Consider the following 60,948-nt stretch of genomic DNA (forward strand, 5'->3'; position numbering starts at 1 on the left):
CTTGTTTATCATTTTTATTTTACTTTTGCAGCTTCTGAAGGAATCAAGTCCCCGAAGAACAGATAGTTTCCATGCTGACCAAAGTGATGGTGATATGGCTGAATATTCAGCAAAGGCTGTGCTGCATTCACAAGGATCTAGGTCATTTTCTGACTCCGATGACATGCCATTTGAAGAACAGTTTATACCTACGCTGAAGGGGTCTGATCGATGCACTGGCTCTGAAAATCTCTTTCTTGATGCACTTTCTCTGGATTCAGCTGATGAGGCTGATTTAACTGAGCCCCGCAAACTGGAACGTGATAAGTTCTTCACAGAGGTAATGCATCTTTTCTGTTGCTGCTCCACCTTTGAACACCATATGTATGATTCTGATTCTTACACTACAGCAAAAGTATTATAACTAATACAATACTAACCTCATAGAGTATAAAATGTGACCTAGGGTAATTACTGAATCCTTTATGTTCTTTATTCTTTTGAGACCGGGCTATAAAGTCTTTGAGAGGAATCTCTTTATCTGAAATTTTATTTTTTTTTAAATCCATCTCTTCTTTAAAGTTCTATGGAATCTGTTTCCAATTTCAGAAAATGCCATGAAGTTGAAATATATTTAAGGCCATGTTTTTTTATTTTATTCATAGTAGTTATGAATACAGTGAGGAAAGTAACTGACTTTCTGTAAGGTCTTTTATTGCAGTGTCCTTAAGGCTGAGTCACCCTGTCAGTGAATCGTGGTCATGAAAAGTCAAGTATAAGCCAACATTTTGAGTTGTCTCACTTGTTCCAGTGACAAATTGCTAAGAGGGGTTTAGTCTACGTAACCAAACTAATTTATCACTATGTTCAAGGTGAATTGCATGGCTGACATACCGGAAATCATATTGTTTCAGGACGCATTGAATTGTAGCCTTGTAATCTTCCCAAAGCTCATACAGACATACCTTTTGCAATCTAAAAATTACATTTTCTGCCTAATTAGCAAGTGAATGGTTCACCTGCACAACAACACACCTAGTAATGAGCCACAACCAGTCCTTGGGGGAGAGGGACAAAAACTGGATTATATAGTATGCATTAAAGTTATGCTCTCGTTAAAGTTATGGTTTCTTGTTTTTCACATTTTTTTCTTCAGAAAAATAAAATATGTTACCAGCTTTTGTTTGCTATCACACTAAGATCTGTGACTGCAAACATTAATAATAGAAATAAATAAAATAAATATTTAAAATGTAGTCATTTTGGATGTTCTGACAATCATTACCTTTTCTCTGTTCAAACTGATCTGTTTTCATTTTTATCTATGCAGCCTCAAAGTCCCTGTAATGGCAAAAAATATACAATACATTAAAATTTACCATTGATTTGTAAGATTCGTTTTAGTGATTTTTATTTTACATATTTGTTGGGGTTATTTTGTTTGTACAGATTATGTACAACAATTTGTGGTGCTGTCTTAAAAAATAGTTAACAATATACATGTATGAATTCATAAGCCTATAACCATCTTGCTTTTTATTGCAGGATGATGCACAAAAAGGAGGTTTGCAAAGGTAGATATTTCTTCTAAATGTTCTTCTAAATATGTGTTTTAAATTTAAACCCTTCTGTATGACAATGTACTACTTGCATGCTCCTAGTGTGTGGGTTTTTCTGTAGATCTGATTTTTTAGCCAACATGCATTTGTTATTGTCTTGCATGTTTGAAATTCTGTATAGCTCTTTTGTTCCGAAAGTGAAGCCATTTTTCCTAATGACTACATGCCCTTTGTTTTATAGGGTCATGTCTGTTTCCTCCATGTCTGAATTTCATCGATTAATGGAAAGCTCTCCTTTCCTTCCGGACAAGAACTTAGATCTTTCTGGCGACAAGGATGAGTTAACACCGCCCTTGTCTCCTGATGATCTGAAGTATATTGAAGAGTTTAACAAGAATTGGGATTACAATAATGTGGGCAAGGGTGAAAAATTGGTATGTAGGGATAGAACTGGAAATGGGAAAATGGAATATGAATCAGCTTCTGAAACATTCCAGTCAACTTCATGGTTCCTTACCACTAGTGTTACTATGACAACAAATACTTTGACCAACCCAGAAAACTGCCAGAAGCAGATGTCTCGAAACAATGGTGTTGCAGAAAGAATGGGGGTTAGGGTCTTCCATAGCCCCCCAGTGGTTCGTAGGTTTGACAAATCTGGAAACAATAGCAATGATGAGGAGAAGCACCTGGACCCAGATTTACTTTTTTCTGCGACCAAAACAAAGGGACAGGATTCTGATGCAAAAAATGGTGCTACAGAGGTATTTGGGAGATGGTCATGTGATCTAAATAAGCACCACAAAGACTTTCATGAGAGTAGCCTACACCCTATAGACCGCCCTGTTTGCACTACTGTCAGCTTTGCATCTTCTCTGCACAATATAGAGTTGTCAAGGAACTTGAGTGATGACATGAAAGAAGTAGCTAACTCTGTAAGAAATGCAATTCGATCAAACTCAGTAGAATCTCAAGTTAGAGACATTGCTTGTCAGACCAATGGTTTAAAGAGTACAGGAACACAAACAACTCAAACAATTAGCGTTGGTTTGCAAACCGAGGCTTTGCGAAGTGTTACCAGCAGTCCACACAAGTGTCTGACACCGAAGGGGGTTTCTACTCCTGTATCATCACCTTCACGTAGTCTGAGGAACAGACAGGTATCTCCAGCTATTGAAAAAGTTCAGGCCAAGTTTGAACGGAGTTGTTGTTCTCCTAAATATGGTTCTCCAAAACTGCAGAAGAAAGCACTTGCTAAAACAGATCAGTCAACTAAGTGTGTTACCTCTGGCACTCCCCAGAAAGGTTTCAATGAATCTGCATGGGCTAGGTCAACAACAACCAGGGAAAGCCCTGTTCATACTACAATTAATGATGGACTTTCAAGCCTTTTTAATATTATTGACCATAGCCCAGTAAATTGTGACCATTTACAAAAAGTGTCAAGGCCAAGCAGCAGATCCAGGTCAGCAGAAACCAGGCAAGACTTTGTAACAATGCCTGATATGTACATGGATGGCAGGGGACGATCTCCAAGTCCTGTTCGCATAACTGTAGAACTTCAACAAGATCAGTATGGAGAGGTGAGCTCTAAACAAGACCTCTCTGCCCCTCCTGGCTACTCACTCTCTGAAAATGCTGCCAGAATACTAAGCAAGAAAATCTTAGATGATCAAAGACAAACACCAAATAGTCCAACCAGAGGTTACAGAGACCACACAGCTGGAGAACTTTTAAAAATCGAACAAGGATCTATTGAGGTAAGAAACATTTCCTATTTTACACTGCTTGTCTTAGGATACAGCTTGTACTGTAAAAAAAAAAAGGAATTTGATACTGATTGTAATTCTATCTCTTTATCAATTTTTTAAACATCCCAATGGTGCAATGGTCATGCTGTGTTATGAAAAATGTGTTTTAAAAATTATTTATGTAACCTAACTATTTATTTATGGAAATCCTGGCTCTTCAGCCAGAGGTCGAAGGATACCAAGGACTTCCCCGGTCTTCCATAATTAACAATCTGATTAGAAAGTCTGCTCACACCTTAAAAATGAATTCCAACATAAATATTTAGATGCTTCAAAAGGCTGTTCTAATTGTGGTACACTTTCCATATGTAACTTGCCTGTTATTTAAAAGTGATTAAGCAATAAAGCACAGAACCCATCCAGTGGAAGGACTTTTTGCTGTCAGAAAATTCCTAAATTGTTGGTTCTTTCATGTGACTCTTTTTGTCACATTTCTACATTCATGTCAAGAAAAGGTAATAAAAAAGCATTTGTAAATAGCATTGGTGCTGCATCTATTACAAATATAGTTGCACAATTTTCTTCTCTTCGATATAGGTTTTTTACTGGATGGAAAAGGGTTTTACTGGTCTTCCATGTTATATGTATTATTATATCATGAGAGGCAATACTCTAAATTCTAATTTACTGAATTCAGTGTATGAGTTTGTATTATGTATGTTGTTTTGTACACCTATAGTATATATATATATATATATATATATATATATATATGTATATATAATTTTTTTTGGAAATTTAGAATTTTTTGGAAATCACCTAGAAGAATAGAGGATTTCTAAGCATAGTTTACATTAAATACTTTTGTGGAAAAATACATGATAAGGGAAAGGCTTCCATTTTTTTTCTACTGCCATCTAATTATTTTGTTCCCTTACTATCTTATTAAAAAATATTTTTAATTTAAAACATATTGCATTTCTCCTATTTAGCTAACTTGAAATGAAATGTACAACCATACCTATTATTTTTTATAGAAAATGAATCTTCAGTAACCTTTGATAGCCATTTTTCCTGGCCCTCATTGAAAAAGCTTTTTTGAGACCCATAGCTAACATATACTGTTAGAACAAGTCAGAACAATATATCTTCCTTTTCTCTATCCTAGGTTTGAAACTCAGGGGACAGCTGGGAAAGATCTCTTTTTGCTGTGCTGTCATTTTAGCTTTCCAATACTTGTCTGAGAATAAATTGGCAGGTATTAAATGTATATTTCAAAATCAGAGTGCATATACTGCACACAGTAAAATAAAATGTTTAAAAACATATACACTTTAAGCTAATTCACACTAGTTGTAAAAACCTACTGGTAACCACCGGGTGCTTGGTAGCACTAACAGGTAGTAACCCTTATGTTTTTTTTCAGGTGTTTGCAAATGGTGCATTTTTTTTTCACTTACAGTCCTCTCGAATACTTGAAACTGCTAATAATGCCTGCAAAGTGGTGGAAATCAGTTTCAAAAACGTGAAAATGCTACTGCAAGCAAACTTATAAAAAAGGAGAGAAAACGAACCCATTTGTTGGGCTAAATGCAGTTTAAATTTGCAATATTGCTTCATAAAATTAAACAAAATTTAGCCAAAAACATTATAATCTTCTTTTAATAACAATAGAAGTTGCAGTAGTGTGCACCAAACCTAAATTAAATTATCTCTCTTCTATCTACACCCTAAATTGTAGAATACTTATAAATAATATAAATATGTTTTGTCTTCAATATTCTGCAGGAATGTTGAATCTTAATAGGGTTTAACTCACTGTAACTGATGAGATGCATTGATAACTCTTAAATAACTCTTAGTAACTCCTAAATCAGCCAGTTTACCAGTTTTACCTGGGTAAAGAATTTGTATTAGACCTGATTTACATAACTAGGTTGTATAATACAACTAGATCTTGTCTTACCCCAGCCTGGTAATAAGCAGGAAAAGGAGAAGTAGCAGACGGATGAGCTCATCTCACTCTCTTACAGTCTGCTGTATTGGGGATTACTTGCACTAGTTTTTAATGTACAAAACTTGGATAATGCGGTAGCTGTATATGGCATAAGCTCAGCTTTAAGCCTGCCTTTAAAATCTATATTACATTTTTGCACTATAAACAAAAATGTATTGATCAAGAATCTCTTCAAAGCATCAAGCAGTTCTCCCATACTGCAATACCACATCTGAAATAATTTTCTGTCAAATAAGGTAATGGAAAACAGATTTCTTTTTGCACTTAATTTTTGTTCCTAATGTTAAGTGCTAATCTCTTTAACAAAGCAATATGGTTAAAATTAAAAGCTATATTAAAAAATATTTTTTCTTTCAGTAAAATTGTCATAATATAAATATAAAGAGTGCTGTCTTCAATGAACAGTATAAATTATTTGGACAGCAACAAATTTTATATGGTGTCTCCAGAATGTACTCTTCATCAATATCGTTTGTGGATAATTATAATATTGTGGTATTCATGATTTATAGTGCAACTAAACCCAGTTGATACTTACCTGTCCCCATTCTGTCATGGACACAACCATCATTTTCCTTCTTCACTTCCTTCTTTCAATCTTTGACCATCTTGGGGTGACATAACTCCTGTGAAGACGCGCAGGAGTTTTGTCACTCCTGAAAATCTCAGGGGAAGCCGGGGAGTGCCAGGTATCCTACCATGTTTACCTGCCAAAAAATGTATAAATCTGTGGTGCCAGTTTTGGGATCCAACAACCTGCTAGACTTTTTCATTCTTCGCCATACACAACATCACAACCATGAGATAATTTCTCAGCTCATTCTTTCATTTTCCCAGGTTTGAACTGATTAATGCCAGCACTTGTGCATTGCAGCAGTCTGAGTGGCTTCTGTTGCTGGCCTTCTCTTGTCCAGTACGTGTTAAGCAGCCATAGTTCCATTGCATCTTAAGGTTAGCTAATAAAAAAATATATTTCTAGATAAGTGGGGAAGAAGGATTATGCTTTTGTTTCCTGGCAGCCTGGAGACAGACTGGAAATCAGACTTCTGAAGGTGAGGTCAACTTTCACCAGAGTTGTCACAACTCCAATCTAGTGACTGTTACATGGCAGAGGAAGGAAGAAGAATGGGATCACAGCAGCCTCTCTGCTTGGGAACTGATAGAATAGCAAGATGAATTGCAAGGGTCACTTTTAAGTGGAATAAAAGTTTATATTGCAGAAATGACAGGCATGCTCACCATTTTGTATTTCTTTTATTTAGTGCCACTTTAAATTATTTCAAGAAGAAATTATATGTAGTAATGTATAGTGTCTTATAAACCTTCTTCCTTATGGTTAGTATAGCCTGAACACTAATGATTGCTAAATAGGTTACCAACATACTGTTATATACAGTTTTTTTAAACATTTCCATGCACTATGAACACATTCTCAAAAACGTTCCTAGGTAAGTAAGGAGTTACTATATGAATTAGTATTATATTCTCATTAGCATGCTGATTAAGAACTGCAATGTGCAATAACCTTTTATCTTCCTTCAGCATTTTGTTTAATAAATCATGGTAATAACAATTATTTTCTCACTGGTTGTTTTGGGTCTTTCCATTTCCACATTGCTATTTTTAATAATAGACTTAATTTAGATGTTTGCACAGTCCTTAAAAAACAACACTGTAATATTGTGTACTGTATCGGTAACAGGTGCTGTTATGGTGTACATGCTGTGAACATGTAATCTTTGGCTAACTTGTCAGCAAGTCTCATTTCCTCCTTCCTGTATGCCCCACTTCTCTTTTCATGCTATGTATTAACAATTTAATCAGTACTTTTTTTACATTATCTGTTGCAGACACACATTCTAGAAACTTGGAAAACATTCACCTGCTGGAAACTACTACTGACTTTTTTCTTTAATTTCTTTTTCAATCTATTTGCTTTCTTTCTATCTGTTCTGTCTAGAACCAAACTGTCTTACTAACTGCCCCCTGGGGACTCTAACTATGCCTGCTACACAGCTGTAAGTTTTCGTTTATGACTTGTTTGCACTTTTTGTCTCTTGGAGAACTTTTAAATACTGTTTTGAAACATGGCCAAGCTTAAATGGATGTGGACGTAGATATACAGCTAGCTAACAAAGTGATCACTGCCTCAAGTTTGTCTTCTGTGCTGCACACAGCCATTACTTTGAAAGTCAGTACTTTAAATATAGACACAAACTGACCGGCTGTTATTTTAGGCGTAGCTTGCAAGAGAGAAAATTAAATACTAGCATCCACAGCTTTTGTGGGGATGAATGTAGGTCAAGATGAATCTGCATTGTATCCACTAGTCAGCAGATATACACATTGAACTGGTGAAACTTTTATACTTAATGGTAAAACTTTTGCACTATACAAGACTTAGGTGCCAACCATGCAGTCAAAATATATTTATAAAAATGATTTATAAGCCTAAATAACATTTTGATTGCTAGATTGTTTTGCCATAACCAGGTAGAAAAATGGTAGGGTGATTCCCTCTAGCATCTCGTTCCTAAGAAACAGTGGAAGCATCATTCTATATATGGTTTAAAGGCTGGCTATTATCTTAGTTTTCCCAGAGCAACATATATCTCTATAGGGTGATTCCACAATATCAGTTTATATCTGCATGAAGCTGTCGGTAAAAATTGGAATAAAATCTACTGATCCCAAGAAAACAGAAATTGTATGGGAAAAGGGACCAAGAATACAAGGTTGTGTCATATCTGAAGTCAGTTATGGTGTACTAGGATAAAATATTTGTCAAAAGAAAGTTATCATAATGTTGTATATTTACGGACAGTGGCCATTTAAGGACATACTTTAACATGCTCTTCATTCTCATCCCCATTCTTTTACAAAACTCACTTTTTGTCCTCACTACTTGTCCTCCAGATCTCTTTCACTCCTCCCAAACATGCCTCGGTTTTTATGTCCTCTTCACATTTTTTTGTACTAACACATACTGTACCAGAACCTATTGTTAGGTAGCCTCTTCCAGTAGTCCTGCAAAGGGTCAACAATTCTATTTTTATGTCCTGCAGTCCTTGGTCATTTATTAGGCACTCCGTACAGCTGTTCTCTCCATTAAGATCTTTATTCTTTTTTATTCCAAATAAATTATTTCATTCCTGCTGCTCAATTCCACCCCCCAATCATACATAATTTTTACATGTTCGTTTATGGTCTTAAGCTTGTGCTTAAGTAACATTTTTGAAACCTTAGAAATATTGCGCTGTAAATTAAAGGAGATCTAGGAGACCTGAAACAAAGCAGAAAATTGTCTGAAATGTGGAGCTGTTTGAATAACTAAACGCCCAATAGCAAACAGTTTTACCTGCTTTTGTTACACTAGGAAAGCAACTAGTATGAAGACTAAGATTTTACAAATGTTGTGTCTGTGCACTATCCAATAAAATGCTTTTACGATGGGTAATGACCTGAAACAAGCATGTGTATATCAGATGTTGGGACGTATGCACATGCTTGTTCTCTGGTGACTTGTTAGTGAACTCAGAATCAGTTTTCTTATTTGTTTATGACATTTTCTTAAAACCAATAATTCCTGGTACTGATATATCCATATTGCATTTTATAATATAGGTTTAGGTGCATATCAATAAAAACAGTCAAAATGTTATATAGCTTAGAACTTAATTTAGTTTGGCCAGATCCACAGTAACATGAATTGAAGAACTATTTCACTGGTGTTAAAGCATAGGTTAATTTAAATGTATCTATACAAATGTTATCATTCCATCAGTGAATCTAGGAAGGGAACAACTGGAGAAAAGGCAATCTTAGTGATCCCATACTGTACTATTCTAGAGTATTTGCATTATTGTTTTTATGGCACACAAAGTATTGCTTCTAATGGTAATGTCATATTGGGCACAAAATGACAAATTAAACACATTTGTATCTTATAAGCGTGAAGTTAGCTTAGCTTTTCTCAACCTTTTAACCCTAGAGAAACCCCTAAATGGTGTTTCAGATCTTCATTTGGGGTCAGTTGGAAAAATGCCCCTAATATTTTCTCAATAGGAAGAATGCAACTCTTACACTGGTGGGCAGAATTCCATCTTTACACACAAATAAAAATATAATTGCTGTTGTGCTGCTGACTTTACTAAATGATGTTTACCCTGGAGCTTTGCAGGTATAATCATATACTACACCAATCAGCAATATTTCTGGAACCTTTTAGTAATTTCTGGAGGATCCTTAGCGTTTTTTTAGAACCCTGGTTGAGACTGGCTGAGTTAGCTTTTATATAACCATTCACCCAACTATTTTTCATTTAGCATTGTCTTATGGTCCCACATGTCTGTTGCTAATCATCACTAAACATGTCATTTTCAGAAACTGGTTTTAAGTCACATCTTTCTGCCAAACAACTCTTCAAGCTGTTTAAGTCTTCTGTCTTCTAACTGTCTTTTCATTCTCAAAAACTAACTTCATAATATTGTTTGTCTTCTCCCTCTACTTTTTGTAAAATGTAAATTCTTGCCTGTTCGTTGTGATATCCTTTATGTCCGGTACCATGTCCAACTGTGTTGTGTTTGTATGTGTCACCTACTGAGTTATATATCAAGCTTTACACAATATAATAATCTCTGTTATTTATACTGATATACCTGACTTTTGGGCACATTTTTGTAAAGGGTCAGTCCACACAACCATAAAGTTTTACTTAGCAGTAAGATCTCTGGCTTTATTCTTACCACTTGGAGGTCTCATGGCTCCTACAAGAACAGTGGGATTCCTGATTCTGCTGTTGGATTCCCTGTATTAAAATAAAATATTTAAAGCTCAAGCTATGCAATATTAGGTTTTCAGATCTTAGAACTCATCAATGTACTCAAGGGTGAATTATCAATATTAACTTTGATCTCTCTGCAGCTGATCTTGTCCCAATTTCTGATGTACTATGCCTCGTTGTGCACTGTGTGGAGGTGGCAGACTTTTGCTTTCTAATGTCAAAGACTACAACAAGGAGAACTTACAGTACCTTAGATCCCACATTGTACATATACAACTATGAGACTGTAGACGCAGCAGTCACTAGGCAATGTCACATACCAGAAAGTGCAATTTTACAAGACATTCCAGACAAGAGGGATGTTCTTTAGGATGCTGCCAAGGCACAAAAAAAACATATCTAGATGTTTCCTATAACAGCAAAACTTCACTTTTTCAGCTCAGGTTCATTTCAAAATGGCCTAACTCTAACTTGATATATAACTCATTCTGTCTTAATGAAATAATTTTAATTACACATGATTCTTTTGTTGTTGGTTTGTTCACCTTCAAAGTCTGCTTCAAAGGAAAAATCTTGAATTGTTATTGCATGTACTGGTATACATTACCACATGGCCTTTGTCAAGCCGCAATTAACATCAACCTAATGTTCTCATAAAAAAGAACAATATTGTTATGTAATCAGTATGACTATGACAATGTTTAGATACATAAGGTTATTACCCATATGTTTTAGATTAGGCGTGTAATATAACAGTATTGTTTGGACATTCATACTGAGGCTCCTGTAAACTTGAAGATCAATCTGTCTATTTATCAAACCTTTTAGGAGAAAATGGGTGTGAGGGTTATTTATCAACTGCTAAAGAACAAGGCAGAGCAAATTATTTTCCAAATTTTTCTATCCTATGATTGTCTAAGTTTGCTGTAAGATGATCAAATAGAGTCAATGATAAACAATTTGTTAATAATATAATTCTACATTATATAAGCTCCTGAAATCTGAAGGCATACTGCAAGCCATAATGTAAGGGGTAAAGTCCAAAACGATAAAACTGAAATGTCTATTAGCCATCTGCAGCTAATTATTTTATTATGGAACTCCTCTATACTAAACAATATGTCATACCCAAATATATATTTGCCATACTGTTTTATTAAATAAAACTAAATCATTCATCGGAAACATTTTTATTTAATCAGGGATCACTGCATATGCAAAACTCAACCTTAGGTTATTACATTTCATTTCAGTTCCTGTAAAGCAGGTGTGTCAAACTCAAATACACAAAAATAAAAACTTGAACAAAGTTGTGGGCCAACCTTGAAATTTATTGAAAAAATTAGGAAATTTTTCCTTCTCATTAGATATAAAACCTTTTCATATGGAAACGAAGAGGTTTTGCTTCACATTCAATCTGGAACAAGCCTATATTAGAGAAAGAGGCATAAGAATTTTTTTTTATTTTATTTAAGAAAAAAATGTTATGCCTCTTTCTCTATTTGTAGCCTTCTGAGTCAAATTTTAATGGTAACCCTTTTGCACAGGCCAACAGTAATAACAATTTTCGTTTATGAAAATCCAACCATTCAAGTCCATGCCTTGGAGTAGCAAGGAAAAGTACAGCTGAGGGGGAGTGCTGGAAATGCCATACGCGGCCAATGCGCTGCTGGAACTCCCTCTTTAATAAAATAGTGCCGCTACTAACATTCCCAGCATTACTTGCATCTATAAAACAGTCCAATGCGGGGCCACGTATAGGCAGAGAGGTCGCTGGTCTATAGACGCGAGTGATGCCGGCAATTGTAGTAGCGGCGCTATTTCAATGCAGCAGTGGGCCAGCTACAGTTCATAATTAGGTTTCCTTTGGGGGCCAAAAAAAAAGGACCTTGGGGGCCGATTTGGCCCTCGGGGCCAGAGTTTGACACCCTTGCTCTAGAGGTTGCTAAGGGTTCCTTGAACTGTGGCCAATTGATGATGTTTTAGTGGCCTATAAAGATGGTCACCAATTTTCAAGTCCTTTTGCCCACTGACTCCCAATAAATTGTTTAGGGGTTCCCTGGATGCTGAAAATTAGTTTAGAGTTCATTAGGAATAAAAAAGTTGAAAAAGGCTGATCCAGATCAGGTTTTTATTATAATTTAGCAAATTATAACAAATTGTTAGTGGACAGCTTTTCCAGTGTAGTTTCCTGTACCATCAACACTTAGGTCTGTCAGCTCCTTTAGGCCAAACTGATCTCCTCTAGTAGGGACAAAAATCTGGTAAAACTGAGTTTATTTAATAATCATTCGTGAAGGATTTTACTAAATCTGGTGAATGTAATAAGAAAGGTACAGAGATGATCACAAGCAGAGAATTTTGTACCTACTGAGGGGATCAGATTGATTTTTCTTCTTTTAACATATATGACTTCTAGCTAAGGTAAGTTTTCAAAGTGAGTTAGTAACCATTTACAGACTCCGAGTGCTTGTAAACCAAAGCTGTTTGACTACTTTTGCATTTTATTTTGCATTTTTTTATTGAAAATAGGTCTTTGTATACATACCATATACATATTTAGGCCATATATTCAGCCCTAAGGTCCTATCCACTGATATTGTATTACTTTGGCATTGCTCACACATAAACAAAACTGACATTAGGAGTGTTTGTTAAAGAGGAGCACAGATAATACTCTTACGTGCACAAGACGTTTAATCTCCTATAAGCACAAGTTTAATCTCCTTCTAACTGTATCCTATTCTGCAGTACATTGCGTTTAGTGATTTGCAAATGAAGTAGTTGTCAGCAAGGGGATAATATGTCATACAAGTCATTTAAACCTCGCATAGAACCCTACTTTAGTTCCAAGCTTGGATGAGACTTGTGAAGGTGACAGTGGATGTAACTATTGATCATACAAAAAAAATCCACTAATAGTTCAAATGTTACTACACATGTACAAAGCAAAAATGTAAGATAAGCATGTAATCCCAATATTGAGATAGTTCTGAGATGTGGCTAAACTGTGTCTTTTTGCTTTCTACATGGTAATCGCTGATTACTACTTACCTTAATGTCTAGTGATGAAGGCTCATATAGAAAGTTTTGTAGATTTACATATAAAACCAAATCTGTGCCATTCAGAGCAATTGGTTTGCTCCCCCCTCCCTGCACCAGAGTTCAATACTTACTATCATTTTTCTAATACTCCATTCAGCTGGAGTGAAGAAAATACTTGGTATTTTTGGGTATAGAGAAGTATGTGAAACATGTATAATATGACAGCAATGGGCCAAACATGATTCATCAGCACCAGTCGCATATTGTAACCTATGCAAGCTATGACTTGAGCAACTACTAGTTCGTACATGCTGGTTTCTCCTACTTCCAGCCCCCAAGCAATTTGATGGCACCTTTGTCCTGCACTTGACCTCCTTCCAACCTGCATTTTACCTCCCCCCATGAACAAAAGTCTACTGGTACAGCCCCTAAATGGAAACGTGTGCTGAAATATGTTGGCTTCTGCTAATTACTTCCTCCTGAAAAGTTTATACCTGGCTGTCTTTAAACAGAATTGTGTTACTGACCTGAAACAAGTAGGCAGCAAGTGTTGTTAGACCCTCTGCTCTACATACCTGTTTTCCATCAGCAAGTAAAAAAGTACTGAACACAGAGGATCTGCATGACAATTAGACAAGTCTCATTTTGAGAAATAAATTATGAACAGGAGTTATTTTATCTCTTAGCTTTGCTTTAATGGTAAATGATATGTAATTGCTGCATAAGACATTTTCTATTGGTTATTTTTATAGCTGGCTTGCTTACCTAAAGGTTATGTGGAAATGATATACCTGAAAAATATTGTGCTTAGTAGAGTCATGTTAACTCTCTTCTCTCTTCTGTTGTGAAGGAACTGCCTTGTTCCGCGTTAGCTCCGTCCTTGGAATCCAGTTTCTCCAGACCAGAGAGACCAGCGAACCGACGCCTGCCTTCCAGATGGGCCTCCTATTCCCCGACTGCCTCCCGGACTCCTTCAAGTTGTAATCTACATGAGGAGCAGGGAAACACAGAAACAAAAGGAGAATGAAGGAATGTCTGATGCCACCTTGCATGACTTACCAGTCATATAATCCAGTCTGTGTAATTCCATTTTCACACAGTCCAGTCTCTGCCAGTAGACATCAGGAATCCTTTACCACCTAAGGAATGATATGTGCAATTTCTGAATGTTCAATCTGTAATGTTGCTTGTTGTGTTTCTGCATTGAAACATCTAATGTGCGCGTACGAGACGATCATATCACTTTCTATCTTTCTTACTTTCTCTAGAAAGAAAAAATTACATGCCACAAAATTTCAAAGAAAAGGAATAATCTCTCAGTGCTGACTGCCTTTTTCATTTCTTTGCACTGTTTCTTTTTGGTATTAGCTTTTGATCTTAATTTGTTTTTTTATTTTTCTATTACTTTTATGTTGTTCCAGTCTTTTAGTATTATTTTTACAATGTTAGGATAAGCATAGGATAATAAAAGTGCTTCATGTTATTTGAAGCTTTATTGAAAGATGCAAAGCAATTTAGTTTGCTGAACTAGAAATGTTATTTTCTGAAAATAATGGCAAAAAATGTCTTATCAAGATGACTGTATGCAATCAAACATGTATCACTTAATAGATGATACAGGCACTTTAGTGCATGTACATTATTCCTGTACTGTAAGCAACCATCCTTCATAAGAATGAATCAAAGTTTTACTGTAATATTGTTGTGAATTTCTGTATTGTAATTTTATTGTTAGTTATTTTCTTGCACTGATGACACAAGAAATTAATTTTTAAATTCCTGTCCACCAGCTGTGTATGTACGAATCTCTGTGAAGTTTCATTGAAAAGCCAAGGCATAATGATATGTAATGGATATTGTTCAGAGGTATGTACAAAGCTGTGCTACGATAAAAATAAAATATTTAACATTATTATTATTCTTTTTCTTTTTATTACAATTGAATCGTTCTTCTTCAGATTTTTATTATGTATTATTATGTACATGTAACCATAAAGATTCTAGTGATAGATTATGGGGGTTTTCCTATCCATGGACCTATTATTTAGGTGTAACTGTACTTCTAGCTTACCTGTATATATAATATACTTGGCATACACAAGGCCAGATGCCACTGTTGATGTGCACATGTTCACTTTTTCACCTATAGGAATGAAAGTAAGGCTCATGTACACAGTCAGGTGCCTTGGCTTTAGTGCACATGGGCCCATGATAATATATGGAGGCATTACTCATTTGGGTACCTCTCCTGTAGATCTTATAAGCTATGCCCGGACCTTAGGAATGAATGGAAGCAATTTGTGTACAGTTTTTTGTCTTAGTGTTCATGTGTGACATCTGATCCCTAGGACTAAATAAAAGCACCATCTACTCCGCTGTAGTACTGCTATGAGTCACACAGTCCATATGAATGATTGCAAAGTCTACCTACCCACGTAAATAATGCACATGAGCACTACAGCAGAGGTACTCTGGGATTGATCTTGTATCAGTGCAATGCACTAAAATGAAAGTAACATCTGTTTCTGGGTATTTACTCTACTTAAGGGTAACAGTCTGACATTTACACTGCACATACATCAGTAGGCTACATAACTGTTTTACCAAATTAAAGCACCTCTGCATGTTTATGATTAACAAAATCATGTGACTTAAAGCCAAGGCAAAGTATCACATGACCTGTAACTACCAGTAGCATTGCGGGTTGGATGAAGGCCTACCAGAGAAAGTATGACCCAGCATAAAGTATTTGTTAGCATAATATTTTGAACTATTGCAAAATATTGACCTAGACCTTTTTTTGGCAATACACAATATGTACCAGTCCTGGTCTTCCCCAAAAGTAAAGTTAAATGTAAAACAAACTGAAACAAACATCTACAAGTAGGCATGAAACAATTTATGTAGCAAGTGAGACAACAAAAAACACTATATCAGAAATACATGTTTACTTAGCAAAGTGAATAATTAAATGAAAAGGAGATTCTACCCAGCATAATGAATGAGGTAAAGCTTTATTGACTTTACATTTCCCTTTACTTGATGAACCCCAAAGTATATAAACAGCTGGATGAAACCTTTAAAATAGAGGTTTAATTGAAAATATGTATCTTTATATTAATTCAGATCTAGTTACAAAACTTAAAAAATAACATATGGCATAAAATATGTATTGAAAATGCAAAATTCATCCTTCATGATAAATAGATTTGATGAGATTAGTACTGAACTAGGAAGAGCTTCTTAGAGCACTAAAACGTCTTTTACAGTGTGAGTGGCTAATTTTACACTGAATCGCTTTATAGCTCCTTCCAGTTCACCTCAATGTAACCTTACTGCTTCTGTGCACAGGAGAGCTATAAAACCTCTATTTCACATTGATACAGATGGTGACCAGCAGAGGATTACCCTTTGTACCACTCATCATGGTAACATTCACATGCTCCCCTTAGCTGAATTAAATAAGATTTTATTAATTTCTCATTCAGTCTCCTGGAGATCTACTTACTGCCAAGCAGCTTAACACTACAATAACTCTCACTTAGGAAGTTCATTCAGGATGATTTTTTTCTGTTTTCAATATCTATTGAAAATGATTTGTATGAGTAAGCTGTTTAATTTCTGTTATGCAAACCAGCCACATAGTACCATTCACTGTAAACATGTCTGAATCCAATGCAACTGAAACTAAAGATATATTAACAATATATTAAAAATATATTTGGTGCAAGTGTTTAAAAAAATGTCAGTAGATCTGGAGATATTATCTGCTGAAGTTATAAAAGACTTTCATACATACAGTAAATCTACTGAAAGTGTTGAATCCTGGCTTCAGCTGAATGTGACCTCTGTCTAATCATGTTTTAGTATATGCGTAATTGATTTTTCCAGATTTATGACAGGTTATAAGCAGAACTCAAGACAAAAAACAAAAAGTCACCAAGTGGTAGAGTTTTTTGGCAGAAAGGACTTGCACAACCTATTTTCCAAAAAAAATGCTGCTAGTACTTATTTGTTTTTGTAGCTGCACTGCATTGCACATGAAATGTAGAATTGGATCTGTTTGCCGTACCATTGTAAATAGACCTAGATTCATCATCAGAGGCTCCCTAATCTCTGAAGAGGGTCATAATGGACCAGTGGCTTTAAGGGGTGCAATGATGACGAATTCCCAGATCTGTCATCACAGCAGGGTACTTAGAAAAAGGTGGGTATGTACCATAATGTACTAAAGTATTACTGGCAAACTTTCCAATTATGGAAAAAGTTTACCCAGAACAAACGTTTAGTTCTGCTTTAACATTTATTATCTTTGCCCCTGTAATGTTTTTAAATTAAAAAATGTAGAATACTTTCTTAGTTGGTCTTACTGTAACAAGGATATATAGCGCTTCCCTATTAGGACAGTGATGTCACACAGAGGAGGAACCATTGTGTTATCATTGCCTGGATATGGAAGTGCTAAGGTGCGTACACACCAATTTTTATCGTTCCAATCGAACGACGAACGATCGATTGGGCAAAAAATCGTTCGTAAAAAAGTAACCAACGACGCCGACGAACGAGGAAAGTCGCTGGAAACGAACGACCGGACCGACGGATCGGATTGGACGACGATCGTTGAACATCGTTCGTGTGTACGGTCGTTCGTTGATCGTCCATGTACAGAGCATGCGTGATGAACGAACGTCCGTTCACTTTCCTGTCGTGCACATAGTTCCTCTATCGCTCAAACGATCGTATCTATTGTGTGTACAATATCTACGAACGATCGTGTCGTTACCTCTATGTGCAGGATCGGTGCTATACGATCGTCCATATATATCGTGCATGAACGTTCGTCGTTCGTTTTCCAACGATAATAATTGGAAGTGTGTATGTAGCTCTACACTGCCCGATAAAGATAACATCTGATAAGATAATAACATTTCTCACTTTTTTATTTGTCACCAGCTATTTGAGAGTCTTCTACATACTCTGCTGTTGTATAATAAACTGACAAGTGTTTATTTCAACCAATTTACCAATTCAATAAGCAAGCTGGTCCCAAATGTGCCCTTAGGTTAAATAAACTGTAGTCTGCCATGAGTTGTAATCCATGGAATCTGATTTACCTCTCCCCAGCCTATAATTTGTGTTTACATGGTTAGGACTCACAGACAATGAAATATAATTAAAAATATAGTAAATTAATATTTGAAAAAAATATATTCTTTCGGCATAAAAGATTTGTGTTTATTCTAAAAAAAAATTGTGCACAGAAAGTTCTAATAACTAAAAATAGTACAATAATAATAATAGCACAAAACCACTGGCATAAAAGCCTGCAAAAAAAGGACCAACCTGATTGTAATTTTTGATATATTAGGATTTAGTTCCACTGAACGGCTCAAAAGGATAGACTTCTAAGGATTTTAAGGTAACATTTTTCTATGGTAAAGAACTCAAAGGTGTATTTTACCAGGTCAGCAAGAACATTATTACAGAAATTAATTATGACAAATGTCCAAACACATGGTATTATATGTGTTATAGAATATACTGATATAATTTGGCAGAAAACATTCTTCATTGTGATTTGAAGAAGTATAAGTTGTTTACTGCCAGACATAGGGAATCAAATAGGTGGGAGCTTCATATAGATTTTGATTCAGTCTACCCTTAACAGTCAAAAATGTCTATCCAGACCTAAATGTCCCAATAATCTACAGATGGCAGGGAAACCTTAAATGTATAGTCATATATATATATATATATATATATATATATATATATTTATGAGGATGAACTTGCTAGATCCAGGTTACCCTCAGACAACAACATGCTATTTGCGGTAACTCAACGTCCTGGGGAACCAATCAAGAAATAAGCCTCTGTGTTACCAGACCAGTTCAGTCCTACCTCCCTATCAGATTTCTGTTATCAGAGGATTCTAGCACTACAGGGCATGGATGGCTGCTGCCAAGTCAAAAGGACACACATATTGGGAGTGTCTAAGCCAGATGTAATTGCAATTGGTTATATTTGAATAAAATAAAATGAATATTCTCCAGGCCTTTAAACATACTAATTTTTTTGCTTTGAGGGGTGTTGCTTACTAATATTTGGGGATTTAAGTTTTAAGCACACTAATATTTTTTATCACTTCCTATTCCAGACATAATATACCCTCACAAGGACAGTGATGGAAAATATCCCCAACTAGAAACAAGATAAAAATAATTCTATTCTTTTGCCAAACCAGTTATCAAGAGTTAAAAAGATTTTGTCTGATAGATAAAACTTGAAAAGTCAATATACATGGTACCAGTACATTTAGAAAGGAGTGACAACAACATCTTGTTATGAACTATTACTGTAGAAATGGAGATGCTTAATGGGTATACATGGCAACAAGGCACAAATAACAGTGACTCAGCTAGCACAACTAAAACTAAATTAAATGAAAAACCAACTTCTGGGGGTCGTTATGTACATTTTTTACATCTGAAAATGGAAAACAGTGTTAAAGTTTCTGGTGCAGTTTTTAAAATAAATTTTGGAAGACAATTATCCACACAATAGAAAATGCCAATGAAATAGTACACTCGCATCGGCTACCTAAAAAGATATATTGGATTATTGTTTTTTTTAAAGGGGATGTGTACAACTAAACTATGGCTGGAATCATTCTCCAGATAAATGTCTATAGAGTTTTGAGTACCATTTCACTAGTATCTATAGCACTCAGATGATGGGCTACAGCAATGGCTATTGTTTTGCTCTGAATGAGGGGAAGACACCATGACTTCACATGTGAAACAAGCTTCACAACAAATGCAATATGAATTACAGGATTAGTGATTATCCAAGGTTTGCTCTGTGCATGTTCAGAATTTCAGGTGACACATCAAAGCACAGAAAGGACAATGAGAGGACATTCATTGTCATTATGCCAGCATCAATATTTTAGAGTTCAGGGTGGCATAAGAATGTCAGCATGGCCTGGTAAGCAGTAGTAAATCTTTATACAATGTATTTTTTGAGTACTGATGCATTTTAATAATGTCATGCAAGGAGCTATTGTACAACAATATGTGTAAAACAATGCACAGCAGTTATTTGAATTTCTGCTTAAAATTTAATGTTGCCAGACCCTCAAAAGATCAATTGTGATGGATGCATGTTTGGAATTCTGCGTACATTTTCTGATGTGGTCACATAGCTTTTACCATCCTGGGTGCCTCTCATAGGTAGCCTGTGCTAGTATATAGTTCAAGTAAATCTGTGCCCATGAACACTAAACAAGCAGTAAAATCATTCACTTTAAAACAAGCCCTCATTCACCTCTATAGCTGTAAGCACTGTGGGGAAAGTAATCTTTATAATTTGACAACAGAGGCACTGAAGTCACAATTTCTTTCCCTTTTACTTTCTGTGGAAGTGAAATCTTGGCCTTATGAACACTTGACTGAAATTGGACATTGGGCTGGGTGGTTCTGCACCACACAGCAATGCATGTAATAAACATTGGTGTGCTCTGGTGCCAATTATTCTGAATTCTGACAGACCTGTAGTGCAATGCATCCAACTCACAATATCACATGTACTGTGAATTGCAGTGCAATGCTAAGCATGAAGAAGTGCATGCATTTTTATTATATCCTGCAACGTAACACATCACATTCAAATGAATGGGCTGCCTTACCGTACAGCAGTACACAGAACAATACAAATCTACATGCAACCACACTACCAGGGCCACACATATGTGAACCAGGCCTTTGTTGCCATCCTTGAGAATAAATTATTTTACATTGCATGCAGCTAGACAGTTCACTGATTACTTGTTTTAAAGCTCCTTACTAATTGTTACAATATATAAATATTTAAAATCCATTGTCTGGACACAGGTACACTGTAAATAAACTGTCATACTAGTAACACGTTACCTAATTTAGCTTACTGGTCGTTGTGGCTTCCTGTGTGATTCTGTGTGATTACTGCTTTCTGCTCATTTGGCAAGCAGAGATGACACAGAAAGATGCATTGGTGAAGCAGCATATGTGTGATCTGATTTTGCAGTGTAGCATAGGTGTGTAAATACCTAATCTGGTTCTGCAGAATACAAATCCTTTGGTAGGTAACATATTAAACAAACTTTCTCCAGCCTTGCAATGATCTGTTTGTCTAGAGCTTCACACTGATATTCATTGTACAGGGTGTGAGTTGCAGCTGAAGTGTAATAGAATCAATGAAATCAAAGCTGAATATGCTGACACAACCGTTAGTGACACAGCACTTATCCCAATAACTGTCTGTCACCCTCCTTAAAGATGATAATGCCGGAACAACTGAAGATTAACCAGAACATTTGAGCTACACTAATGTTTGAGCTTGACATGACTGCCCGGGACACAAATAATATAATACCAGCAGAGGAGACTATAATTGGCTCCACCGCCTGCAATCCAAATAGAAGGGTGATGTCAATGGGTGAGGCTGGCATTTGACATGACAGCGCAGCTGCTCCCATACAACAGGTCACCAGCAAAGTGACAGAGGGGGAGATGTGAGCAGTGATACTCTCATCATTAAATGTGCACATGGGGTCAGTGCTGTGATTGAGAATGTGATATCTCTTGACCATAGTTAGAGTTTAATAGCTGTGGCAGCAAGGTGAGGCCATGATTAATGGCAAAAAGATGAATGTACTTGTCAGCATTGTATATGAATCCTGAAATTAAAAGAGCTTTCTTGCAAAGATGATGCTGTAAATAGCATGTTTTCCTATGCAATTAAAGATCCCAGTCACAACTATCAAACAAGAAGACAACATTATTATTGTGACCCAACAATCCAAGTATGACTCCTGATTCACCCACAGACAATGACGGTAGCTTGACCCTCCAACACAGTGTATGATTGCGTGTCTGCAAGTGCTGGCCCAGCACTCTATAGCATTCGTTGCATCAATGCTAAACAGCTGAGCAATACTGACATGGTTAGGTTGAGTCTGTATGCCCACCTGTCCTCTGTTGTTTATCGGCATCCATAATGGGTGCTTGCAAAGACATATATATCAATTGTCTTGGGGCTGCTTATAAGAGTCTGAAGGACAGTAAAACTACAAGTGTTCTTAATATAAAAATGGTACATATGTTTCTTCGTTCTTCTTCTATTTTGCATTCTTCCCCATAGGCCTCAGATGAAGCCCAATGCCCGACCCATTACCATGCTGGGTAGCACATCAGCCCTTGTGCTACAGAAATGAAAGCTGTCTCTGACGCAGCTAATTAGCTATAAACTATGAAAATATTTCTGTAATTTAAAAAACAAATATGGCCTGATACAAAATGTGTTTTATGGTTTAAAATACAGTTGTAAAATTACTTTTTTTATTCCACAAACCTTATGTCAGAATAGTATTCTTGTTGCGCTCCATCATCTTTTTGAATCGATTGTTTAGATTTTTCTTCTTTTTATATAAAGTTCCAAAATATACAACCTGGAAGATGGCGTTAATCCAAACCTCATTACATTTTTATTAATTCAGCTGTGTTTTGTGTTTATACCAAAAAGTTTTTTAATAAATTTGTTTTCATTGGGGTTAGGAAACAGTTGAATGTAACATTTGGAAATTGGGTGGGATGTGTTGTAGTCCAGATCAAATGAGACATTACTACATGGAACGTTGTGCTGGAAACATCGCCTAATGAAATGTTATTCCTAGATTGTGGATTGTCCTAAAGGGTTTACTGCAAACAGCTGGTATTTACAATCAATGTTATGTATTTCTTTAGTTAAGAACTAAATTGTATAATTATAACACAGGGGAATGCATTTTTTGTTGAGTTAGATCTTGCACTTGTTTTTTTACTAATTTCTGGGTGGTGAATCCAGAAATCAGCCCAGTTTTTTGCTATCACATCCAGTTTTTACCATACAGGGTACCCTCCATTTTTGTCAAAAAACATACAAACTTTACATACAATGAAAAAATTATGAAATAACTTGGATGTACTGTTTATTTAAATTTCTTTTGTTCATACAAAGGATTTATTGTTACTCCATGACATGACAAATGAATAGGGTAAGCGGTTAAAGAAAAAATTGTAAGCCTATAGCTTTTCCTGGAGTGTTCAGTGTTAGGACAATCCCGTCGGATGCTCCAATACTCAGCCATCATATGTACATCCCATCTACCCTGATATCGTCCTTCCATGATGTTCAAATCTTGGTGGAATCGTTCACCTTGCTCATCACTGACTGCACTGCAGGTTTTCTGGGAAGTTAGAAAGATGGCTATGCAGAAAATGCACCTTGATGCTCATATTGCAGCCAAGCATTTTGTAGCTCTCCAAGAGTTTCTGGACAATTTCTGTGTAATTATTTGCTTGTGTGTTTCCAGGAAAGTCCCTGACAATGGCTTTGAGTGATAACCAAGCATTCTTTTCTACTTCTGATATTGTCCTGATGAAATGCTGATCTTTAATGAGCTGCCGAATCTGTGGACCAAACACACCGACCTTTATTTTTTCAAATGACAGGCTAGGAAATGCCAAAATGAGGTACTTGAAACAGTCTCCTTCAGTTGGCAAAGCTTTGACGAACTGCTTCATCAGACCCAGTTTCCTGTGCAGAGGCGGGAATATAATATCATTTCTATCAACACGTGGCTCATGTACAATGTTTGGATCACCTGGTTTTAGGGCAGATCTTGGAGGCCAATTCCTTTCCACCCAATGCCTCTCATGAGCTCTGCTGTCCCACATGCACAGATAACAGGGATACTTGGTGTATCCGCATTGCTGACCAAGAAGGAAGCATACCATTTTAAGGTCAACACAGATGACCCAATTGTTTTGGTAATATTGCAACAACTCAATGACTCTCTTCATGTCTGCATATTCTTCACAAAGAGAGACTGAATTACCAATTGGGACTGACCCAAATATATTGTCATTGTGAAGGAGGACACACTTTAAGCTCCACTCATTGATGAATGGTCGCCATTCAGTTGAGTTATAGATTGGAATTCCCAATTCCTCCATTAAACCAGGTATGGTATGGCAATACACAAAGCCACTGTCAGTCTTAAGTACTGCAGGAATGCAATTTCTTTGGTTTGAAAGTACGATGCCTTTGTTCCTTTTTCAAGTAAGTTTTTCTCACACAGTCTTGATGCTACTAGGAGTTCTGAAGCCTTCTTCGTTAGTCCCAAATCACGTGCCAAATCACTCAACTCATGCTGATCAAATCCCTTATGAACAGAGTCCTCTTCAATTTCAAACTCTTCATCAATGTTGTCACCTAGTTCATCACCATAATCATGTAGTGTAAAGAAAACCAGCACTGGGATTTCATCTGAATGACCCACTGGGCGTAAAGCCGATGGTAGACAAGGATACTCTATGTTACATTTATTTTTCTTGTTATATCCTGAAGTTTTCACTACACAAATGTAACACTGAAATGATCTCCTGGCTCTCGCCAAACCATAGGTAAACCGAATGGCATCTTATCACATGTTCCGTCCACATCCATGAATCCTCGACACACCTTATGAGGGGCCCAAGACTTATCCTGATCACCAAGTTTAACTTTGAAATATGCCAAATAGGCTTTCTCTACAAATGTGCTGATGTTCGCCCTTTGACTGGTAATGGTGAAACTGCCACAGATATAACAAAATGAATCAGGGTTGTTTAGGCACTTACGACGAGAAACAGCAGAGCCAGACATGATCTGAAAGAAGGGAAATACGTGTGTAAGTAGAAAAATAATTTTGCTTATTCACTACGTAGAGCAGCGCACAACCTCTGACCACACTGTCTTGTGTGTAAATGGATAGCCTATACAAATCCACGCTACAGTAATTGCAATAATAAAGGCAGTAGAGAAAAACCTGACGTGATAGAAGAAAACTAACTGCACTTTCTGAATGAGCATACTTATTTTAGTGTAAATAAGCTTAAAAATTGAAGTAAACAAAAAGTTTGTTCAAAATTGATCCCCAGTGTAATTTAAATATTTGCATAAATGATGTTGATGACTCACTGGTATGATGGAATGGTATGGAATTAAGGCAACTACTGTAACTAATTCACTTTGAAGCTGTAACAGCTGTGGTACAGTAGGATCCAGTGGATGTGTTGCCTGTTGGGTAGTTTTGTCCTAATGTGGTTACAGGCTAAAATAAAATACAGATTACTCTTTTATCTGCTTACTGGTATCTCCAATGTGGGAATAAAGCAGGAATGTCTGGCAATATACAACAAATAGGGGGCAAGTTTAAAAAAAATAATGGGAAAAGTTGAGAATACTAATAAGATTAAGGATAAGCCCTGTGAACATGATGTTACAGTCCCGGTAAGATTTTGCGGAAAGCAGTAGACTGCAGGCAAGATTTTGCCTCCTCTGCATTGCAGAGCAATCTTCCCAAAAGGATGGAACCAAGCAAGAGGGGTAAGGTAAGAAAAATTCACCTTATTTTTTATTTTCAAGTCTGTTTTCATGTACTAAGACTGGGTGATTTGGAAAGGGGGAGGAGGCCTAAAGAATGTAAGCTTTAATCAATTTGTCCTTGTAAATGACATTTTTAGTTTAATAATATTTGTAGAAGATATTTTTTGTGACAGTAGCTGTATAGAGTGCAACAGGATCTTTGAAGGCATGCTAACATGAATAAGCCTGTTAGTATAATGGCATTACAGCAATTCATTACAATAAAACGCTTTTCTTTGTTTGCGGTTTCTAAGATCTTATTTTCTGGGTATCATCCGATTAAATTCAGCCTCTTGCCGACTTGATGTATGCAAATCCTGCTAACATCTTTTAAAAGACCGCATAAAAAATGAAGCACTTGTGTCTTGCTTTGGAGGCTTGTCTTTTCCAAAGCTACACCTTCACAAGCCAAAGTAATTGTAAATGTAAAACAACCTGTTTATAGCAAGGTTTCCCAAATTTGGATACATGTGTTACATAAAAAACTGGAACAAGGACACACACATTCTACATCTACATCAGATTTACATGATGCTTTTATTAAATCTAAAGTCTAAATTCATCCAAAAGTGATTTTTTATTTGAGTAATTAAACATCGATCTTTAAGCTTCTAGATTTTGTAGTCTAAAAATAAGTATGGTCCAGGCGATCCATCCTGATCAAGACAGTTTGTCATTGTATTCTGCTATGCAGTCATGGGAATTGAGTTCTCTATGCTATGTATAATAGGGGTGTGAGCTTAGTGTAAGGGATTTCACCTTGTATAGGAAAATGAGGTTTGCTGCAAAGACTCCCAGATTGAGGTCCTCAGACAAAGATTAGTGTTATTCAGTCATTAGAATATCACTTCTGCTTCTTCCTAAAGCATTTCCACCCAAAAAAAAAAAAAACAACTGTGATTCTTTTGCACATTACCCATATGCACTTTCAACAATATGCAAATTGTTTTTTTCATTGAGCAATGTGATTGGTTGAAAACAAAACTTGTGGGATCAGGTAGATTGTATTGCCCAAAACAATTGTAAAAAGTCATGAATGCATATTTGTAGAGGTGGGGACATGAAAAGCTCCATGTTTTCTAATACAAGGATGAAATTAAGGGTTTATTAATGAGTTTTACATCCTAGCAGGGTTAAACTGCTAAGTGCTATTGGAGAGCTCTAGGAGAGGGTAAGCCATGGGGTCCTCTAGGGCTGTCCAGGCTGCATGGTTTGCCCCTGGACTGCCTGCTGGAGCCTTGGGGGTCCTCAAGGGACTGTCTAAGCTGCCTGTAAAGAACATCCCATCCACCTATACCAGATCCCTATATACATGGAACACAGAGATAACCAACACAACATGTTAGGTCGGCATGTGACCCTCTCCCTCCCCCCCCCTTATGTATTACGCACTTTCTGAAAGCTGCCCCCACAAAAGAATGTAAACAAACAAGGAACAAACAAAAAGTTTCCCCCCTCCCTCCCCAATTTATGTTACCCATTGTCCCTGAGGAGTAACGCTCCTGACAAGGGCTGGGTACTAGACACACTCAGTCGAATGGGCCTACTATCCTTCTGACCGAGATGAGACAGGTTCCGTTCTCTGTGGGTTGGCCTATGGCTTTCCACAGATACTAGGCTGGGAGTTCTCCTGAAGCTTGCTGAAGAATGTTCAGCATTTACCACTTCGGGAAGTGTTGGATCAGTGGACCCTTTTTTTTCCATCAGGGTAACTGTAGGACACAGTAATGATGTTGGGTCGGAGAGAGGAACCACATTGGATGGCTAGGTAATTGTATACTTCATGCTAAACACTCAATGTTTCCCTTCAACACAGCTAAGTAAATCAGTGGGACAGGTAAAGATTATTTCCCACTGCAGAAATCAATACAACTGCATGGTTCTGGGGTGCCTATCTGCTTCTGCAAACAGGAAATGTTGAATACTGAGATAAACTAAGCCGGAGCTGATTATATAAAGTCCATCCCATTACATATAGTGCACATGGAGTAGGGAGTGTATAACTATTGCAAGGTACTGTAGATTATAAAGGAATTTCTATGACGTAGCTTTATGCTGAGCAATTTGTCTAGATGGGAGACTATATGTGCTGAGGTCATTTATCAATGCCAGAAATATAGCATTACATTGTTTTATAGAGGATAAAAATAGGAACCATGGATGTATCATTTCTCACTTGTTTTCTGAAGTTTTCTGAAGTTTTCTGAAGGGCAGGAAGACACTCTAAGGCCAATTAAAGAGTATATGAACACTGCAGGAACTGGTTATTTGTGATATTAGATGACAGCAGCAGAAAATATAAAGCAGCTCAGTATAGCATCCATCAAATATTTGCAGAGGAGTGGAGAGTGGGGGTAGAACTTTGACTCATCATTACTTCATTCTTCTTGGTGTCTTCTCTACAACAATATTTCCTTTGTGAGATTGAAATCCATTTCTGGATCAGCAGTTTTAAACACAATGCTGCGTAGTTTGTAGTTGAACGTCAAGTATGTAACTAAAATGTTTTCCTAAGATAAATAAAGTTTTAAATCCTAAATAATAATGTAAATTACTGCCTATAGTCTGGGCCATTGCCAGGACCTTCTGTTGGTAGAGATACTTTATTCTTGATTCACTTCAAAAAGATTTTACAGATCATAAAATCTACATTAGGACAAAGGAAAATTTCAGAAGGAGTGAATCTTTTTCATGAGCCTTTCTAAGCCTCTGAGGATCCCTTTAAACAATTTCAGGTCTTGAGGAATCTCGGCTAACACTAGTTTATTGGAGGTCAGTGGGTATAAAGCCTTTTAGTGACCAGTAGAAAGATTTCCCTACTTTGGTGATAGCTAGAATAATTATCATCAGTCAACTAAATGAATCATTATTCTAATGTAACTGACTCCTAAACTATGCAGGCATTATCAAATTGGGGACCAATAAACCACAGTTGGTAGAAATCCTAGCATGCTTTGGAGGTACCCTGGTTGGGAATGGCTGCTGCAAAGAGATACATATGAATGATGGAACCTGGTTTGGAAATTCGCTTTTGTACCAGTTTTCAAAAAAACAGCTGTAGACAAAGGTACTACTTTGTCCTAGAAGTGCTGGAATCCTGTAGAAGTTTATATTTATGTAGTAGGATGTATATAGTGGGAAGAACAATGGATAACACAACAGGGCCAGCAGTGCATGGATAACATGGACAGCGTACAACTTAAAAATTAACATCTATTGTAGTGGCATATTTATGCACTTTTTTACTTTTATTTATGGTAAGTAATACTTTAGCAGGTGAAACAGTTCACATGTATATATTTTACAACAAACTAATATATTTAACATAAAAAAATATCCCTAACCTTATAGGATAGATTGGACATGTGAATAATAGAAAGTGAAGTGAATGCTGCCACCTACTGGTCATTATATATACTGCAAACTACCAGCTATGGAAATGAAGAGAATGGGTTGACCAAAGGGCAACTAACTTCTGGCATTGGTAAACAGTTTTATATAATTAGCACAATCATCCTCACTTAATTGTGTTTTTATACACTTACAAAATCTTGCTTGCACCGTTTGTCACATGGGTTCACTGTGATATAGCTGTAGCTATAAATCAGGCTGCTTTCTTTCCATTTTTACCAAAGATTTCTTTTTTGTGAGAGCAATCAAATGGCTGGTAACCTTAAACAGAGTAGCAAATATAGGCTATTGAACATCTTACAAGAAAAAAAACATCTTGCATCAGAAAAATAACAAAATAGTAACAGAGAATAGTAGCTTCTAGCGGTATATTAAAAATGACCAATGTTATTTAGTGATCTACAGTAGTGGATCTTCAAACTGAGCAGGAAAGAACGCTGTGCATTTCTATGGAGGATAATGCAGGGGGGGCCTCCAGCTTATCCTCTCCCCATCCCCCTTCTCTCTACATAGAACTAAATAGTGCTGTGTGTACATTGATTGTTTATTCTATTGCCCATGCAAATCACAAAATAAAAATCACAAAAGAACATTTCCAGCAACAGAAACTGTATATGCTCTATGTGTAATATACTAAAAAAATACTAAAGTACATTTGATAAAGTCCACTGAAAAGTCAACGGAATACCACGCAGTGCCTAGAAAAAATTGTAGAATAAAGAATGTAAAATTTAAAAAAAAATGTAAACTGTGCTTGTGATTAAACTTTTTTGTGTTTGGGCATATTTAGTTCAACTTTCACATCAGTGTCTCCATTGTCAAGATAAATTTAGATTAACATGGGTGTTTGTTTGGTATTTAGTTGTTCATTATTTCTTACCAAAAAGAGGCATGTGGTGTATGTATTTCCTTTTTTGCATTGATTTGCAGAGATTCTTTAGGGAGATCAATAGTTAAAAGGCCAATTGTGGATCTTTAGGTGGCTGCTTAGTTTAGAAAATGTTTAAAAACTAGAAATGTTCAAATAATGACATAAATATGTTTTAATCGTATGTGAAATATTAAATACAAAGTAAATATTGTATTCCAATTATTGGGTTGATCAGACACTTCACCCTGTAACAAGTGAATATTTACCACCACATCATAAAAAGAGCTGCTGATGACTAATGAACAATGCATAGTACAAGTAGGTGCATTGAGTGATTAAAAGTCAACTAAGCAAGGACGGATTAAGGAAGAACAGGGTCCTAGGCAAGGTAGCAGATTTGACCACTATCACTTTTGTTGAAAATGGAAAAAAAGAGAAGCTGCCCAGTTTGTATTGCCTAAACTGGCACACTGTGTCTCACACCAACCTACTGCCTACGGGTGAATCAGGCAGGTACACATTTCATCAGTTGTGGTATCCCACTGGTTTACTACAGAAAAGTTTGTAAGGCCACATGGACATCAATAGGACCCTAGCTCCTTTCTAGTTTGTCCTATGGGCAATCAGGCTCTGCATTGAGGTGTAACACATTTTATAATGTGTTCCTATATTTATTCAATTTTGTAACATTTTTTGCAATGCAATTGAATCATGGTTGTGAAAGCAGACACCAGCAAGTATGTACCTTTATCACACTAAAACTTTGGCAAAACCTGGAGTTTTTCCTGCACCTTCTGCATTTACATCATGTTCAAACTTACACAAGAGTATGACACATTGGCACTGATTTATTAAAGCTCACCGAGGCTGGAGAGGAAACACTTTCATCAGTGAAGTTGGGTAATCTAGCAAACCAATAATAGAGGTCTTCAAAGCAATTTTCTATTTGCTAGCAATGTTTTCAATCCTGGGCCAGGTTTGCTGGATCACCCAGCTTCACTGATGAAAGTGTATCCTCTCCAGTCTTGGAGAGCTTTAATAAACCAGGCCCAATAGTATTGTACATTGTGAAATGTAAAAAAGTTAAAAAGAGATAGTGTTCTCCAAATAGTAAGAGGTGTAAGCTTTGCTTATCACATAATTGTAGCTCCAACTCTGCAGGAAGCATGTAAGACTTCTGGGCAGGGATTACTGCTTCTCTATACCCTGCTGGCGAGCGGCAGGCCTTTTTTACTTAGGCTGTGGCTGCATTTTAAAGAAAACAAAACTATAAGACTTTAATAAGCACATCTCAATGTTTTTGGTGGGCATATCTGCTAAGAAGTTGAAATTTAAAGTGGAATGTCTGTTAGAGAAAGTCTTTACCAGACCAAAAAACTGGGGCAGTATAAGAGTAGGTTGTGGCTATTCTGTAGTAATATATAAAATACAAATTCAACTGGAAAAGTAAATATTGGTATTATTATTGCTGCTTTTTAAAAGTTTAAGAAGTGTGCAATCATTATGGTGGAAACAATCAATATTTATTTTGTTAGCCTAACGTCAATACAAGAATACCGCATACAGTAGAGGGAATGACATTTCAGCTGTACTTTATTAAATGAAAACATTGATGTAAACACATTACAGTCATCAAAAGGCTTTAGAATATCTGCTTTGTGAAAGTATATAAAAAGACACATTCTTACATTGTAGGGGTACTGGTGGTTTACAATTCATTAGGTACATATATATTATACAAAAGATTAGGTACATACACAATATACAACATACTGAAAAATAAAACAAATCATACCATGTAACACCAATTTCATTTTGAAGATAGACATAGCTGTCCAAATGTATTTCGGGACACAAAGGATGTTTTTGCTGTAATTTTGGCTGCTTACCTTTAGAATCCAACAACTTTTAAGAAGTTAAAAAAAATCTATAAAACTGACCTGCTTTTTTGCAATATTAAGGCTTGTATTTAACAAAGCAAAATCAATATGCAAAGTAACAGTACTCATAGCAACCAATCAAAAAATGAATATCTGATTGAAAATGATAAGTGTGATTGGTTGCCTTGTACTTTTACAGTTTTCACATGTAACAGGTGTACAGTAAAATGTATTCAATTATGTCTTAGAAATGATAAAAACCACAACCTGATTTTTTGACGCTTGCATCCTCTCAGTAACCCCGTCATTTATAAGGAACAAGAAAGCACTGCTAAAGTTGTCTCGATTAAGATCTGGCATCCACATAAAAAGCATATGGGGCAAATGGAATGCTGTGGTATAAGGCCAATATCATGGAATTCATGCATTTAATCTGTGCAAATCTAAAGTAAAAGTGTTTCCCTCTAGATGGGGATTGGATGGATTGCAGTAAATCAATTCAACTTTGCCAGGTTTCCAATATATCTGCACTCAAGGCTGGGCAAAGGGTACAAAAGGCAACCAGCTAGGGCAGAGGGAGGGCACAGCAGAGGGAGGGCAGGGCAGAGGGGGAGCCCTTTCTGCCTGCTATCAAAACGGATAGCTCAGTCCTGCCACTATGAAAGCATGACTGTAACAGAACAATTACCTAGGGAGCTAAAACTTTGGCAGCTTGGGTCCTACGCATTAATTTGTAAATACACTACTGTACTATAAAGATTATATTGGAAATTATGAGCTGAGGTGTCACTTTGACATCCTGGGATTGGAATACATAATATAGCCCCTGAAGATGTAACACAGACTACAGAAAAACATGAGATCTGCTAATCTATTGAAACCTTCACCAGATGCAATTTATTTTACTTGTCACAATTGTAACTACATATGAATCACTTACTAACAAATACTTAAAACATAAATTTGCAATAACAGAAAACAATTATAAACAGCAGAAAAAATGAGTAAAAATTGCAATGACCGAGAACCTTATCAAGAGGTGCAATGAAATCTCTATACATGGTGTGGAAATATTATACAGAATTAGATAGAACTACAAAACCAATAAGATTTCTTTAGGTTTATCATTAGGATATATGTGAATAGAATTATTATAAAATTCGTATAACTGTATAAAACACATAATGAAGATGGTGAAAGAGACAGCTTCTGGTTCACATATATTAATGTAAAGGCAACAGTGCCATGAATTGGCAGTAAGAATTCACTGAATTTGGTAAAAAAAAAAAAAACACAAACACCTCCAAAAGATTTCCGGATCAAACAGTAATTACATTTCACAAACCGCTGAGAAGTATACAGGATGCATTCCTATAACATCTATTCAAATTTGAATTTGTGTGTGTCCTTTTATATATAAATGTTTGGTTGCTGCTAGCAGCTCAACTATTAGCAATTTTTTCTTTGAACCACACTAGAAAAATTGATTGAGCTTTAGTCTGATAGGCTTGTGTGGCAACTGTGCAAAAATAAAAACATTTATGACATTCGTTAACCTGAACTTCACATTTATTCAGTATATAGTTTGTAAGTTTCAAAAGTCAGTAGCCTTTATTGAATAAGTCCAAAAAAGTATCTGTGCAGTAATTCATAGCAAACTGCTAATCAAACATCTTTTATTAGCTTCACTAGGCTGACCTAGCGAAACATAAAAGATATACTGCACTACACTGCCGACTGTAATACCTTATTAAAATCAACAAAATTTACAATAAAACAACGGTTACTTATAGCATCCAATCAGGCTACATGCTACATTTAAAACCTGATTGGTTGGTATGGGTAACTGCACCACTGACTCAGGATTTTGCCAGTGAGCCCTAAGCAGTCTTGAGCAAATAAAGATTCCTACTCTGCAGGCTTGATTTACAAGATTTACAAGATTTTCTGGTGGAAAGGAACCAGGTAAAGAAGTAAAGCAATAACAGACTGATTTGGATGTTCAAAATCCCTTGTATGGATGTTCTCTTTGGCTCCAGTTGTCTTTGTACCAGTCATTTTAAGTTAAGAACTATTTAGGTATCAGTTTAGTTACTTGGAGATAGAAATACATTCAATTGAAAAATGATAGCCTAAAATTAAGTTTACCAACTGAAACAAAATCATATTAAAGTATCCTAAAAAATCCCCGTATGATTGCAGAATACATTCTCTTAACATGAACATTAACAGATCGTTACACAAATTACTTAGTCAATATATCCAGCCACCATAAAACAATATAAAACTAATTATTCCTTGGACGGGCAGGTGTCATGGCCAACACTGAAGATATACAGAGATACTCCTTCATGTAGAAAGCCGTTCATTATTTGGACAGATCTTCGTATGGATGGATAATAAAATATATATATATATATTTATATACACAGAGGTATGTCAAATCCAGGACATAAAAAGGATTGTCTGCTGCAACTCATCGCAGAAGGACTTTATGCTGCCGCTTCACATCGTTGGCTAAACAAGACCTCCACTATGCTGGGATCTGCTAGTGTAGATATGTCTCCCAAATCCTTCTCATTACGGGCAATCTGCCGGAGGACCCTCCGCATAATTTTACCTGCGTACAGGCATAGAACAAAGAATTTACTTACACTCCATGAATGAATGTTAAAAACATTTAATTGTCTAAAGTACAGAACATCCATTGTCAGCAGAGTATCAGATTTGTAGTATAATCAATGATAAAATATTTAGCAAAATTTATAATAAAGATGAAAGATTCAGTGCTTTGGTGAAGATGACTGTGGTGCGTAAATTTCTCCCATAGTCAAGTTTCTATTAGTCCTTACTTTACCATAGTCACATACAAGCATTCTAATATACATGTATATATTCTGATTTGTGTAGAACACGAGAATCTCAGCCTCCATCACTACAATATTTTTCTAAGAAAGCTGACTACCAAGTTTTTCTTAGAACACTTCCCATGGTACAAACCAGGCAGAGACCAATCAAATGTCGTAATAACATTAAAGGCTGCCAAATCTCTGCTTAGTTTCAAAAGTCTTGCAAGCATTGTTTAGATGCTTTCATTTTCTTTTTTTTAGGCTTCTTGTCCTTATTTTTCACATGGTGGTTCTGGCAGTAGCATACTTCCTGTTCTAGAGTGATAACTCTCACTTGGTTGCTAATGTGAAAATAAAGTGCGTTAGGGATAAATGCGCCTCCCCCCCTTCTCTTACCCATAACATAGGGGAAGGTGGTTTGTAGTCTTCAAAGATAGCTTGAAACCATATCACTGTTGAGTATGCAGCACAGACAAAAACCAAAGGAATGGGTTCACATATAGTGGAAGTATATGCTGCTAAATTAATCTTTAAGATTGCCCTACACAGATATGTATACCTATACCAAAATCATATGAGTTAGATATTTATTTACAGACCCATTAATGCATTACCCAGCAGCCCCCCTTCCTTTCACGAGGTCATTTAAATATATATCAGCTCAGCAGACTGGAGAGGACCCAAACACATGTCTGGATCCTGCTGATCAGATGATATGGGTGACAGTGGGGGTGACTATAAAACATGTTCAGAATTTTCGGGTCTGAAGAAAAATACAGCATTGCATTCCAGCACTTTAGATGACTCTATAGTTGTTGGTAGATTGGGCTAAAACATTGTAGCTAAAACTGTAATGTATGTGGCGGGTCTAAGCAGATTACATATTGTGAGTGCTTGAAATTTATACATTGCTCCTGGCATTTATATAAAATTACTGTATATACCTGATCGTGTTTTTGGTAATCCAGGAGCATTCTGTATAAAATCTGGTGTTGCTATTGGTCCAATCTTCTCACGCACTGTAAAAGATAAGGTTTGAACAGTTCATTCAAAGTCTACAACAGTTAAGCTACATACACACTTCCAATTATTATCGTTGGAAAACGAACGACGAACGTTCATGCACGATATATATGAACGATCGTATAGCACCGATCCTGCACATAGAGTTAACGACACGATCGTTCATAGATATTGTACACACAATAGATACGATCGTTTGAGCGACAGAGGAACTATGTGCACGACAGTAAAGTGAACGGACGTTCGTTCATCACGCATGCTCTGAACATGGACGATCAACGAACGACCGTACACACGAACGATGTTCAACGATCGTCGTCCAATCCGATCCGTCGGTCCGGTCGTTCGTTTCCAGCAATTTTCCTCGTTCGTCGGCGTCGTTGGTTACTTTTTTACCAACAATTTTTTGCCCAATCGATCGTTCGTCGTTCGATTGGAACGATAAAAATTGGAAGTGTGTACGCACTTACATACAGTTATATTATTTTTATTCATTACCAAGTGCAAAATGTATGTTTAGTCAGAGGGAAAGAAAAAAAAAAAAAGGAAAAAAGGAAAGTTATGAAAAGTCAGAAAATGATAAGACTTTGCAGTCTGTTTGTTAGGCTTAGAAAGGTGGATTATCTTGCCATCAACAGTATGTCTGATTATTGTTAATAAAAGTTGTGCAGTCCAGTACTTTAGCCAATGTGCCCTGCACATATGCAACAACATGAGAAACTTAAAATAAGACAAGCGGCTTCCAGCAAGCATTCACAACTGAATATTAAAGCTACAGTCAGCTGTTTCACATGCTCAGCCTCTTTAGGGATTTTGACCATTCAGACATGGTTTGGCAAAGTTATAGTAGAGGGTAGAAATACCCAGAGAGTACAAACTCCAAAAAGGTTCTCAAACTGCTTATTAGCTGAGTTCCTGAAAACAGGCACCTCCTATTGGTATAGTAACCGACTTGACAAAGCTGGACAGCTAAACCTGGGTGCTCATAAATATATATTTTTATGTTTATTTATGGAAATATATACAAAAAGTATGAGCACAACAGACAACATACTCACCAAAACCAATAGGCTTACCTTGTTTTTTAAGTTCTTCTGCAATAACTTCTGTAAATTTCTTGCCATCCTTCAGAATAACAAAGCAGTAAATACATTCTCCTTTAACAATGTGTGGGCGGCTAACTACTGCTGACTCGGCAACTGCTGGATGTTCTGCTAGTGCAGATTCGACCTCGGCAGTGCTTAGCAGATGGCCTGAAGGAAAAAAATACATGTTTAGTTCTACACATGATTTATGTAACTAGTGATCACTGTTCAGTAACAATGAGGTCTGGAATCATATGTTTAAAAGTATAACTATTAAAGTATGATGTAAAGATCATAAACTGAACCACAGCTATGATGGTTTTGAATAAAGTGGTTTACCCCCACAGTGATGTTTGGAAAGGCGGTGTTCCACAAATTTGCATTATGCAAAATATAAGGTATATGTGGGTTCAAACACTTCTGAAAAACCAAGGATAAAATTCTAAGCAAGCTTGAATGTCTCTGCTGCTCAGACAGATGATACACCACAATTCAGGAGAGACTCTACCCTTTTCAAGAGGAGCCTAAACAACTTAATAGTTTAACTTCTTTATTAAAGTGGCTCATGCAGATATATCCAAGTTCAGTTTTGTGGGGTTTTTTAATATACACAATGCATACCTGACACATTCAGCATGTCATCTATCCGACCTGTAATCCAGATGTACCCATCCTTATCTCTTCTGCATCCTAATAAATGAGAGTGAAATGTGTCAGACAGGCATGTAACTGTGGCTTTATATACTCATACATACAAACACACACATATATATATATATATATATATATATATATATATATATATAAATAAAAACATTTTGAATAAGTGACCCAATAGACAGGACAACCTTACCGTCACCAGCCACATAGTACCCTGGGAACTTTCTGAAGTAGGTATTCTCAAAGCGCTCATGGTTGCCATACAGCGTCCTCATTATAGATGGCCATGGCTGCTTGAAGACCTAGAAATTCAAAAGTGGAATGATGGCTTGAACTAAAGAAATCATATTAAAAACAAAAAAAACTAAAAAAAATGTACTGACTACTTAAGTTTCTGGTTTTCACTTTCAGGTTGGGATAAAATACATAACTTTTGTGATAAAAAAATAAAAAAAGTCAAAAAGGGCTGGTAAATCACTGATGTATTTCCCCATCTTTACCAATGACAAAAAAAAGCAAAAACCAATTTATACTTGGGACTTCCTTTAACATTCAGTTTTCATAAAAAAATGTAAAAATGTAAAAAAGTGAGAACCTAATCTAAGCAAATCTGCAACATGCAGTCATGAAAAGACTAATTCTGATACTAAACAACTATCATACACATTAATGTATGATGCCATGTGGAAGGGCTTCATGCAGAGAAGAAAATGCCCCTTCCTTAGATGCTGTGTTAGGGAGGCTGAATCTGGAGCCTCCACTGCCTCTGTATCACCCAGTTGTGCCCTGCATTGAACTTATCTGAATGCTCAGTCCTACAGGTTATATTGGGAGAACTGCACAACTTTGCTGAGTGTAACAGCTATCCCCTCTGTAAACAGAGCTCCATTTGTTACACAGGTGAACTACTCTTTTATAATCTAAGAAGTACAGGAAAAGTTGATAAAAATATTTGGATGATATACTGTACATAATAGATAGAACATTAACAGAATACTCTATACATCATTGTGAATTCTTATATTTGGAAATGGGTAAATCCATAGTGTGTATATGTATTATATGTAAAATGAACTTCTTAAGACATCACTTACTAAATATCCCTCAGCTTCTCCTTCAAGCTCCTCGCCATGCTCATTCAGAACAGCAGGGACCACTCCAAAAAATGGGAATGTCTGCAACACATCATTTCATTATTATGTTGTTTTTAAAGTTAGCATATCAACATATTCTTTTAATATACAAATGCTCCAGTTCTGGTCCTCATATTTTGGCCATTTTTGCTAGGCCCAGAGCAACCAGATTTTTTATTGTTACAATCTGATTCTACAACCTACTTTACATTTATAAAAAAACTATATGATGGCCTACCTTAACAATTGATTTAATCTGTATCCAGTCAGCTAAGCCCTTACACTACCTTTATACTACAGAAATATGTTAAACAAAAACATTAAGCTGTGGCAATGCCTACTAAAGAAGACTACATTTACATGATCACAGCAGGGATGATTTTAACTTACAGCAGATCCAGGTTTCAATGGAGTGGCAGCTGGAAGAGGAGTTATCACATGACCTCCCTAAAAAGAAAAACAAAAAAACAACAATACAAATTATTGTTTGAATAGTCAAAAGAATTTCCCAGAAACAATGGAAAAGTATTCAGTTACCTACTAATGCTAACCAGTAAAGACAGCAGCTGTGCTAAAGTCAGAATATTTTTTTATAATCCCCTGCACAGTAAGCCCACACAGCCATAAAAGGTCAATAGAGGTGTTCCTTCCAATGTCTGTTCAGTGTCTTTTTTTATCCATCCCCCATCACCTCATAACCTATTACATTTAGATACCAGGGATATTTTACTATGGTGGGTGTGAAGCTTACTAGAAGTGGCTTTTATGTAGGGTTTTTGTATGTAGAAAGGTACAAAGTGTTCCAACATCACCAGCAGATGTGTTTCAGGATCAGTAGATCACATATATAAGGGACAGGAAGGTGAATTAGTCTTACAAGCATCTAATGTAAGACAGTCATTAAAACAAATGTAAACCTTTCCTTGAATAATGAGTATACGTTAGGTAATCATATGGATCAGAAGGTGTGATCGTTTGTAGTATAATGCTAGGCTCGTGTTTTACTACTGAACAAAACATGGGCCTAGCTTTATAGTTAGTACAATGAAAAAAAAATAAAAGGCAGAATTTGTCTTAGACAAATATTTTGGAAAATACTGTGCAGAGCAGCCAAACAGTATGCAAACTCTACAGAGCCTTATAATATTTTTAATATCCGCATACTATGGTTCATAATGTGTCAGGAATAGCAGTATACACGCCTAAAAATCACTGATTCTTGGGAAGATGATTTATAACTTAAATCGCCTTGACAATATAGTTTTAAATGTCATGCACAGAACTATTTGATAAACTCAATGTTTGAACTTTGCATATGCAATAAATCCTGAGGTGGCTGTTCTAACAACTTATATATCAATTAGCCTCTGCATTTTGTGTAATCATCTGCAATGACTGGCAGTCATGTATAGGCATTATATTGTCAGAACTTCACCTTCAAGTCTAGCTCAAACTATTACCTTCTTGAAAGGTGGCTGTGCTATACCACAGTACACCATATCCTGCAGATGTAATTATGTGATTTGCGAAAGATAAAAGAACAGTTTGTCTAAGGGGTACAAGAGGACAATGTGTACGTGAGCCAAAAGGATCAAAGGGGGAACAATAAATAAAGAAGTGAAGAAAGTAGAACTGTAGCACTAATACCTGACTATACCTATGACTTTTTTGAACCACAGAAATCTTTTACTTTCAGAAATGTGGGAAAGTTGCTTATATTATATTATTCCAAAGTAAACAGTCCTAGTTATCAGGATTCACACTTACGGTTTCTGTCTGCCAAAATGTGTCAACGATGGGGCACCTCTGATTGCCAATGACGTTGTAGTACCACAGCCAGGCTTCTGAATTTATCGGTTCTCCTACAGTTCCTAGAATCTTCAAAGAATTTAAATCATACCTAGAATATAAAATATGACGATCAATCCAAAGGCTTAAAAAGGCTAAACCTCAATCTCTTCAAACATTAGTTTTTTTCTTTTTATCTTGGCTGGCAACAGGCAAATCTGTTCATCTTCCGAACATGTAAAACATTCATACTATGTAGGGAACACATTGCAGCATAACTTTGGTGCGACAATATTCTATCCTGCCCTTTAAACATGGTTGATAGTTAGCAGAGAAAATCTAGGCCCAACTTTCTTTAGACATTTAGCGTGAATTTAGGACCCTTAAAGAGAATTATGTAAGTACAATTAACTAGAAATCATTATTATTTTTGTCACTTACAGTTTTGTTTTCCAGTAATACATGACAAAATTATCAAATTTCAGATGGAAAATTTGATAACACTGTTGATGGACATAACAGTGTTTTTTATCTACTTTTTCCCACAAATACAAAAAACACTTACTTCTGAATGACTTCATTTCCATACTTCATGAGCAGGCGGATGGCAGTGGGGGCTGTGTAAAACTGGGTCACTTTATACTTTTCAACGATTTCCCAGAATCTCCCCACATGTGGATAAGTTGGAATGCCTTCAAACTAAAAATTAAGCATGCAAACAGTATGTGATGCTAAACTGGGTGCTAAGGTATCAGTTTTAAAAGTAATTGAATGTAAACACTTAATAAGTCCCAGGGGATAGCTGCCCTTCCCTGACTCCTGGGCCACATACTAGTGCTAGAGCAGTGAAGCTAAATCTGTTTAACGACACTAAGAATCAAGATACTGCCCCATAACATGTATGTAAATCAACAGTCAGATAATATAGATTCTATTACAAAGGTATGTTACATGAAGTCCCTTAAGGACTACAGGAAAACCTATAGCACACAACCTTTGTACTAACCTTCTACTTAAACCCTCCGTTACACAAAATATTTTCCAGACCTTAGAATAATATTATAAAATGTAAATAATCTCCTATGAGAAACCCAAATATTTACTAATGGAAAAAAAATAGCTTCTATACAAGTAAAGGGTGTCTTTGAACAGGTCTAAAAAGAAAAGCATGTGACTGTCTCATCTTTGTTCTATTGTGTCCAGGTGTGGAAACAAGAGCAGATCTGACTGTCCTATCTGTATTCTATAAACAAAGCTAGTGACCATTCTAATGTTCCAAAATGTTATTGCTGCTGAAAATTGGGATACCCATTTTTAACAGAGGCCATTTATGTATTTAAAACCTGTGAGCTAACTCAAAGGTTGTACAAAATTAATGGCTTTCGTAAGGATGTGTGAGAATGATGAACCACCAGGACACTAACAAAAGTTTTGATACCATAAAGTTTCTCACAGAATAATACAAGGTAGTAAATTCCCATAATACATAGATAAGAGTGGTATCCACCACAAATATTGATTTAGGACAGCTAGGAGAAACAAAACTACACCCAACGTGCAATCATTTGTCATTTCTGTTTTTGTTTGAGATCTGTATATTCTTACAGGGCTCATGCATATACAGGTTTTCTACAGACCATGAAATCTGCACCTTTTTGTCCCTACAGTGACATCCCTCCTGCCATGGCCTGCACTTCATATATACAGACTTCTGCATCTATTAATAGGAGCATTTTGCAGATATATGCATAGGAATGCATGGGGAGCTCAATCGGGCTATCTCACAGACAATGAGGCTAAGGTGTGAGTTATGCTGTGCAGTGACTGAAGAATACCAATACAAAGCAATACTCCAGTACTCAATTTATCTGCATTAAAAATATATATCATAATGTGTTAATCAATACAGGACAGCGTAAATTGATGTATTTCTTATCTGCCTTGAATCAAGCTTTAATGCTGCCTACCTGATCCTACAAAGTTCATAGCTATTTTAAGTATAAAATATGCCTTGAGGTAATAAAGCAATAAGTCAATATGAACATAAGTTTAGTAAAATTCCTTTTAAAAATATTTTATTAAAGTTGCTTTTAATATAAAATATAATTGTAAACCACTGTTTTCTATGCAACGTCAGTAAAATATGTGATTAAGTATGCCTTTAAAGTTCTTTCCTCCTTTCCTCTTTTTGTTTGTTCTTAGAAAAAACTATGGGATGTGGCATTGAGAAATTAGAGGGGAAGCCCAATTGTGCCGTTTTGGAATTTTAGGTAATAAAGCAAATTAATAAAAGTCAGATCAAAATTACACAGATCCTCTGATCTATGTGAATTGATAATGAAACAAAAATATACAGTATAATGGAAATAAACCATACACAGATTATGTTTATTCCACCATCTAGATCTGAGGTAAAACAGTTTTTAATAATTTACTAATGTTTGCTTATCTAGAGAGGAAAGGGCCATAAAGCCATCATAATACCTAAATAGCCTCAATACACAGTGCTATGTCCCCGTGCTTGCTCTTTCTAATAACCATAACAGTCATACCCTTGCAAAAGATATTCAGAATCCCTAATGCATCTACAAAACTTGGAGAGAAAGCAGTATTTAGGTTGTGCATAGCAGCCAATCAGATCCTACTGACCAATACAGGAATATATATGATGACTGACATCTAACTGAATCCATTTAGAAGAATTAAAAAAATTGAGCAGCTTACCATAACGCTAGTAGCACCATTTGCTAGCGGACCGTAGGTGATGTAAGAATGACCTGTAATCCATCCAATGTCAGCTGTGCTCCAATAAATATCATCTTCATGGTAGTCAAATACGTATTTAAAGGTAAGCGCTGTGTAAAGCATATATCCTGCAACTGTGTGCAGCACTCCCTGCAAGAAAAAGAGTCTTATATTATTTCTTAAAAATATTAGAGCTATGGATTGTAAACCAGTTAAAAAAAAAGTATTCAAATGAAAAAGAAAATGGATTGATCAATGTCACTAGAGTTGGCCATCTCCGTGACCCCCAATACCAGGTATAGGTATTCTGCACAAATAGGCAGAAGAACTTTTCATGATATTCGCTTTCGATGATGTGTTCTTCATAGGCCAATGTGACTACATCAATATTTAGCCCTGTACATGCAAGTAAGCAATCAAGAAACAACTTCTAGTAGTAACAATAGTTATGTAATATATGCAAATAAGTCTGACTGCAATTTGTCTGATGTGCTAATGTAAGGCACGTTAAATATACACCCATTCAAAAAGATAAGCATTACCAACCAGAAGAGGCTTTACCTGTCTCCAAATCATATAAGTAACTATATGCTCTATAAGTAACTTATATGAAGCATTTTTATGTGCATTAGTGATACAAAAACACATGATCAAGTAAACTGTGGACAGAACAATTAGATTTTTTATGATCAAAATGTATAGTAATAAAGCTCAATACAGTATAAAAAAAAAAAAGCTCAGTTCAAGTATTTGTTTACTTCTTATGCAGTCGGGCATCATAACAAGAGAATATGAAATGCTTTAACTTATTAAAAAAAAAATAAACTCCCCTGTGCAGCGGCATTTTAAATAGACAGACTGCTGCTCATACACAGGGCACAGCCAGGGCTGTATCTATTATGGGGCAGCTAAACTGGGCACCACAGTCAGCATGGGACCTGTGGTACAATGCACTTTTGTAATAAACAGCACCACCCTGTAAGCAGCAGAATTTATACTCTGTAAAAAATTAACAGCAAAAGATTTACTTGTGTTTACAGCTCTAACAGGGAAGAAAACAAGCCTAGCCTGCTCAGATGTGTGTAAAAATAAAATTGTCACACTGTGCTATCTGGAATGTTTAATTAGGGAGTGCCTGTCTTCTATGCGTCACAAAACAAAGAATGTGTTTATAATTGTCCCCACATGCAACGTGGACATATCTGACATGACATTTTCTCAGTTACTGCTCTGTTTTCTGACACGGATACCAAACCCTAAGATACCTTTAGTACTCTAGAGTTAGCTAAAGATGTACGTCAAGATGTTCCATGTTTTTTAACTTTGTTCATTTTTATCTCACAATGATCTTCTCAACAATATATTTGATTCCAATTGAGGCAATTAAAGTGTTTTCTTGCTTTGGTGGTCAGAATTAGCAGTGAATGCTAATCTGGGGGGACCTTTATCCCTCCGACTACAAATGTCAGAGAGCCCCTTCACTAAATACAAACCATCAAAGCAAGGTTGCCCTTCTGCCACTGATCCCAAAAGTAAGGAAGCAATATAAAAATGAGGAACAATACCCAGCAATGAAGGGGGGCTTTCTCTTTCAAGTGTAAAATAAAGGATAAGCCTCCTTGGAGGTCTCGTTTCTCAACCACCGTTATAGCAAGGGTTTTATGCTAACTACCACTGCAGCAAGGCTTTTTACCCCAATGACTACCAGTCTGATGGTATAATGTTGTCAGCTATGGGTACATTCTAAGGTAAATCATTTATTCACACTTTCTTTATGTATTATTTTATATCCAATACCACAATATTACAGTTTATAAACTATATGATACTGTGAACAGGTCTTAGTTGTCAAGTGTTTGTTGGATAAAGAGGATTGCCGTGATTATAGAATTATTGCTTCTTTACCTTAGGTTTCCCAGTAGAGCCACTGGTATAAAGAATGAAAAGAGGATCCTCTGAATCCAACCACTCAGGTTCACATTCTTCTTCTGCATCTACCAATAGCTCCTCCAACCACAAGTCACTCTCTGGGTTCCAGGCAACCTGCAGATAATGCATAACATCCCTTTGTAAATAATTTAAACACTAACATTCATCAATATAGACAAAGGGTTATATACTGCTAAACTACAACCCTTCTACAAACTCCCAGCACCCTTCACCTGGCCAGGTGGCACAAGTGATGTACTGTAAATTGTGTATGTGTAATGCAGTAGTAATGATCACTGAACAGGATCCTAAGCCATTACTCTGTCAGAGGCCTTTATGTTACACTGAATTAGGTAGTACCAAGTGAAATCACAGATGTCTTTGTTTCATTTGAATGATTAAATGTTAATGATCATTGATAAGAAATGTGAACTGATTATATATATATATATATATATATATACAATGAAAGATGTAGCCTCTCGTGTCTGCAATGCTATTACCCTGGGTCCTCATTGGTAGTTGGATGTGCCTTATTACTCCAACAAATGTAAACAATCTCTATAACTCCAGACTATGTGTCTCTGGTATTTATGATGTCCAAGATAGGATGATGGTGGCACAAGGTAGTTGGTGTGGAAAAGATGGGAAGGAGAAGATCAGCCGCTAGTTTACAATTTTTTTGCTTCTTTTTCTCCAGTATGTATTTCACCAATTTGTTCCCCCTTTGTCTACTCTTTGCACACATAGTAAATGAATGATTATCCAAGTTTGAAACAGAACTGTACAAACATTCACATTCTCTGTTATCACAAATAAAATAATATGATAAAAATGGCCAAAATAATGACAATTCTAATAACATACTTTCAAAGCAAAGTAGACAATGAATACAAGAGATTATATGACACCTTGAGAAAAAAAAACATAATGGTTGTACAAAATTGTTCACAGGCTTACCTGAAGTTTTGATTTGTTTTGGTTGTTTAGTTGTTCACTGAGGTGTTTTACTACAATACAATTCTTCACAAAGTGATCCCTAGTGGTAAGAAGGAACATTAATTACACATTATATGAATATTTGTATCTGTAGTTATGCTAGTCAACATATTTGTTTTGTTTGCTTGTTTGTAATGTGAGAACACTACAAAACATAATTGCCAACATAATAAAAGTTCTAAAAGGTCTTTAACAGTACATCAGGGCAGTTTTTTTTACATTTTAAACATGCTTGTTTATATAACTGAAGTTTAGCACTTAATGATAACACATGGCTGAGAAAAAGAAATCCAGAAATCCAGTCTTGAAAAACAAACATAAATAATGTGTCTGCCACATGATGTTACACATAGCAGTCAGACAGCCTACATGTATGTATGGTACACTGTCCACCTCCATTATCTAGTGTGTTTTTTTTTAAATATATAAATCACAGTATACTAGAAATACATGGCAATTTTTATTGGAGTATTGTAGGTTAATCTGTTCTCAAATATAAGTGGACCTTCTACTAACATACACTAACATTACAATTTCTGGGTGCCTGGCCCTTCCCTAATCTATGCTTAATCTGTGAAAAATTTTGCCACCTGATACACCTAGGCAGGAATCATATTATCATATTGTTGCCCTGTAAACTGCATGCAAAACAGTCAAGAACACCCTCTTGGAATCATTTTACGTGATGGGGAAGGCAGAGACATGTATAATCTTACATTTTTTTTCAGGTAAATTTTTCACCCACTAAAAGTAATTTGGAAAGCATGAGGAGACCCAAAGAGTATAAGTGGGCCTTTTATTTTAGTAAATAAACATTCAATGCAGCATTTCCAAAATAATAAATGATAAGCCAATTAACAGAACTAGAAAAAAAACCTACCATGTTCTTTATATAACCACAGATGTGTTTCTGCCTATATGCTATTAAACATTACCACATAAAGCATTCATTGAAAAATATTTAATAAAATAAGTCCTACTTTTCTTTGCACTTTTGAACTGCCTCATCTGCGATATGCTTCAAGTTGATTAGTTTTTCACCTCTAAAAACACCATCTGAAAAACAGTGTTCAGATTTCACTAATATGGCCTAATATGCATTATCATACTCGGGGCACACAGATATTTATATACCTGCAGTAATGAGGACAGCACTCTGGGAGTCCAGGATTCTTTCACAGAGAGATTCTGAGGAAAAACCTGCAAACTAAAAAAACAAGAAAATGTACTCAATGAGAAAGGTTATTAAATAATGTTTTTGAGAGCAAAATGATAAACAGAGCTAAACTACCTAAAGGAAAGTGGGGCAGACATGCATGTATTGATAATTTGATTGCTTTCAACTACTGAGACTGGATGTCAGGCTCATGGGCATAAACAACTTAGCCAAACATTCTTGTACATGTCAGTGAAAGCAGAATGAGATGAGCACCACAGACAGATACTGCCACCGCAGAGTTGGCCTTGCAAATGGTAAAATTTTTAAGACTAAACATTTGATAAAACATCTGAGAAACCAAGGAAAATCTATTAAACATTATGGCACTCCACTTAATATGGGATTGATATATCAAATATTGATTAGTTATGACCCTTTATATGTTGATCACTCAATCCAATATGCCTGCTTGGCTCCTGTGCTGTATGAATTCAGCCAGAAATGATTAGAGAGCACAACTACCAACCAATAGTGGCACCCTCACTGCTAGCGATAAATTACATGGCTGTAGCGGCTGAAACATGTTGGATGTTCAGGTTGAGTAGTGATGGTGGCAATTAAGGTAAAAGGATCCATTTCAGGAAGATATTAAATCATTAACTCAGTTGTGTACCCATCCACTAGCATATGGCAAGGTTTTACATTGACATGAGATTACCACCCAGTCTATCTAATGGGTACCTTAGATAATAAACTACCTTAAATGCATTTTATGAAGCGGTCACCTCTACAGAGGACCTATTCCATAATCAACCATGATTGTGCTGTGATTAAAGTGGCAGAACATACAGTATATTAACATAGATGTAAGTTGTATGTACAAGTGCATATAAATAAGGCTTATAAAGAGCCACAAAAGGTTAACAGCAGCCTCTCTTTTTATCATACTCTATTTTGTAAAATATATCTTTATTCAGTTTTACAGAAAAAAAAAACACACTTAACTAAATTGAAAATAAAATAAAGTATAAAAAAAGGAAAAAAAAAAACAAACAAAAAGAAAAAGGGGGGAAATCGGTGAATCGTAGCAAGGGTACATAAACCTTTACCATAAAATCACAGTAGCCATATAACTTTTACAATCCAACAACAATTGTAGTAGACATATACACTGATGTACCCAGTTATACAATCATCCTCTATTTTAACAATAAGGGCATTGAAACTGATGTCCACTTTAAAGAAAAAATTCACCAAAACTATTATTAAAAAGAGCAGACAGCCTTACTTTGTAAGAGACATACATACCACAATAGAATGAACTGCGCCAATGCGAGCACATGCTAACATTGAATACACTAGCTCTGGGATCATTGGCAAATAGATTGCCACTCTGTCTCCTTTTTTCACACCTTTGGAAGAAAATAATTTGATCATTATTGAGGTAGGAACTTTATAATTTATTATATGTGAATCTAAATGTATACAGTTATTGCTCCACAAAAACTGAAATTATTATTAATAATAATAATATTACTCTGAGCCATCAAAACTGAAAAAAAAAATCCTAAATAGACCCATTGATTTATAAAACCAATGGTTCTTATAAATAGACCCTCTAATGGCTTTCCCTTCACAACAAGGTCATAAGATTTATCATCCACCCACACTACAAATATAGGGGGGGCATTCACTTTGTAATTTCTTATTGCAAACAAATGTCATTTTCAGTCTGTCAATATATTGGCAGATTATCAAAAACTTGTTATTTGGGCAGATAAGAAACTGGAAACAAAGATCAAAAGCAATCTTCTTAGACAATAAATTTACAGAATGGTTTCTGTAAAAGTTGATATAAAAACTGAATATGCAATAAAATATTTTATAAAACACATTTTAAATCATATTGGTGTATAAGGACTTTGGCCCATTTCCATTATGTAAATCAGTTCAAAGTATATTGCACAATATCACATTGATTATTGCAGGAATTTCCACAATTAGAATTTCTGTAACATTTGCATGCCTGTTGTGTTTGCTGCTTATACGTGTAATAAGCAGGATTCTCTACAGTAATTGGAGTAATTGTTCTAAACGCAAAACTTTAATTGTACTCCCTACACTTTGCATGTAAATAGATAATTTTATAAAACATTAATAAAATGTAATTTCACAAGTCCATAGAAATTCTGCTCAGGAAGCAAGCTTTCTAAGCAGAATCTGTTTTGCTTGCAGTAATGTGTATTTAAACAATGTGTTAGCAATAAAACACATGTAACCCAGACAAATGAGAGTCCATTGCACTGCATCTATATACTGTACTGGGTCTCTTTAATAAGTCTAGACTGTGTTTTCCGTGTGGACACTTCTAATAATATACCTGGCATTGCTGAAGGTCACTGTCTTACATTAGTCACAGTACTCCGCCTCCTATAAATTCTGCAATAATCACAAGCTATCAAAGTACTACATACACACATATTTATTACATGGTTATGGGAGGTTACGATTAAATATTTGTAATATATGTTAAATACAGGATCCTTTGTTAGGTTTAATGTTCATTCTAGCACTGGCGGACACATCTTATGTCAGCTAACCCCAATATTAGGTTCTAGGTATTCAAAAAACAGTTTATTGGCATGTTTTAAACTAAAGATGAACACACTCCAAAACTAAATTTTTGCATGGGTCTTAACTACATGTGAAAATAAGCTACACTATTCACTAACAGACTGTTGTATACAGTTCTACACATTTGCCATCATCCATGAACATAACAGGAAATGTGTGTTGTTCTTGGTATGATTTCTTTGTTTCTGCACGCCTAATTGGTGGCAAGAATTGTGCACATTCTTAAAGCATCCCAAGCAACACTTACCTAACTTCTTTAAGGCATTTGACAGCTTGCAGACCTTTTTCAGCAAATCCCCATAGGAAATTACAGATGAATCTGAAGGTGAATTGCCTTCCCTGAAATTAGAAAAGACAATTTGTTGTTAGAAATCACTTGGAAGATTAAAAAAAAACATGACTTATGATATATTTATATATTTTTTTGTAGAAATCAGGTGATTAAATCACATGTAAACATGACTCTGAATGATAGACCAGTTTGCCCAAGTCTCTACGTTCATGTACCTGGCATGATGATTACAAAGTGACTTCCTCCTGCTTGTATTTGATCAAAAATAGAGAAATTTTTCTTGTTACAGCTTGCAGCCAAACAGTTTATTATTTGCATGCGTGCATCATGGTTTATGATGCAATATGTATAGAAATATGCACACACTCCAAGGTCCTGCTAGCTGTCCATTGCTGCCAGCTATTTATATGAATAATCTTTGTAAATACCTGCTCACATGTGAATGTTGTTAAATATGCACATTTGTTTAAACTGCTAAAGGGGCCTCACTCTGTTTATGTCAGTAGAACTGGTCATTCAGCATTCAAATGAATAAGGTAAAAATATTTTCAAAGTATTTGGTATTTAAATAACTGTTTGCTGTGAAACATTAAAAGTATTTACTTGTGCACGTCAGGTACCCAAAAAAAAAAATAAACACTCAACATGACAAGTAGGCAACTAGAAATTTTAGAATGAAGTCAGGCAGTTCTACTTTTATGATTTAAATGTTTCTTTTCAGTAGGGAAAACTCTGGTCACAGACCTGGCTGCAGTGTATAGAAGGGTGGTTGGATCACTGTCCATCAACATGGTTTAGCTTGCCTGTGGTAGAGTACATGTGTGCAATGGGGAGCACAAAGCAGCAAGCATGAATTTGTTGGAGAGGGAGCTGAGATATGTATGAATCAGCTTCAGCAATTCAGACCACAGATATAAAACAATAAAACAAGTATAAGTGTAATTTGGTAAAGAGCTATAAAATGTCATTGCCCAAGTGAATATCTGGCAGCAGAATACCTACAGTTCACAAATATTATTTACTTTACAACATCTAAGGCCTATTTTCATCCAAGACCGGTCTAGCTGACACTTTCACAGCTATAAATACATGTCAGTAAACTGTAGTGTGTGTTAAGTATTCACTTCCTCAGACGTAGAACTATTATCAGGTATTTCAGTAGTTAAAGGGACGTAGATCCTTTAGTTTTGTGTACATAGGCTGTGTCCATAACCTTCCCTAATGATCTGGAACTGTCAAGATGTTGCCACAACAAAGCAAATTTATCAGTTAAATGCTAAATAATATCTAACTACTTTATACATTTTACATCCATAAAGTATTATTAAAAACTTTTTGTAAATAATCAAAGGAATTGCTTTTAAAAATGGCATGAATTCTTTTTATAAAGCAAAAGTGTAAAAATTTAAGTAAATATTATGTCAAACAGTATCAAAGTGATGTGAACACATCATGCTTTGCTATTGCTTTATTAAAGCCCCTTATTGATCTCACAAAATGTGATATAGGTTCAGTGATAAGTCCTTTTATCTTTTTGCCCGGGTGCTTAACATGTACTTTTTTTTATTTAAGAAATACAGTCCTGTTTGCTGTGGATTCGCCTTTCCTGTGTTTGTGAATGAATACACATTTTAGTGTTTTATTTAAAATCTTTTATAACAAAAGATGATGTCTTGTCACAAACCTCAAATTACTATACATTTTAAGAGAATTCTGGACCTAATCTGGATGGGCAAAGGCAACAAGGGATATCTGATTGGCAAGAACTGGTATGACATGGCTAGAACTGTGGCATTCTCATGTGTCACTCTATGTCGTAAAAGCACGGTTTGATTTTATTAAAAAACAGCATACAGAAGGAACCAATGAAGTAAACATATTTGGAGTAATGCCTTTGATGCTTTTGAGAATGTTTGCTGCCTGGTTCCAAAACATGCAATACCAATGACCTGAAAAACTTGCTTTTCAACATTACCTCAAAAAAGACTGAGGGCAAAACATCAACATGACAACATGGCATCTAACAGATAGAGGTCTGACTACTATAAGGACAGGTTTCCAGGAAACTTGGGGGGAAGCAGGATTTGTCACTAATGTAATATATAGGACTGGCGAAGAAAATTCACCCAGACATCAGAGTGAGACCTGTAGTTTTTCACAGTGTTTTTTTTTAGCTTTGAGATATCTTGTAATTGAATGCCAAGAACTGCAAAGAATGAGGATTGGCTCAACCAATCACTATGGCATCTCTGTGGTAAACTACCCATAGCCAATGAAGATATGTTCCAATAATGAACAAAACACTTGGTTGTATTTGCTCCCCAGTCCTCCCCTAGATTGATATTGCTCAATACCTTCATTCCTAGCAATAGAAGTACAGGTAGTCAGTTAACATACTCTTTAAACCCTCATATCCTGTAAAAACTATGGGGTTTATTTAAAAACTAGTGCTATGATTGCGCTGCTGCTTTACAAGTGGGCTCTTCCCTGTGCCAGTTCAGGACTTAACTGGAAAACTGAGGTGCAATATGCAGGTATAGTTACATTTTTAAACATCACATTTTGTGTGGATATTTTAGAAGACCCCCCAGTTTGTCTGTCCATCCTATCACCCAATATATAGATTTCTTGGCAGCCCTGCTCATACAGGACCAGTTGATTTCATGATGGGAGCACTTTTTCTGGTTCCATCAGGCGATGGGGTGATATGGAAGGACCGCTTGTAAACACAAAAAAAGATCCAACTCTGCACATAACAGAACACACAGAAATGGCTGTCAAGAAATATTCTGTAGTCTATTTGAGGGGAAATGTAAAGAAATGGCACTTGTCAGCGACATGTTATAAGACTATTTTATTAGGATATAAAACTAAAGTTAGTGTTATAAAAACTTTTGTTATGTCATGTAAAGGTTATGTTAGGCTAGAATGAACTGCATGTATAATGACAGGTCATTAGCTGTCTGTAATATTTTAAGATCAAGGTAAACCTGTTTGTTCTATTATTTTAACTATAACATGAGCAGAACTAGGGCCTCCTGTTTTATTACCCTGACAGGTACATATAAAAAATGTAAACTTTACCTATTTAAAGCTGAACTTCACCCAAACAAATTCTCATACAGATGACACATTTACTGTTTTTTACCCTAGCCATGATCTTACCAGCATTTACTACTGCAACATTCTGGGTCACTAGCCTTGAAAAAGCATCATCGCATTACTGATGTCTTCCCACCCATACCTCATTCTTGAGCACCAGGTAGCAAAAAAAAAAAAAAAAAAAAAAAAATTAGACTGGCAGCAGCATAATAAAGCATGCATGGATTATAGTCTACTCTAACTTTCCAAATTATTTCTGTTGTTTAGGAGACTGTGTTAGATTTTTTTATTGAGTGAAGATTAGTAGTATTTAAAACTCAATTTGTACTTAATAAATACATGGATATACCTAGGCTACGTACACACGTGCAATGGTTCTCAGCAGATAACCCGCTCAGGGACGATTGCGGTGAGGAATCTGGCGTGTGTACATCGCTCGTCGTCCATCGTCTAAACGGCCATCCTGGAGCATCCATGGACGACGAACGATCGTAATAAAAGTGAAGGGAAGAGAGCACAGTGAGGTGCAGCTGTCGTTCTCCCACCTCCCCTCTCCATAGAACAGAACAGCTCTGTATATACAGCACTAGTTCATGCTTCGTGCAATTGTTTGTCATTGGAAAGTATCCTGAAAGATCCTTTCCAATGACAAATATTGCATGTGTGTCCGTAGCCATCCTGTTCTTATCCATTATGTCATCTGTACTGAGCACCTAATCAACTCCATATTGTTGGCTTCATGTGAAACAGATGAGGTGCCTCTATGTTGATTATTGCTACTCCCCCACTAAGATCCCAGGACAGTACTAAAAGAACATATGTGGCAATCCCTGGTAAAGCAGTTACTTTAGTAGTATTTATTCACAGCTAAGAAATTTCATTGGTCATATGGAGCTATATGGCTGTTCCAAAATGAGCAAATAAATCCTGATATTTTTAACCTATTGCTAGGGAATACAGGAATCAAAAATCTATAGAGAGCATGACAAATATTGTTATACCTGTTATACTTTGTCATGTATTCTTGACTCATACAAAAACAACTATCATCCCCTTGTATATAAAGTCAACACACTCCTGTTCTATTATATATATATTAACATTCTCATTCAAAGCAAATGTAACAAATATCAGATGTCAATATCTGAAGGTAGCCCAGTAACGATCAGTTATAATACTGAAACAGGAAGTCTAAACACATACTAGAAGTCTGGCAAAAGCTTTGCCAATTCTCAGTCTATTCTTGCTCTATTACCATCACTGCACAGGTCATCCAGATCCATACAACGTGTCTCCGCAATCTCTATGAAGACCATCCAACCTCTATCCCTGTTTTCCACAATGAACTAAGAAAATAACTGGGTGGTGAAGCATTGGTTGTGTGCCTTTGTAATCAGCACAGAAATGTCATCTTTATTAACAAGAAGTAATGTTGCCTGACCTGAAATTCAAACCATGTCAGAAGCTAGAACTGTATTAAGTAGTTTCCAGTGCAGTGGCCGATTCATTTTTCCTGTTCAACAATTGTCTTTAAATCTTGAGAGCAACCAACTAAACCTAAAAAGTTTCTTTATTTGCTTTTCAAAATAAAACGTAATACCATGCCAGATGCATGCTAATAAAGTGGCCACAGCTAGCTACTAGTTAAAATAAAAGAAGCTTTAATCTAATCAGTTAGGTGACTTCATTCTACCACACGATACCATGACAGCACTATCGTTAGAGGTTTGATCATTCACTTATAATCAGAATCCTTTGTGTATAAGATCAAAGCTCCTGACTTGTCAAGATGACTTTATGAAAGATAACAGAAGAACATCTTTTGTAACATCATAGGCTGGCTTTACTATGATTTCCAAGGTACTGTATTTCAGCACAACATATCAAGGCACTGCTTTCTCCTGAATATAAAATCAGTTTCTGAGATCAATGACTAGTACATCCTGCCTGTCCTTCTTTTTAGTATATATCACTTCCTTTAACCTGTAATAAGTAGCAATAAAGATAAATGGAAAAAAATGGTGATAACACACCTAGGCATTAAGACACAACTTTTACATGTCTTATAAAATGTACTTATATCTGCAAAAGCACATTTTTCTAAAAGGCTTCGTCTTTTAACGTCACTGAACAATATTACTTCAGCCTATAAACTTTGTGACCTACATTTAGTACTTTTAAGGAAAATGGATTTATTGCCTGTGGCTCAGCAATATACTAACAGTATGAATGAGGTCAAATAAAAGATTTATGGCTGAAGCAAGGTCGTTTTGACAGTCAGTCAAATGTGATCCCACCCCCCACCCCCCCCAAGTACCTGTTACTAAATTTTTTTAATCTGGCAGTGCAATGACTTAAAGGCCCAGAAATCCACTATGTTCTGTGCAAATAAGGTGAACGATTTTAAGGAGCAGGAGTGTTACAGGTTCAGCAAGTAAGATTTACATTTTTTCCACTGAAAACATTGCCGTTTTGCTACTCATTAGGCTACAAAGGATAAATTTCCCCTATGTGGCAAAGGGGCTGCAATTAGTGAACCCTCTCCAACCTCTGTCAACAGCTCAGTGGAGCTTGCTAAGAGCCAGATAAAAAAAAAAAAACACAGATGCAACAAAAGTTACAAAACTTATTAAAGGTTAGAGGACTTTTAATTCTGCCCTTTCTGTCTCTGAACCTCTCCACTGGGCTAGAGGGTTCAAGCTCGTCTCAAAACCCTTGGCTAAAGATTGATAGTAAAAGATGAACCAGTTGCCTTGATTTCTGGATCTGCTGATCAAATAGACATGAAGTCCTTGCAGAAAGAAATCTCTACTTTTTACCATATGTCTAGTTTAGACTGCCAAGGTTTGTGAAAGGTTTTTGATGCTATTCACTTTATTACGGCATTGCATTACCTCCTGAGCGTAGGCAAACAAAAATGCTTAAGGACTGACTGTCCACCCTCAGATTGTAAATTTCCTTAACAAAATGTCTATGCGAAATATACTATTGTGTTTATGTTTTACTTATAACTTCCATAACTGATTTAATGATGAAAGAAATTCAAACTATGTCACAACCCTCAAGTCACAAAACAACAGGGAAAGTAGTCAGAAGTCAGCTGTACTTGCAATCAGCGAAAAGTTTCAGCTAAGGTAACCCAGATTACAGTCAAAGTGGTTACACCTGAAAGGTATGTTTAAAGGTTGTGAATTACTTTTGTTTTCTTTCACTGCAGAAAGTTTGGAGTTTAAAATCAAAATATACTGTAAAATTAAAACATTGAAAGCAGACAGGTTGTTTGTTGAAGAAGGTACAGGCGACATCCCTTTTGCAGTAAAATAAATGTACTTGCCTGTTGGCACCATTTCCTCAAAATGTACACCGAGTTGTGTACAATCCTGACATACCTATCAAAAAGAATGAATTTGCTCCTGTTCAAACGTTAAGGAGTCTTCCCATTCTGGCTTGGCCAATCATGATGGCTAAAGATCCAAACATGGAAAAAGACTGGGTAAACATGGGAACAGAGAACAGACGAGTGTACATACAAATTCCAAAAAGGCAGTAAACCTGTCCGCTCACATTTTTTTTATTTTTACAGGTTATTCTTCTGCTTTAAATACTAGAGATGTCATAAGCCGTGACTCACATCTATATGGCCGCATACAATGTGCTTTGTACAGGACACAGTAGTGCACCAAAAGAAGTGCATGACCCATTTTTCATTGTTTACAAGTGCACAGTAGTGAGCCACCACGTGTTGTAATGCAGGTCTGCTATGTCCACTAGCAAAGAATGTCAGGACAGCGCGCCAACACTTATTACCAGAATGTAAATGGGGTCCCTTGGTTAGGCTTTATACAATTCCAAAAATTATTTTGAAACCCACATATCTATAGGCTCTAGAGATTAGACCTAGAAATGTTACTGAGGTGCTTCACTCAGAGATAAGCAGTCAAGGCACACTCCTCACCTCCAATGACAGTCCTTTTTATATGTCCATATATCAGATATCAATCAGTGGTCCAGGCAAACATGTACCTTCCAGTGAGGACCACTGAAATGGCAGAGGAAAAGAAAAGCTTTGTTTCCTGTCTTTATTTTACTTTTTCCAGAATTGTCATGCCTAATTCAGGGGAACTCCATCAGAAAATTATGGGCCCCACGGTAGGTAAACTTCTTGGGCCCCCCTATATTTAAAAGTTCCGTCAAAAAAAAAATTCCCTTTGACTGGTACCTTGTTCAGAGTGTAGAAAGAGTAGAGGAGGTCTACATAGACTTTTGGCAGCATTTTAATAACAATATACTATTCGCTACTTCCCACCACTACATATGTCCCCTCCTGTTGTGTGTTACTTCCTCCACCTCCTAGATTGTAAGCTTTTCCGGGCAGGGTCCTCTCCTGCGCCACTGTCTGTATCTGTCTGTCAATTGCAACCCCTATTTAATCTACAGCGCTGCGTAATATGTTGGGGCTATATTATTTCTGTTAATAATAATAATATTAATATGTTTTATACCCTTTTACAGCAATTATTGGTCCTAAAATGCAAATTCCCACAAAATAGATTTTTTTTTCATAAAACAAGAACAGCCTGTGAATATTTTACTGCCCTATGTGTCTTTTGTCTATTTACCCTTATTTTGTTTGCAAAGACAGGAATTAATATGAAATCTCTAAAGGGGGATCATGGACAGCAATTAAACTTTTATGTAGAGCATGGAGGGGTTACAATCACCAACAGGTTTCTTTTGCTATACCATGTTCAGGATCTTTTATGTACTCCAGTCCCAATGACAACATGGGAAGGGCACGGAAATCTATGTAAAGTTTACTCAGAGAGCAATAAACTTGACAGAGGCTGCAATGCCAATTTAATTATCTAAAGACAGCAATCATCAGTGTGTTAATAGAAGTAAAGTTATTGTCCAAATATTTGTGAGGATTGTTTCCCTGAATGTAAACTGGTCTGCAGAAAGTTATTCAGATTCCTCTGACATGCATTACCTTAGTAGGAGGAAAAAAAATCATCAATTGGTTTTAGAATGCTTCATGCATATTACCTCCCTGTGCTCCAATCAATACTACTATAATACATATATATATATATATATATATATATATATATATACACACACATATACACACACTGTAAACAAGAAATGTGCCTGTATATGTGGTGTACCTACAGGGTTATGATGTTATGCACACACAAATCATAGATCATCACTAGTCCAGTGTTTGCCATGTATAACATATTACCAGAAGTATGCCGTCTTGGACCCAAGGTTTTTCTCCAAGACATTTCTGTCCAGGACATTGTAGCATATATTGGTTTTTGCCCCTTTCATGAAATCTATGAATATATTGCCTTTGGTGATGTCAAAATTGTAATCCAGAACTTTGCCACTGGGAGGGGTCTTCCAATAGAAGTCAGAGGCAACCTCCATCCAGAATTCTGTAGGAAAAATGTTTGAGGAAGTGACATAATAATATAAAGCAACAGAAAAAATGTTTTCATAAAAAAGATCAAATATTTATTTTATAATTACTTCTATTAAATAAACAGTTCATATGATTAAAGAGATACTGTCATTATATAAACAAGATAAAAACCCTACTATGCAGTAAAGGAACCACGTAGTGACCCATGTGCCGGTAGAGAACCACGTAGTGATCGGTAAGGAACCACGTAGTGACCTATGTGCCCATGAGGAACCACGTAGTGACCTATGTGTCTGCGAGGAACCACGTAGTGACCGGTGGGGAACCATGTAGTGATCTATGTGTCCGTGAGGAAGCACTCAGTGATCTATGTGCTCGTGAGGAACCACGTATTGACCTATCTGCCCGTGAGGAACCACATAGTGACCGGTAGTGAACCACGTAGTGATCTATGTGCCCGTGAGGAACCACTAAATGACCTATGTGCCCGTGGGAACCACGTAGTGACCTATGTGTCTGCGAGGAACCACGTAGTGACCGGTAGGGAACCATGTAGTGATCTATGTGTCCGTGAGGAAGCACTCAGTGATCTACGTGCCCGTGAGGAACCACGTAGTGACCGGTAAGGAAACCACGTAGTGATCTATGTGCCCATGAGGAACCACACAGTGACCTATGTGCCCGTGAGGAACCACATAGTGACCTATGTGCCCATGAGGAACCACACAGTGACCTATGTGCCCATGAGGAACCACACAGTGACCTATGTGCCCGTGAGGAACCACATAGTGACCTATGTGCCCATGAGGAACCACACAGTGACCTATGTGCCCGTGAGGAACCACACAGCGACCTATGTGCCCGTGAGGAACCACGTAGTGATCTATGTGCCGTAAGGAACCACGTAGTGACCTATCTGCCCGTGAGGAACCACACAGTGACCTATGTGCCCGTGAGGAACCACACAGCGACCTATGTGCCCGTGAGGAACCACGTAGTGATCTATGTGCCGTAAGGAACCACGTAGTGACCAGTAGGGAACCACATAGTAATCTATGTGCCAGGAAGGAACCACAGCACCCAGCAAGTGGCCAGGTCCACCCACCAATGTTAGACAGGTGGGGAAAAGTTCTTTAGGATGAAGAGGAATAAACTCTTCACCTGCTGAAAAGGTAAGAAGATTTTCTTTGACAGATTGACTAGGACTGAGTGTTTAGTACTCTGGGACAGTTAGTGACAGGACTATGAATTTTGTTGGTGCTATATAACTACATAATAATAAAGGTGGATTCAGATTGGGGTTCTATAGGTTACAACACATATTAGTACATTGCACACTACATACATACACATATAAAGTGATTATTTTGTTTCATTTCTAGTTATTTTCTTTGGAAGATGATTAATATTTATAGAGAACATGTAAGCAAAGTGTAATCAGCACAATACAGGTATTGCTTATTGCACTGGCTAGAAATACCTTGGGGGTTGTGGATGGACTTCTCGTACAGAGCCTTGTATGTGTTGAAGTCTGGGATGTATGCATGTTGTTGCAGGGGCTCTGCAGGCGGGTAGGTGATCTGTTCATCCTCCTCTGCAAAGCTTACTTCAGCCTTCACCTGGCTTGGCATGTTTGCTGCAGGAAAGCACAGTCACTCCTTAATCCCAGAGAATTTCCCGGAGAGTGGGAAGCCCCTGTGTGGAGGTGTGTATGTATATGGAGATGTCAGAGTATGACTGAGCTCTGAGGATTTAGCACAGCCTAATCCCTCCTTTCCTCCTCCTCATTCGCAGCTTTCCCTCTGCCGCTGCAACAACCTATTTGCGAATCTCGCCCGGGTTTGTATTCTCATATCTGGCCATCCAATCACGAGGCTCGGTGCTCACACTCCTCCTGTTTGATTGGCTGCGGCGCACTCGGCTCATCTCTTGCCATTGTGTTCGGAGGAGATGTGGAGTTAGCGGGCGGAGGATGCGGGCAGCCTCTAGGAAGGAGGGGGCAGTGACAGCTCCCTGACACGTGAATTGCCTTGACTTTAGTGTTGGAAAATTGCTACATCAGTTTTGTATGTCATTCTCATATTGCAGCAGTAAGCACTTATTATTTATTTAAGGTGAGGTCTAGTAGTAGATTGGGGTGGGTGAAATGTAAAAGAGCCATTCAAACACACAGCCAGCCTTCATTCTTCCTGATTTACCAAAAATTCCCCATGTCATAACATTCCTAATTCCTCAGGAGGAACTCAATTACTGAGCTAGTGTTAGCTGGGAAAGCTATTAATGTAGACAAATAGCACCATGTAGTGTGTGCCTGCCTATTGTGTGAAATATTGGCTTCAT

At 36.5% G+C, this 60,948-nt stretch overlaps 2 protein-coding genes across 5 annotated transcripts in view; one reads left to right on the plus strand and one right to left on the minus strand.

Moving 5' to 3' along the window:
- The window catches only part of MTCL1 (microtubule crosslinking factor 1), a 91,469-nt gene extending 76,423 nt beyond the window's left edge, over positions 1-15,046 (plus strand). For 3 of the 4 annotated variants that reach the window (XM_072411426.1, XM_072411428.1, XM_072411430.1), the window contains 4 exons: positions 32-319; positions 1,525-1,553; positions 1,780-3,298; positions 13,985-15,046. In XM_072411426.1, coding sequence (XP_072267527.1) covers positions 32-319; positions 1,525-1,553; positions 1,780-3,298; positions 13,985-14,161 — 2,013 coding nt within the window. In that variant the 3' untranslated portion in view covers positions 14,162-15,046. Of the gene's footprint in view, positions 1-31; positions 320-1,524; positions 1,554-1,779; positions 3,299-7,266; positions 7,325-13,984 lie in introns of all 4 variants that reach the window. The other variant, XM_072411429.1, reaches the window with a different exon arrangement.
- Positions 15,047-31,403: 16,357 nt separating this feature from the next.
- On the minus strand, positions 31,404-60,387 carry LOC140330879 (acetyl-coenzyme A synthetase, cytoplasmic-like). The gene is made up of 18 exons (XM_072411431.1): positions 60,089-60,387; positions 58,426-58,621; positions 50,034-50,125; positions 48,461-48,564; positions 47,128-47,200; positions 46,974-47,049; positions 45,955-46,033; positions 44,971-45,108; positions 43,045-43,215; positions 40,886-41,019; positions 40,300-40,432; positions 38,923-38,979; positions 38,494-38,574; positions 37,593-37,701; positions 37,361-37,429; positions 36,731-36,907; positions 35,576-35,650; positions 31,404-34,402 (listed from the first exon to the last, which is right to left on the minus strand). The coding sequence occupies exons 1-18, from the start codon at positions 60,237-60,239 to the stop codon at positions 34,275-34,277; spliced, it is 2,043 nt and encodes a 680-aa protein (XP_072267532.1). The 5' UTR covers positions 60,240-60,387; the 3' UTR covers positions 31,404-34,274.
- Positions 60,388-60,948: the final 561 nt, after the last annotated feature.

This window comes from Pyxicephalus adspersus, chromosome 5 (assembly GCF_032062135.1).
Source record: "Pyxicephalus adspersus chromosome 5, UCB_Pads_2.0, whole genome shotgun sequence".
In the NCBI taxonomy this organism is placed as follows: Eukaryota; Metazoa; Chordata; class Amphibia; order Anura; family Pyxicephalidae; genus Pyxicephalus; species Pyxicephalus adspersus.

Excerpts from the sequence above, each read along its gene's own strand:
- LOC140330879 (XM_072411431.1), bottom strand. The coding sequence starts at position 60,239 with ATGCCAAGCCAGGTGAAGGCTGAAGTAAGCTTTGCAGAGGAGGATGAA. Across the intron at positions 48,565-50,033 it reads AAATGCCTTAAAGAAGTTAG|GTGTGAAAAAAGGAGACAGA; the intron begins GTAAGTGTTGCT and ends TTTCTTCCAAAG. Across the intron at positions 38,575-38,922 it reads CATTGAAACCTGGATCTGCT|ACATTCCCATTTTTTGGAGT; the intron begins GTAAGTTAAAAT and ends GATGTGTTGCAG.